The following is a 72,089-nucleotide window of genomic DNA, read 5'->3' as shown; positions in this document are numbered from 1 at the left end:
ACCTAAAACAACTGGAAAAAGAAGAACAAACCACCTCTCCCTCACATTAGTAGAAGCAAAGAAATCATAAAGATCTGAGCAGAAATAAATAAAAAAGAAATGAAGGAAATAATAATAAAGATTAATGAAACTAAAACCTGTTTCTTTGAGAAGATAAAAAAAAATCGACAAGCCTTTAGCCTGACTCATCAAGAAAAAAAGAGAGAAGAATCAAATCAACAAAATTAGAAATGAAAAAGGAGAGGTTACAACAGACAATGCAGAAATATAAAGGATTATGAAAGAATATTATGAACCACTATATGGCAATAAAATGGATAACCTGGAAGAAATGGACAGATTCTTTGAAAAGTTCAATCTTCCAAGACTCAACCAAGAAGAAATAGAACTTATGAACAACCCAGTTATAAGCACTGAAATTGACACTGTGGTAAAAAATCTCCCCAAAACAAAAGCCCAGGACCAAATGGCTTCACAGGAGAATTCTAGCAAACATTTAAAGAAGAGCTAATGCCTATCCTTCTAAAATTCTTTCAAAAAATTGCAGAGGAAGGAACACTTCCAAACTCATTCTATGAGGCCACTATCACCCTGATACCAAAACCAGACAAAGGCAGCACAAAAAAAGAAAACTATAGGCCAATATCACTGATGAACATAGATCCAAAATCCTCAACAAAATTTTAGCAAACAGAATTCAGCAACATGTCAAAAAGCTCATACACCATGATCTAGTTGGGCTTATTCCAGGAATGTACGGATTCTTCAATCTACACAAATCAATCAATGTGATACACCATATTAACAAACTGAAAGATAAAAGTTATATGATAATCTCAATAGATGCAGAAAAAGCCTTTGACAAAATTCAGCTCCCATTTATGATTGAAACTCTTCAAAATTTGGGCACAGAAGGAACCTACTGTTGGGGATTTTCTCCCCGGGACTTGAAAGCGATGAACCTGAAAGAAGGACATTCGGACAGTCTCTTGCAAGGACTGACAAGTTTATTTCTGCAGTCAAGCCTTTTTATAGAAGTAGGAACAAAGAGCTTAGAGTATACAGCCAGCAGAGCGCATACAGGGTTAATACCTAATCAGTAAAAATATTTCAAGGATAGTGCGCTCTAAGTGACCCATGTGCTTATCCCATAACCCGTTTTCTCAAGCAACATCCTTAATATGTATTATTAAATCTTGGCACCGAGCTTAGAGTATACAGCCAGCAGAGCGCATACAGGGTTAATACCTAATCAGTAAAAATATTTCAAGGATAGTGCGCTCTAAGTGACCCATGTGCTTATCCCGTAACCCGTTTTCTCAAGCAACATCCTTAATATGTATTATTAAATCTTGGCACCGAGCATAACCAAAGGCAGGAGATGTTTTTCTGCCCGAGCACACCAAGCCGGGATATTTCTGGCCTTTCACCATTTTCCCAAGGACTTCCTCCAACCGGCTATTTTGTACTGGGCTTCCCAACATATCCTCCTTTTGTTTTTAATTTAAGCACGGCAGCTGCTAGTTGGACTCCATTGTGGGAGGCATGGAGTCTTGAGTAGAGACATCTATATCTTATAAGCAATGACAGAAAAAGCAGGGTGATTAATACATATATAAAAATGTTGCTTCCTGAAAACCAAGCTCTAGGGTCTAGAGACGATAGGGTTTTGGTTAAAGTATCATAAAATTGAGTGCTGTACAATTCCTTGGGTACCTTAACTTGAAAATTAGCAACTTGTTGTTTCAACAAATTGATGTCTAAACTTGAGTTATCTGTGAGATCCTGCAAATGTGCTTTAACTTTATCCCAAGGATATTCAGTGCTATTATAGGGCATGTTAGTCAGACAAAAAGAAGTAAAATTCCAGTGACAACGTATACGTGTTTGAAAAGTCAGTTGCTGCACTTGATCTCCTAAGTGGATAACCACAGTTTGTAACTCATTAATTCGTGTTTGTAATTGCTGATCTATTTGAGCTTGTTGAGTCCAAAGATCATGAGAGTCTTTGTGCCAAGCAGTGATAAAATCATGATTTTGTATAGAATTATGTAAAGCCATACCGGACAAAGTTCCTACAGTCACAATAGAGATAAGGCTTAAGATGCCTGCAATAATCCACCCAATGATGCGCTTAGATCACCTAAGTCCAGTTTTCAACAATACAGAAAGAAATACAGAATCAGTCCAAGGCTCAGTTAAGTTTACAGGAAGCCATAACTCAGATCTTTGTTTAACTAGCGCAATGCTAGCATTGTGATATGAAATGGTGTGATTAAGGCAGGTATACAATGCACATGCAGTACAATTGACAATCTTGGCCGATAAGTCAATATCAAAATGCCCTACAATAAACAAATACGGAAGGTGAACACACGATTGAATATAGCCAGTCCTATTGTATAGGAAGGTGTAATTAGAAGGACGAAACATACCCACAGTCCCATAAACACTAGCGAAGTGCTCTAAGGCTGCTGGAATTTTCCAAATGTGCCATTGCTTTGGCCCCACAATGGGGACGACAATCCTGGGTCATGGGGGTGATAAGCCCCCATTATACCATTTCAGCAATATGTCCTTATCAGTCCAGAAACTTGTCTTAGACTTATGAAAGCCTCCAATGCTTGATCTATTAAACCAGGAGCAGTTATGATGTTCTTCCTGCTCTCCAGAACAGTTCACAAACAACCTGTGAGGTCCCCAGTCAACAAATTTAAATGTATGATTAGTATGATTTTGCTGAATTATAGAAACTTTCCCAAATTGGCCTCGACAATCAGACCAATGTAACGGTTGTATCTCCTGTTTTCTTCTCCAAGATACAGTATGACATGAAGGTTCCTCTGGTTGAAAAAGCGAGTTCGAATAGTTGGCTATCTGGCCTGGATAATGTTGCTCGGAGCCATTAAGTAAGAAAGATGCCATAGCAAACATTCCCAGATGCAAAGCAGTCCCATTGTTGGTAGAGTATGCCCACCACTGTGGGAAGATAGTCATGCAAAGGGGATGAGATCTGAAACAGATAGGCAAGGTTTGGAATCCCATGGAAATGTTGATTGGCTTTCCCTCATCTTCTTCATGAATTGGTCGCTTTGTGGACCAGGGACTTGGAAAATGCATGCTGTCATTAGTAAAGATCATAGGGGCTTTATCTACCCAATCCACTATGGAAAGAAGTGGTGGGTTGGGTATGTATGCCCAATAAACATATTCTGCACTTACCCCAGAGGAACAGGAAAGAATAGCTAACATTGCCAGAAACAGCTTATCTGGAGTCATAGGAGTTCCAGTACTCTTCAGTGTCTGCTCAGCCTGATGAGTCATGTTTTTCACTTGAGCCCATGTCGGGTAAGGATTCAGATGATGGCGTTTCCTCATTGGCTCCTCCAGGGTCATTGACGAGACCCTTTGCATCAACTTCATCATTTCCCGAGGGAGTCTGGTCTTGGGGTCCCTCTCGGTAATGGACATGGCGAAGGGGAACCCAGATTTCCTCTCCATCTGCAATGACAAGACCATAACCCTTGCCTAGGAGTCGTAAGATTCCTGGCAGCCACTGATTAAATTGCTTATACCATATTGGTATATTGATTTCTAATTAGCTGTTTTTGTCTTCTGCAAAATGTCTGTCTGCATGAGTATCAGAATTATTTTTTGTTAAGTTTAAAAAATTCCAGGAATAAAGAGTTAAAGATAATAGTAACTGAGGGTTCATGGGATAAGAAGTGTATCTCCTCCTCCATATTCCCCCTTTCTGTTTTAATAAATGAGTTTTTAGGGTGTGGTGGGCTCTTTCAATAATGGCTTGACCCTGAGGATTATAGGGTATTCCTGTAATGTGTGTTATGTTCCATTCTGATAAAAATGAACGAAACAAATGCAAGGTGAATGCAGGCCCATTGTCTGTTTTCAAGACAGAAGGGATCCCCATAACGGGGAAGGTGAGTAAGAGTGCGGAATTGGCGTGTTTACTGGATTCTGAAGAGACAGGTACTGCCCAGATAAAGCCTGAAAATGTATCAACTGAGACAAAAAGCAAAGAAAACTTTCCTAAGGAGCAATGAGCGAAATCAGATTGCCAAAGGGAGTTAGGCTGCTGCCCCCGGGGATTAACTCCTGAAATCATAGTTTGTAAGCACAGAGGGGTGCAGACATCACAGGTTTCAATAATATGCCACGTTTCAGTGAGAAGAATATGGTATTTAGAGTGCAATCTGTTAGCATTGGTATGGATATTACCATGTTCGTCACTGGCAGACGTAAAAATGGGAGCTATGAGCCTGTCAACAGCATCATTTCCTGCAACCAGAGGGCCAGGTAAACCTAAATGAGCATGTATATGTGCAATAAACAAAGGTTCCGTACGTGAGCAAATTAAAGCTTGAGTCTGTGAAAAGAGAGCATATAATTCTTCATCTAGGTTGTATAAAAAGGCGGTAACAAAATCAGGAAAAAGGGAAGCAAGGTATTTGGAATCAGTATATACGTTGAAGGATAATGGTTGAAGCGACAAAAGAGCATATAAAGCATACAACTCAACTCTTTGTACTGAAGAATAGGTAGTGGGTAATTTCTCTTTGATATCAGGGCCGACAATCCCTGATATGCCTTTCTTGTTGCCATCAATGAAATAGGTGGGTGCATTGGAAATAGGCTGGGATGCAATGATATTAGTTACAATGAATTTAGTACATTGTAGAAAGTCCCATAATTTTCCTTTCAGCAAATGAAATGAGATAACATTTTGAAAATCACTTAATTCCATTTGCATGGTCAAGTTATACTGTAAGGCAATTTGCAATTCCTTTTTTGTCAAGGGAACGTGTATTGCATATGGATCAAATCCAGTCAAAGTTTGTACATGGCTTCTTCCTGACACAATTAAGTGTCCTATTTTCTCAATATATGATACAATTTTTTTAGACTGTTTAGTTTGTAAATATACCCATTCTATTGGGCTATGCTGAGCTATAATTGCAGTGGGCGAATGTTCAGTGGGGAATATATATAAAGAAACTGGTTGATCATAATCTAGCCAAGTTGAAAAAGATTGTTGAATGCATTTCTCCATTAAGGCCAGTTCTTCTTTGGCCTCTTTTGTTAGCTGCCTAGGGCTATTAGGGTCAGGGGATCCCTCTAAAATTTTAAATAGATTTTGTAAGGCATAGGTGGGGATGCCAACAGATGGCCGCAGCCAATTAATATCTCCTAGCAATTTTTGAAAATCATTCAGCATGTGTAGAGACTGCACAGAAATTTGAGTTTTTTGAGGTTTGATTTTAGATTCTTCCATAACATGTCCTAAATAATTAAAGGGTGCTTTCCACTGAATTTTATCTGGCGCAACAAGCAGGCCATGATTTTGAAGAGTAGTAGTAACTTCATTGTATAACTGTTGCAAACAGAGTTCAGATTCCATAGAAAGAAGTATATCATCCATGTAATGAATTATATACTCAGTAGGATACTTATCTTTAATGGTTTGTAATAAAACAGATATGAGATATTGGCAAATGGTAGGAGAATTCATCATTCCCTGAGGTAGCACCTTCCATTGAAATCTTTTAACAGAAGCCATGTGATTTATAGAAGGAACTGAAAAAGCAAAATGTTTTCTATCTTTAGGGTGCAAAGGTATAGTAAAAAAGCAGTCTTGTAAGTCAATAATAACTACAGACCATCCTTTTGGTACCATAGAAGGGGAGGGCAATCCAGGTTGTAAGGGCCCCATAGGTAACATGGTATTATTAACATTTCTTAAATCTATCAACATTCGCCATTTTCCTGATTTCTTTTTTATTACAAAAACAGGGGAATTCCACGGGGAAAATGAAGGTTCTATATAAGCTTTTTGTAATTGTTCATTTACTAATTGTGTAAGAGTTGCCAATTTTTCATTAGTTAGGGGCTATTGAGGTGTCCATATTGGGGTACCAGATTCCCAATCGAGAGGCAGTGGTGTTAAATCAATGGCCCCCATTAAGAAGGTTCATTTAAAGAAATTGTGGCTTTCGTTTGTTCAAGAAAGTCTAGTCCCCATAAATTGATAGGGATATTAGTAATATATGGTTTAAGATAAGCTACAATTTGATCAGGGCCATACACTTGTAAATAGGATGCATTGACAAAAGTTTGTGTGGCATCAGTTTTATTCACTCCTAATAGTCTAGAAGGAGCCATAATCTTACCCCAATCAAGGGGCCATTCTGCAGCTCTAATGATTGAAATGTTAGCTCCAGTATCTAACATGCCTGTGAAATTTTTTCCCCATATGCGCAAAGTAAGTATGGGTTTCTGATGTTCCTTTAATAAGGTGGATAGTGCAGCAGTAAGGTTGGTACTGCCAAAGCCTCCCTGCCGAACTTTATCAGATGCTTTCACTGGTTTGACATATGGCAAAAATAAAAATTGTGCAAAATGTTCCCTTATTTGTAAGTATATATTTCCCATTTTCACAACATTTACCATAACATGTATTTCCCCTTCATAATCTTCATCCACAACACCAGTAAATACCACTAAACCTCTCATTGTGCAGCTACTATGTCCCCAAATCAGTCCCACTGTCCCGGGTGGAATCGGGCCATAATATCCAGTGGGAATTTTGTGGGGGGTGTATAATTCTATTAGTTCCATACCATAAGGACTAGGTATATCAATGCAAGCACTCTTAGATGTAGCTGCTTGTAGCATCATAACGCTAGGTCCTCCTTTTGTAGTGGGGCTAGAGGACGGCCCCTTTATTAGTTTCCCTGTTGTTTTTGTTGTGCACTGGGGTTCAAAGTGTTTCCATCCTTATCAAATTTAGAATGACATTCATTCAGCCAATGGAACCCCTTTTTACATCTTGGACATACTCCTGGGGGTCTCTTCTTATTAGAAGTAGTATTATTTTTTCTGGCCTGTGTTGGCACGCAACATTGTTTTTTCATATGGCCGGGCTTCCCACAGTTAAAACATTTGGCATTAGTAGCTTTCTGTACATTAAAGGTTTCTAATGTTGCCAATTTTGTTCTATGGAAATTAGATCTGATATCCTTATAAGCTTTCAAATATTCCAAAGGAGAGCTAGTCTCTTGAATTGGTCTAAGCATGGATTGACATTCCTCATTAGCATTTTCAAAAGCAAGTTGTTTTAAAATAATATTTTGTAAAGTCACATCCTTAATAGATTTCTCAATTGCATCCTTTAATTTTCCTATAAATTGAGAATATTCCTCTTCATGTCCTTGAATAATTTTAACAAATGAACCATCAGAGTTAGTGCTATCCACCTTTGCTTATGCCCTGCAGGCAGTTTCTTTAATGAAATGTAACATCTGAGGGGTAATATTAGCTAACTGTGCAATCGTATCGACCATGGCTCTTGTTCCAGTGAGTATATCATAGATTAAATTTGGCAGGGTTACCATTAGATTGCTGGTCAATCAGCATTTGTTGGGCCTCATCATTAACCCATATTTGCCATTGAAGTAATTGTTGAGGATTTTGAATTATCTTTGCTATTTGAAAAAAATCATATGGCATCCAATGGTCAGCCCATCCTCCGAGAAATTCTATACAGTAAGGAGAAGTAGGTCCATACAGAGTGCATGCTTTCTTAAAGCTAGACAACATGCTGAAATCTAGATTAGCCCAAGTATTTTGGTCTTGGGAAGGCTGATTAAATTGCATTGGGAAAGCGAAAGTGCAAGCAGGCATCTCCCGAGGAGGAGTGAAATGATTAGTACGAGCAAAGTTAGCAATTGCTGTTACAGGCGGAGCAGAAGGAAAAACCTCAGATTTGGGCTGTCCGTTGAATGAAATTACCTCCGTTCTAAGTGGCTTCGGTTTTGACACATCCTGTATATATGTCTCTAAGTTGTTTTTCTAAGGATTGTGTCTGATTGAGCATAACATTCTTATATTTCAAAGCACCTTGCTTGTCTTGTTCCTTATGCTCATATTCATGTAAAGACTGAATAGTTTTTTACTTCCAAATTAACGTTATGCCCTTCAATTTGTTCTATGATAGCCTGTATGAGTGACCATGTAACCCTTTCCGATATGCTCGCAAAACATTATTTTTAACCCTTTTCTATATGTCTAGATTGAGTGTCCCCTCTTCTGGGAACCATGAATTGTTCTAGTAAAGTATGATAGCAGTCGTTCAACTGATCTCTTGAAACATTAACACTGTTTTGTTTCAAAAAATGATGCATTATAGAAATGAAAGGAATTTTACTGCTATGTTGTCCCATCCCACTTACCTCTTTCTGTAGGGGCTCATCGCTTTGTTCAGCCTTCCTTTCAAGTCCCTGTTCGGGCGCCACTTGTTGGGGATTTTTCTCCCCGGGACTTGGAAGTGACGAACCTGAAAGAAGGACACTTGGACAGTCTCTTGCAAGGACTGACAAGTTTATTTCTGCAGTCAAGCCTTTTTATAGAAGTAGGAACAAAGAGCTTAGAGTATACAGCCAGCAGAGCGCATACGGGGTTAACACCTAATCAGTAAAAATATTTCAAGGACAGCACGCTCTAAGTGACCCATGTGCTTATCCCATAACCCATTTTCTCAAGCAACATCCTTAATATTTATTATTAAATCTTGGCACCGGGCATAACCAAAGGCAGGTGATGTTTTTCTGCCCGAGCACACCAAGCTGGGGTATTTCTGGCCCTTTGCCATTTTCCCAAGGACTTCCTCCAACCGGCTATTTTGTACTGGGCTTCCCAACACCTACCTCAACACAGTAAAGGCCATATATCATAAGCCTACAGAAAACATTATTCTCAATGGTGAAAAACTGAAAGCATTCCCCCTAAGATCAGGAACAAGACAAGGGTGTCCACTTCCACCACTATTATTCAACATAGTTTTGGAAGTCCTAGCTACAGCAATCAGAGAAGAAAAGGAAATAAAAGGAATCTAGATTGGAAAAGAAGTAAAGCTCTCACTGTTTGCAGATGACATGAAACTGTACATAGAAAACCCTAAATATAGTATCAGAAAATTACTAGAACTAATCAGTGAATTTAGCAAAGTTGCAAGATACAAAATCAATACACAGAAATCACTCACATTTCTATATACTAACAATGAAAAATCAGAAAGAGAAATTAAGGAATCAATCCCATTCACCTTTGCAACAAAATGAATTAAATATCTAGGAATAAACTTACCTAAGGAGACAAAGGAACTGTACACAGAAAATTATAAGAAACTAATGAAAGAAATCAAAGATAACCTAAACAGATGGAGAGATATTCCATGTTCCTGGGTAGGAAGAATCAATATTGTGAAAATCACTATACTACCAAATGCAATCTACAAATTCGATGTGATCCCTATCAAATTACCAACGGCATTTTCCACAGAAATAGAAGAAAAAATTTCACAATTCATATGGAAACCCAAAAAACCACAAATAGCCAAAGCAGTCTTGAGAAAGAAAGATGGAGCTGGAGGAATCACCCTTCTGGACTTCAGGTTATACTACAAAGCTATAGTCATCAAGACAGTATGGTACTGGCACAAAAACAGAAATACAGACTGATGGAACAAGAGAGAAAGCCCAGAAATAAATCCATGCACCTATGGGTAACTTATTTTTTACAAAGGAGGCAAGAATATACAATGGGGCAAAGACAGCCTCTTCAATAAATGGTGCTGGGAAAACTGAACAGCTACATGTACAAGAATGAAATTAGAACACTTCCTAACACCATACACAAAGATAAACTTAATTTAAGACCAGAAACTATAAAACTTAGAGGAAAACATAGGCAGAACACTCGATGACATAAATCAAAGCAAGATCCTTTATGATCCACCTCTTAGAGAAATGGAAATTAAAAAAGAAAAAAAGTAAACAATGGGACCTGATTAAGTTTAAAAGCTTTTGCACAGCAAAGGAAACTATAAACAAGGTGAAAAGACAACCCTCAGAATGGGAGAAAATAATAGCAAACAAAACAACTGACAAAGGATTAATTTCCAAAATATACAAGCAGCTCATACAACTCAATGCCAGAAAAACAAACAATCCAATTAAAAAGTGGGGAAAAGACTGAAATAGACATTTCTTCAAAGAAGACATATACATGGCTAACAAACACATGAAAAGATGCCCAACATCGCTCATTATTAGAGAAATGCAAATCAAAACTACAATGAGAGATCATCTCACACCAGTCAGAATGGCTGTCACCAAAAAGTCTACAAGCAGTAAATGCTGGAGAGGGTGTGGAGAAAAGGGAACACTGTGGCACTGTTGATGGGAATGTAAACTGATACAGCCACTATGGAAAACGGTATGCAGAGTCCTTTAAAAACTAGGAATAAAACCACCATATGACCCAGCAATCCCACTCCAAAGCATATACCCTGAGGGAACCAAAACAGAAACAGACACAAGTATCCCATTGTTCATTGCAGCACTATTTACAGTAGCTAGAGCATGGAAGCAACCTAGATGTCCATCAACAGACAGATGGATAAAGTTGTACATATACACAATAGAATATTAGTCAGCCATAAAAAGGAACACATTTGAGTCAGTTCTGATGATGTGGATGAACCTAGAACCTATTATACAGAGTGAAGTGAGTCAGAAAGAGAAAGATAAATATCATATTCTAACACACATATATGGAATCTAGAAGAATGGTACTGAAGAACGTATTTATGGGGCAGCAGTGGAGAAATAGACAAAGAGAATAGACTCATGGACATGGGGAGAGGGGAGGAGAGGGTGAGATGTATGGAAAGAGTGACATGGAAACTTACATTACCATATGTAAAATAGATAGCCAATGGGAATTTGCTGTATGGCTCAGGAAACTCAAACAGGGGCTCTGTATCAACCTAGAGGGGTGGGGTGGGGAGGGAGATGGAACAGAGGTTCTAAAGGGAGGGGATATATGTATACCTATGACTGATTCATGTTGAAGTTTGACAGAAAACAGCAAAATTCTATAAAGCAATTATCCTTCAATAAAAAATAAATGAAAAAAAAAAGAATTAGAGCATAAATAAATAAAATTGAAAAGTGGAAATCAGTAGAGAAAATTGGCAAAAATAAAACTGATTCTTTGAAAAGGCAAATTGATAAACTCCTTGCCAGACTATGAAAAAAAGAGAGAGGATAGAAATTAATAATATCAGAATGAAAGAGGAGAAGAAAAGCATGAAAGAGGGTATATCACTCTAGTTCCTATGAACATTAGCAGGATAATAAAGAAATATTATGAACAACTCTATGACCACAAATTTAATCACCTCTGTGAGCAGAACATATTAATAATGTTGAAGGAGAGAAAAGTTGGAGGACTGACAAAACTTGACTTCATAACTTCCTATAGAGTGACAGTAATCAAGACAGTATAGTATTGGCAAAAGAATAGACAAATAGGTGGGTGGAACATGATGGAGAATCCAGAAATAGACCCCTATAAATATAGTCATTGATCTTTGACAAAAGAGCAAAGGCAATACAATGAAATACAATCTCTTCAACAAATAATGCTGGGACAACTGGGCATGCACATGAGAAAAAAAAAAAATCTAGAACATACACTCTTCACAAAAACTACCTCAAAATGGATAATAGACCTACATATAAACACACTATAAAATCCTAAAACATAACAAGAGAAAACCTGGATGACTTTGGGTGTGGTAATGACTTTTTACATACAATACCAAAGGCACCATTTATGAAAGAATTAAAGAATAAGTTGGACTTCATGTAAAAGTAAAAACTCCTGTACTATTATAAACAATGTCAAATGAATACAAAAACAGTCCACAGACTGGGAGAAAATATTTGCCAAAGACATATCTGATAAAAGACTATTACCCAAAATATACAAAGAACTCTTAAAACTTAAGAAAAAGAAAACAAAACCCACAATTAGAAAATGTGCCAAAGACCTTAACAGTTAACCTCACCACTGCCATACACATGGCAAACAAGCATATGAGAAGATGCTCCACCTTATAAGTCATCAGGGAAATGCAAATTAGAACACTGATGCCTGGAAAAGGAAATGGCAACCTACTCCAGTATCCTTGCCTGCAGAATCCCATGGACAGAGGAGCCTAACTGCTACAGTCCATGGGGTCCCAAAGAGTCAGATGTGACTTAGTGACTAAACAATGACATATAATAAGAAGAGGTTTTCATCATTGGGGAAATGATGTTCTAACAATCAGTTATCTTCTCTCCAAAAAAAAAAAAAAAAAGCATACCTAGACATTACAAAGAAATATGAGACAATGGTATTTAGCAGCTCTAATTATGAAATATATGAGAGGCAAACACAGAAAGGAGAAAGGCTTTACTGAGTAGGACATGGAGCCCTGGAAGACCTGAAGACAGTAAGCCAGCACATACAAAGATTTAAATCATCTTTGGCATGGCAGAAGGTGCCAAAAAGATGTAATAGACAACTGGCAGAAAATCACTATGCCTGTGAACAAATATGTCATTTAAAAACAGAATGCTATGACATATACAAAGCAGTTGGGGGAATAGGCAGTGCATACCAACAGGTGTGTCATGCTCAAAGAACTCGAATAAGGAAAATATGTTAAGTTCTTAACCCCATTAGTCAGAAAATTTACAAATTTATAACACATCTTGACTCTCAGATGGATTAAAATCTAACCTGGTTAATATGCCATACCTGTGGAAAACAGGAGGCTGTTGATCATTACCTGTATAGATGCGTCTCCTCTGGTTTGAGTTGACAATGTGGCATGACCTGTCCACTCTATAAACGTGTGTTCCAATTCTAGATCTAGGAGTTTCATCCCACTCGAATCAATATATAAGTATAAATAATGTTTATTGCAAAGTTGTTTTAATTATGACACAAATTGATGAAATTGTGATTATTCAATACAGTATTGTCCAGTTAGTAGAAAGAGATGAAATTCTATGTGTGCTTCTATGGAGTATTGTCCATACACAATATATTAAGTGAAATATGTGATTTGCAGAAGAAAAAACAAACAGCGAAATGCCACTACACACCTATGAGAATGGGTAAAATCTGAAACATTGACAGCCCAGAATGCTAGAGAGGATTGGCCAGCACGAACTCAGAATCATTGCTGCTGGAAATACAAAATGGTACAACCACTTTGGAAGCCAGTTTGATGGGCTCTTACAAAACTAAATATATCCTTGTCATTTGTTGGTTTTGTTCAGTTGCCTAGTTGTGTCTGACTCTTTGCGACCCCATGGACTGTGGTATGCCAGGCTTCCTTGTCCTTCATGGTCTCCCAGAGCTTGCTCAAACTCATGTCCACTGAGTCGGTGATGCCATCCAACCATCTCATCCTGTCGTGCCCTTCTCCAGCATTCAATCTTTCCCAGCATCAGGGTCTTTTTCAAAGAGTCAGCTCTAGCAATTGTCCTTGGTATTTACCCAAAGGGGTTGAAAAGTTATATACATAAAAACCTGTAACTGGATGCTTGTGGCAGCTCTATTCATAATTTCCAAAGTTCGGAAGCAACCAAGATATCTTTCAGTATGTGACAGATAAATAAACTGTGGCATATATAGACACTGGAATATTATTTAGCAGCAAAAAGAAATGAGCTATCAAGCCAAGAAAACGAACTTAAATGCAAATTACTAAGTGAAGAAGCCAATCTAAAAAGGCTATACACTGTGCTATTCCAACTACATGACATTTTTGAAGAGATCTCTAGTCTTCAGAATGTTCAAACTACCGCATAATTGTACTCACCTCACACGCTAGCAAAATAATGCTCAAAATTCTCCAAGCCAGGCTTCAACAGTACGTGAACCATGAATTTCAAGATGTTCAAGCTGGATTTAGAAAAGGCAGAGGAACCAGAGATCAAATTGCCAACATCTGTTGGATCATTGAAAAAGCAAGAGAGTTTCAGAAAAACATCTACTTCTACTTTATTGACTACGCCAAAGCCTTTGACTGTGTGGATCACAACAAACTGTGGAAAATTCTTCAGGAGATGGGAATACCAGACCACCTGACCTGGCTCCTGAGAGATCTGTATGCAGGTCAAGAAGCAACAGTTAGAACTGGACATGGAACAACAGACTGGTTCCAAATTGGGAAAGGAGATTTGCATACTGTCAAGGCTGTATATTGTCACCTTGCTTATTTAACTTATATGCAGAGTGCATCATGCAAAATGCCAGGCTGGAAGAAGCACAAGCTGGAATCAGGGTTGCTGGGAGAAATATCAATAACCTCAGATATGCAGATGAAACCACCCTTATGGCAGAAAGCGAAGGAGAACTTAAGAGCCTCTTGATGAAAGTGAAAGAGGAGAGTGAAAAAGTTGGCTTAAAACTCAGCATTCAGAAAACCAAGATCATGGTATCCAGTCTCATCACTTCATGGCAAATAGATGGGGAAACAATGAAAACAGTGAGAGACTTTATTTGGGCAGGGGGGCTCCAAAATCACTGCAGATGGTGACTGCAGCCATGAAATTAAGAAATGCTTGCTCCTCGGAAGAAAAGCTATGATCAACCTAGACAGCATATTAAAAAGCAGACACTACTTTACCAACAAAGGTCCATCTAGTCAAAGATATGGTTTTTCCAGTAATCATGTGCAGATGTGAGAGTTGGACTATAAAGAAAGCTGAGCACCGAAGAATTGATGCTTTTGAACTGTGGTGTTGGAGAAGACTCTTGAGAGTCCCTTGGACTGCAAGGAGATCCAACCAGTCTATCCTAAAGGAAATCAGTCCTGAATATTCATTGGAAGGACTGATGCTGAAGCTGAAGCTGCAATACTTTGGCTACCTGATGCAGAGAACTGACTCGCTAGAAAAAACCCTGATGCTGGGCAAGATTGAAGGCAGGAGGAGCAGGGTCGACAGAGAATGAGATGGTTGGATGGCATCACTGACTCGATGGACATGAGTTTGAGTAAGCTCCGTGAGCTGGTGATGGACAGGGAAGACTGGCATGCTGCAGTCCTTGGGGTCACAAAGAGCCAGACACAACTGAGCGACTGAACTGAACTGATAGGACATTCTGGAAAGGGCAAAACTATGGAGACAGCAAAAAAGAAGAGTAGTTGCCAGGAGTTGGGGTAAGGGTGATGGAGGAGGGATGAAGAGACAAAACACAGACTATTTTTAAAATAGTGAAAATACTTTGTACAATATTGCAATGATGTATACATTCATCCAAACCCATAAATGTACAACAATGTCAACCATAATGTAAACTAGGACTTGGGTGACGATGACATGATAGTGTATGTTCATCAGCTGTGACAGATGTCCTACTCTGGTGGCAGATGTTGATAATGGGGGAGGCTATGTATATGTCGGGGGAGGGCATATGTGGGAAATCTTTACCTTTCTCTCAGTTTTTCTGTGAACCTAAAATTGCTCTAAGAAGATTTTTTTAAGAACACTATTTGATTTCACAGTACTTATATTTTCCAGTAAAATAACAGAAAATATTATCTATGAGGACCTAGTAACTCTATTATGTTTTCATTATAATCAATGTCCTCGGGTTTCTTTACTTTAATCTATAGTAACACTTTTTTTCTACTGAAAAGTTCTAGGATTTTAATGTGTATACAGATACATGAAAACCCCACCAAAATCAGAACACAAAACAGGCCATCCCTAAAAGCTCCCTCATACCATCCGTTGATAGTCATGCCCCCACCTCACCTCAAACCCCTGGCAAACACTAATTTGTTTTCTACCAGTATAACCTGATCTTTTTTCAAGAAATTTTTCAAGAATTTTTTCCAAATTTATGAAAAGTGAAAGTGTTAGTAGCTCAGTTGTGTCTGACTCTTTGCAACCCCATGGACTGTAGCCTGCCAGGCTCCTCTGTCCATGGGGATTCTCCAGGAAACAACACTGGAGTGGGTAGCCATTCCCTTCTCCAGGGGATCTTTCAAGGAATCTTCCTAGGGATTGAACCCGGGTCTCCTGCATTGCAAGAAGCTAAATTAATGGAATTATACAATATGTAACTTTTGAAATTGGGTTTTCCCACTCAGCACAGTGTATTTAAGATTGATCCAAGTTGTAGGTACCAATAGTTTGTTCCTTTTTATCGTTTTATATTATTCTATGGTATGGATCAATTCACCCCTTGAAAAGCTTTGGAGTGGGGTCCAAATTTTGACTATCACAAGTAACAATGCTATGAACATTCATGTATGTTTTTGTGTAAACCAAGTTTTTATTTCTTTAGGCTATGTACCTAGGACTGGAATTGCTGGGGGTCAAATATGTATTTGTAACTTCATAAGCAATTACCAAACCATTTTCCATTCCCATCAGAAATGTATGAGAGTTTCAGTTGCTTCAAATACTTGTCAGCACTAGGCATTGACAGAACTTTTTCATTTTAATTGTTCAAAAAAGTATGTAAATAATTGTATCTATTTGTGTTTTTAATTTGCATTTCTCTAATGTTTTATGATACTGTCTTTTCACATTTTTATTTGCCATCCTTATACCCTCTTTGTGAAATGTCTATTCAAGTCCTTTACTTTTTTTTAAGTTGTGTTGTTCTCTTATCATTGAATTTGAGAGTGCTTTACATATTCTGGATACAAGTCATTTGTTGGGTATGTAGTTTTCAAATATATCCTCCTAGTCCATATCTTGTCTCTTCATTCTCATGACAGTATCTTTGGAAGAACAAAAGGTTTTAAATTTATGAAGTCTAATTTATCAATTTTTTTACATAGATAATCTATTTGGTGCCATTCCTAAGAACACTTGGCCTAACCCCAGATCACAAGGATTTAGCTTATGCTTTTCATTTAGACCTATGATCCATTTTGAGTTAATCTTTATGTAAGGTATGAACTTTATATCAAGGTTTATTTCTTTTCCTATCGATGACCAACTAGTCCAACACACGTTAGTGGAAATATCTTCCCTCCACTAAACTGTGGTTACATTTTTATCAAAGATCAAATGACTATGTTTGTGTGAGTCAGTTTCTGGACTTTCAATTTTGTTCTATTGATCTCTATGTCTTTATCTTCTGTTTGGGTTTCCTTTAACTAAAACCAGACAAATTTGTCACGTGTCATGAGCAAAGAGGGTGGGAGAAAAAGCAGTTCCCTGTGTACCCAAGAACTGTGAGTAATTAATTTCTCCCGTCATCTATTTCCTGCCACTTCCTCACTTAGATATCACAGAAACTGAGGTCAACCAGTTAGTTTCATGGGATAGCAAATTAATGAAACCAAATGTCTTCTTCCTTGAAGGTTTTCTTCACTCCCAGTGTTGTTCTGGTGATGTCAACTGAAAAATAGGCCAGCTTCATATGACTTTGAGCAGAGGCAATGGAGTAGTACTTAAGTGCTGTTACTTTCCCTGACTTAAGGGAAAGTTTCGGGTGAAAATATAACTCTGTTTACCAGGTAGAGAAATATGAACATGGAAATACCTTACTATTTAACTTGAAAATAAAATATCATCCAAGTCATAGTGAGAGTTTTATTATGTCGACAGCTGATCTCTATTCAAAATAAGTTTCTGGATTGCCTTTCAACACTGGGCCTTTTGAATGAGAAAGATTCAGAATGACATCCCAGTGCACAGAAATATAAATGAATGGACACACAGACAGATGGACACAGGCCTAGACAATTTCCTTTTCTTTCCTCTAGCCCAATCTGGGATCGCTGAGTATATACTATTTTGTAACAGGTATATAGTATATATATAGAATATAGTATATCACTGAGTATATACTATTTTGTAACAGGTATATAGTATATATATAGAAAATAGTATATTACTCAGTATATACTATTTTGTAACAGGTCATCATTGCTGTTTTATGCATCTCAAAGTTATTTTATTTATTAGAATGGTCACTTTAGCATTTAATGCAACAAAATATTCACCACTAGGTATTAAGGGTCAGTTATGTCTTAGGTACCAGGCTACCCAGGTGACACAGAACAGACAGAGCCCCTGCCTTGCTGTTCATTATTGTGAGCTTCCTAACAGCTTAAACAATTATGTCTATTTGGTCCTCTGAACTGTGATGTTTGAGTCACCCCAGGATTAAAAGAACTCTTTGAAAGAATAAGTCAGAATTTGTAACCTTGGTGAACTTGAACAAATTTGTATATTTAAGATTGATTTGGATCAAGCCAACCCTTTCACTTTTGGGTATGAAAATCCTGGCCACTAAGGCTAAATCTGCAAGCAAACAGCTTTGCTGGTGAACCAGGTGACATGATCCTCCCAGGGCTTCTCATATCAATGGTTTAGGGTTTGAATACCTTGTTAAACTGCCTGTAAAGGATGACTTCTTGGTCCTTATACCTGAAATTGAGCCAATACTGGTCTACATGTTCATTCTTGCATTTGATGTGAGTCATGGGAAACGAGGATATTTGTTTCCTGAAGAAGGAGGAGAATATGAGTCCGCAGTGAATCCCTCTCAGTGACACAGCCCAATGCCTCAGGCAGTCTGTTGTTCAATAAATATTTGCTGATCCCATATCCAATTAGCCAGAGATCTCTATCAACAAAAAAAAAGCTTGTCTTTGCCAACTTCTCAGTGTCTGTGTTTGGGGATCTGCCCTGTATTTCAGAACCTTTGCCCGTAAGGAACCATATCACAAAGCAGGGAACTGGCTGTGTTTATATAAAGCCCTATTTCCTGGGTACAGCATCCAGTCTAATAAGTCACCCTGTATGTGTTCCTTCTTCTTGCTAGCTTCTCACTTGGCCCTGTTCATTGCTTTCACTGCTCACTCCAGGCCAGTGTCACTGGACCCTAGCATGAGAGAAGAATGCTACTTTCAGCTGTCTGATCAGCTGTAGGACTGGAGCAATCGCGGTAGGTAGGACCACCTCAAGCACAAAAGAATGAAAGTTTGTGCATCTGATGACAGGCATCTGGAGTAACCTTAGACTAGGAGGAAAGGCCCCACCAGAGGAAAGGGACATCCATGTTAATGATTACAGTGAAGCAGCAGAAAGGAAAAAAGCAAAAACACCCAGGAAAAGCAGGACAACCTTGGTGAAGTTGAAAATGAATTGGAAAGAGAACTCAGAATTGCAAGCAGCTCAGAGGGAGAGGCTCTTGTTCCTCTTATGAAAAACCGATAGTTTGGAACAACTAGCCAGCAGTAAGAGAAGGCAAAGGAAGAAGATTCAGAAATATTTGGGCACATTTGCTATCAAAAGCAGGAGATTTAAAATTACAAATAGAAGAAAATGAAAAATCGAGTGAGAATTGAGGAGTGCTGGCTTTACCAGATGTATTAATATTAATAATCGGTGTACAGGTTCCCGCTCAGGGCTTCCCAGGTGGCCCTAGTGGTAAAGAACCTGCCTGCCAATACAGGAGACTAAGAGACAACCGTTCCATCCCTGGGTTGGGAAGATCCCCTGGAGGAGGGCATGGCAACCCACTCCAGTATTCATGCCTGGAGAATCCCATGGACAGAGCAATCTGGTGGGCTACAGTCCATGGGGTCTCAAAGAGTTGGACCCGGCTGAATTGACTTAGCATGCACGCACGCACACACAGATTCCCAGAGGTGAGCTGTAGAAGCTGGACAGAACACTGGGATTAGTGAGGTGGGTGGAGCACCTGGCGAGCAGCCTGAGCTCTGATGTGGCTTTCAGATGATGCCAAGTTCAGGAAATATATGCAAATGCTGTGGTTACAGAACATAGAGTGGCCCAGGCGTCCAGCATGGCTGCTGAGCACTCAGAGACAGCGCTCAGAGGTGGGTTTGGACAGACACTCGCCTTTGGAACATTGCTCCGAATAGAGCTGAGCTCCCAGAAGCACTGTAATTTCTTTAGATCATCCAATAGCTGACTCTGGTGTTTACCAAGTTCAGAGATCAAGCCATTTTGATTTTTTTTTTTTTTTCTGTAATAAAACTAGCCTCAGCCAGCCAGATTGGGAATTTGCTGCCTGAGCTGTTTTCCAACACGGTTTTGCTGGCAAAACCAGATGTGAGTGTTTCCTCAACTCCTGAGGGGCCTGTTTACACTGACTTTATTTTTACTGCTAGCTTTCTCGGGGGAAGGCCAGCAGGTGAGCAGAAGGATTCTTGTCCTGCCATTCCTGGGTATGCTTGTGCGTGTGTGTATCTCTGTGCTTGTGTCTGTGTGTGTCCATACCTGTGTGTGTGTATTTCCACGTGCAAATTGTTGTGTCCTGATCACTTGTTTGTAGACATAATGATGGTGCCGCTGGTTGTTTGGCAGTTTCCTATTTGTTTATTGTAAGGAAGGTAGATTCATTTGCAGGATTTTCTGGATGGGAGAGCAAGGAAACTATTTACTGTCAACAGGATTAGAACAAGGAGATATAAGATACCGAGCTCACAGAGGCAACTAGTGTCAGGATAAGAGCATAAACAGGTGGGAAGAAGCCACCTACAGGCATTTCTATCTTGAATGGAACCTTTGAGTATTTGAGTGGAAAATACAACTTGGAAAATTGCCCTTCGGTCAAAGCATATGTCAGTAGAGCTGAATAGAGTAAAATTAGGTTGGACTCAAGTTCAATTTCATCAACTCTCCTTCTTCAATTCTTTTCTGATTTTTATTTCCCAAAGATAAAAGACGGATGCTCACAATTTGGAAATAAGAACTTGAATGAAGAATTGAGAAGGTAAGTCTCTGGTCCACACACACATTTCCAGAGAAACTCAGCCCCCAGAGATTAACATCTCTGGGAAAGCCACACAACAAGCACTGTCTCCAATGACAGACAAACCGAGACGCTGCTGTTCTGCTCAGGATTGACCAGGAAGCCATGAAATCCCAGATGGAAGGAGACTTAGAAGATTGCCTGCTGAATAAGGTAAGGACAAATACCAGTCTCTTCCACATGCTCTCTCCCACTCCTCCTACCCCACCAACCTTGATGCAGAAAGGATTTCAGGCTGGTTCCAAAGATATAGAAAATGCCCCAAGACCATCACCCATAAGAGTGTTCAGGGATTTACCATATTTCAGTCCTGTCTTTGAGATTCCAGTGCAAGAGGTACCTTGGGTATATAATGTGGAACAGAGTTACAACTTGGCTGGAACTCTGGCTCCCCACTGATGCCTGGGTGCGTACAGGTATGCTAAATCACTTCAGTGGGGTCTCTGCGACCCCATGGACCCTCCAGGCTCCTCTGTCCATGGGATTCTCCAGGCAAGAATACTGGAGTGGGTTGCCGTGCCCTCCTCCAGGGGATCTTCCCAATCCAGGGATGGAACCCTTGCCTCTTAGTCTCCTGTATTGGCAGGCAGGTTCTTTACCACTAGCGCCACCTGGGAAGCCTGATGTCTGGGTGGTCATGAGCAAAGCACTTAACCTGTCTAAGCCTCAGTTTTTTCTCTGTAAAATGGGAGTGATCACAGGATCTTAGTGGGAGTCTTTGTAAAAGACTGAATAAGACAGCTTTTTGAAAACTGTAAAACTGCTAAATTAAAATATAAAGGTGATGGAGAGGGAAACCTGGTATGCTACAGTCCATGGGGTTGCAAAGTCAGACACAACTGAGTGACTGAACTAATTGACTATATTTTTAGTACACATGGATTAAGAACCAATTAAGTTCTTCTTTGTAGAGGCATAGGCTCTTAGGATATTAGAACTTGAAGGAACCATAAATATTATCTAATTTAAGCCTTTCTGTTTACAGATGAAGCTGCTAAGACAGCACCACCCTTGAATCTAAAACATTAAGAGTTAGAGATTAGTCTAGTGTTTTCATGCCTTTATAAGCTAACAAAGTAGAATTCATTATTATAGTGATAAATCAAGTTGATTTCTTAGCCAAATCCATTAAGAGAGATAAATAGGGGAAAAACTTATGATAATAAAAATTATAGCAAACAAAGTGATTTCTCCCTTTGGAGAATGTGTGTAACCTGGCATTTCCCCATGGTCCTGTGTGTTCTGAAAGAAAAAAGTTCAAATATTTTAGCCTAGCATTCAAATAATACTTTATCTTTCTACCTGCTTCCCTGCATCTTCAATCACAGAAATTCTAAACAAAAGCTCTCTGTGTTGACTCCAGCCTGTGCATGTGTTTTCTTTGGCCCACAGAGAATTTTTCAGATTTTTCAATTTTGTTATGAGCATTTCCAAATAGTGAGATTTTGCATAGAAAGTCAGACTTCCTTCCTCTCTGGAATAATAATAACAATAATAAATCAAACTATCTGTGGCATCACTTTTCCAGTCAGTGCCATGCAGGTGTTGAAACCAGGTCCTGGTTTTTCGCCTGGCAGCCATGGCCTGGAGTTGAGCGTCTGTCCTGCTGGAGGCTGTGGCACTGCTGAGCCTGACAGTCCCCCTCCCCAGCCCTCCCCCTCCCGTGTGTATCCACTATTCTGCCCCTACAGGTGGCTGGGTCTGACAGTCCTGTCCTAGAAGAACTGTGGCCCGAAAAGGTCTTGGGCTAAAACTCTCCCTCCACCACTCAGGGAGACATCCCCCTCTTCTTCATTTTTCTGGCTCATACTCATCCTTCAAACTCAGCTCTGAGTCCACCTTCTCATGAAAGATTAACCTGACGCCCCAACACAAAACATTTGTGCCTTTCTATGACTTCCCATCATAATCATCACTGATAATATTTATTTGGCCATCAATTGTATCTTAGTTCCTGACACCTTTCCTATTGTTATCTTGGTGGTGACTTAACTATATCATTGTATTCTGTAGAAGTTTCCAGAAAGAAGAACAGTGCTTTGGGTATCTTTATTCCCTCTTGACATTCACATAGGATCATTGCATGTATGTGGTTAGAAGTATCTTCAGGCCTCATTGAAGATAAGGTGAGATGAGTGTTAAAGGTGCTGGCAGGTTGAGGCCCCACTGTGTGTCATGTAAGCAACAACCGTATGATCCATGCACAGAAAGGAGCAGAGGCTCATGTGAATTCAACGTGTCCAAAGTCACAGAGTTAATGAAGGTGCTGAGGTTTCAACCTACTCTGTTATGCACCAAACTACGTTTCCTCTGCTAAACCCTCTATATCACCATAAACACACACAGCACAAAACACAGTGCCCAAAACACAGATCTGGATGTGGCCTGCTCAGTGCGAGAGACGTTTTGTGTTTGGGTGTCTTTAAGGGTGGCCCTGTCTCACCTGCAGATTTTGCACATAAGCCCAAAGCTAAAAGGAGGAAGTTCTCCATGCAGACAGGCAAATGTTTAACATCACAAGTGCTACACAGAGATTTGAACAGGGTGCTGGAGGGGAAGAGAGCACTGTGAGCTCTGATGGGAGAGGTCTTCCACAGAGTGAAGACAAAGCCTTAGCAGCACATGCTAAATGAGCCGAGTTTTAACAAGCGGAGAGGACTTCCAGCGCAGGGAACCCCATTCAAGCAGTTAGCATGGGTTTCATTCCCAGTCGCCTTGTCCTTGGGGAGGCAGAGTGGTGCAGTGGTTGTAAACAAGGACACTGCCTGGGTGTGGATTCCTGTGACTTGCCAACTCCCAGACCTTGGTAAATTACTTACACTTTCTGAACTTGTTTTCTCCTCTGTGAAATGAGGATTACCAGAGCATCCACCTTAAAGGATTATCCAGAGGCTCTAAGGATCTGTATGCGTGTTAGTCACTCAGTTGTGTCCAACTCTGTGACTCCATGGACTCGGGCCCATGAGACTCCTTTGTCTGTGGGACTTCCCAGGCCAGAATACTGGAGTAGGTTGCCAATTCCTCCTCCAGGGGATCTTCCTGACCCAGGGATCGAACCTGGGTCTCTTGCATTGCAGGCGGATTCTTTACATCTGAGCCACCAGGGAAGCCTCAAAGGAGCTAAGCCTTATAAAGTATCTTTTACACTGCAATGCCTTACCAGCCTCGCCTCTGCGGGTCTGCTGTGACTATAGCTTCTGCTATATATATGCATTGCAGATATCCTGTGGGGTCCAAGCATTTGGGTCATGGAAGAATTAGTCTAAAAAGATAGGGAATGTGATGTCTTATCTGTATGGATCACTGAATTTAAGTTTCCAGTCCTTTAAATTGTTAACCGCTGAAAGATAGAAACAGTGTCTGTCCCATGACCACCACTTTTTTTTTTTGAGGCGGGGGGTTATTCTGAGAGTTCGTTGTGGCACATAGGCTTCTCCAGTTGTGGCACATGAGTTTCATCGCCCTGAAACTTATGGGATCTTAGTTTCCTGACCAGGGATTGAACCCACATCCACTGCATCGGAAGGCAGATTCTTAATCACTGGACCACCAGAGGAGTCCCACACCACCACTTTTTAAAACTGATTATTGGAGTTAAGGCAATTCCAGAATTTAAAGTCTGACTTCCTGTTGTTTAGAAAGGCGTTCTCAGCCTTTTTCCCCCAACGGCACTCCTTGTGGATGACATTTGCACGGGCCACTTGCTCGTGGGTGTGGCCAGCCCTGTGTGGCATTTCTGTCACGCTATTTCTTACACCCCCTGCCTCTTTCAGGAAAGTGTGCGGGAATACAAGTGAGTCAGATTGATGTTGTTTTAAGGAATAAACTTGAATTGGCAATAATTTATATTTGAAACAGTAAACTGTTCACAGACTTGAGCTATTAATAGTAGCAAATGATGTGGGCCCACAACACGCCTGACGTTGCGCCTGGGGAGGTGGACACTCATGCGGGCGTGTAGACACACCCTGGAGGGCAGGAGGTCTACAGCAAATGGATGGCCAAACCTTGGAAGTGCCAACAGTCTCTGATGACTGCTTCTGTGTAAACGCTGCTTACAGTGATTGAATCTGCTTGCTAATGAGTGTGGCATAACTTTTCCAGTCAGTACTATGCAGGGGTTGAACTAGATAATCTAGTTCAACCACAGACACCTAGCATCTTGGGCCTGGTTAAATTATTATAATTCATTTTTGTTTTTGCTCTGTCGCATCCACCAATGCTCTCTTTAGAAATAAAATGTTTCTCTTTAGAAAGAGAAACACACCTTCGTGCATTAACCTAATCAGCAGAGAAAGTGGATGAAACTTAAACAGGTATCCGAGGTCAAATTTGGACTGAATGGGGGAATTCCCTGGTAGTTCAGTAGTTTGGACTTGGCGCTTTCTCTACTGGGGGTCAATCCCTGGGCAGGGAAATCCTGCAAGCTGTGTGGTACACAAAGGGGAAAAAAAAAGCTTGGACTGAATGAGCTTTGATCCATCTTCAGTTTGCTTCAAAGCTTTGCCATGAAATAAATGTAATGACAAGGCTGCTTTGAGGTTGCAATTGGTGTCTTAGCTTGCTTCCTGAAGTCTGAGAGCCATCAAAGGGATTCTGAGGTTGGGCTAACGACTGGTCTCTACTTGTGGTGGAGCCTCTTTCTTTCACCAAGATTGCTCCCTGTAAAGCTGCTTCCGGCCCCATTCCCTGCTTTTCTGCACCCTGAATTAGAATCTTCTTGTAATACCTCACTAAGCCATGGTCAGGACAAGCGAAGGGAAACAGCTGGGGTTTCTGGGTTGTGGTTTAGACCAGGGGTCTGCCACCTGTGGGACCGAGTGCCTGATGAGCTGAGGTGGAGCTGATGTAATAAGAATAGAAATAAAGTGCGCAATAAATGCAGCATGCTTGAATTATCCTGAAACCATCCCCTCTCCACCCCAAGTCTGTGGAAAAATTGTCTTCCACGAAACTGGTACCTCATGTCAAAAAGGCCGTGGACTGCTGGTTTAGAGGAATAATGAGTGAGAAATTATAGGTGTCTTCTAAGGAGTGTCTGAACTTGTCCTCACCAGTGAGAAAATTCTACCACCAAATGGTGGCATAATTTGTAGAAGAGATTCCCTATGGAGAACTGTTTCCAAGAGGCACCCCCCCCCACCACATACACTTTCTCTCAAGTTTTTATCAATTACAAATTATATAATAGTGTCAATATGGTCATAAATCTTCCATTAGTTTATTAACATGAGAAACAAATTATGTATGCAGATATATACTGGAGTAGACAGCTATTTCCTCCTCCAGGGGATCTTCCTGACCCACAGATTGAACCCACGTCTCCTGTGTCTCCTGCACTGCAGGCAGATTCTTTCCCCTCTGAGCCACCTGCGGAAGCCTTCCTATTGAGTCACCATTATGTCACTAACATTCAAGTTCTATGGACTCACATCAACGGAGTTGGAAGATCTGGGAAGTTAGCCTTAGTCCTTAACACATTCTGAGACCTTAACTATTTGAAATGACTATTTCCCAACCATTCTGACTGCAGTTTTCTATCTAGTTAGCCCTTGGATTACTTTTTCCTGCTATTCCTGATCAGACATCTGGCCGGTGAACTTGTCCAATATCTCTTAATCTCCCAAACTGACTTCATCCTTTCTCTGCCCAGGCTTGAAAACATGGCCCACCACTGACCCCCTTCCTCTCTCTTCTCCAGATGGTGCCAGCAAACTCTAATCTTTCTTTGTATTTATTTATTTTGACTGTGCTGGGTCTTCGCTGCTGTACAGGCTTTTCTCTAGTTGCAGGGGGTTACTCTTCACTGTGCTGTGTGGGCTTCTCACTGCAATGGCTTCTCTTGTTGTGGAGCACAGGCTCTAGGTGCATGGACTTCAGTATCTGAGGCACGTGGGGTGAGTAGCTGTGGTTTCCAGGCTCTAAACTGTAGGCTCAATAGTTGTGGATCACGGACTTAGTTGCTCTGTGGCATGTAGGATCTTCCTGGATCAGGGATTGATTGAACTAGAGTCTCCTGCACTGGCAGGCAAATTCTTTACCACTGAGCCACCAGGGAAGCCCAGTAAACTCTAATCTTAACCTCTCTACTGTCACCCATGGAGAGCTGAGGGATACTGGACAACCTCTTACAACCCAGCCCACTGTTAATCCACAGCCTCATGGACACACAGTGGAGTGTTGATACTGTCTGGAAACTTTGCCTGTCTACCATGCATGCATGAGTGCTCAGGCATGTCCAACTCTTTGTGACCCCATGGACTGTAGCTCACCGGGCTCCTCTGTCCATGGAATTTTCAAGAATACTAGAGTGGGTTGCCATTTCCTTTTCCAGAAGATCTTCCCAACCCAGGGAACAAACCCACATCGTTTGCATCCTCTGCATTGGGAGGCAGATTCTTTAGCACTGGCACCACTTGGGAAGCCCGGAACCTTTACACAAACCTCTGGAGACCCAAACAGCCCCTCATCTGTTAAAGAAGCTTCTGCCAAGGTCTGTTACCTAGAAGTCCCCTGCCCTCCTCGTCTCACCTCACTGTCAGTACACTGCCTTGTCTCTTGCTCTAGAAAGAAGACAGGCATCAGGCAGGAACTCTGCACCTTTATCCGCATCTGCACCCATCTTCCGTCCCTTCTGAAACACCAAGGCCAGCTCCTCAGCAGGTTTCTGGATTTCCACGACTCCTCCTGGCTGGGAAGCACTTGCCTGGGGGGTTTTGCTCTCTGCCTTCCTCCTTTTCCACTGGCTTTTTTCCTCTCAGCATTGAATCCGTGTGTCCTTTTGAAATAAACGTGTTGCTGTCCTTGTTCTTGTGTTTTCCTTCTCCAGCCAAGCTTCCCAGAGAAGTCGCTTGCTTCTGAGTTTACTCGCTCATCTCCCGTTCTCTTTAAACCCACTGCTGCCTGACTTAACGCACACTGTTTTCCCCAAACACGTCACTCTGGTTCTAGTTACCAAACTGTGGACATCTGGGGACCTTATCTCATTCAGCCACTAACTGTTGACCTTGTTTTTGACATTCTTCTTCCTTTTCTTTCAAGACCTCTCACTGTTTGTTCTCCCACCTCACCATCCTCCTCCAAGGTAACGTCTGCTCCAACAAAGTAGAAACAATTGGGTCTCTCTGCTTCTGCTCTTCAGGTTAGGTTTTCTCTTTCTAGAACAATCTTCATGCCCTTCTCTTTCCAGCTAACTGCTGCCAGCCTTTTAAGTTACAACTCTGACACACCAGGCTTCCAGGAAGGCCTCCAAACTAGAGGCAGCTTCCATTTTCTTTGCAGCCACACCATCCCGTGCAAACCTGTAGTTAGTGCTGTGCACGCATGTGCGCTCAGTCACTCTGTCGTGTCCAGCTCTTTTGAAACCCCGTGGACTATAGTCTGCCAGGCTCCTCTATCCATGGAATTTCCAGGCAAGAATCCTGGAGTGGGTTGCCATTTCCCACTCCTGGGATCTTCCTGACCCAGGGATTGAACCAGTGTCTCTTGGATCTCCTGCATTGGCAGGTGGATTTTTTACCACTATACCATCTGGGAAGCCTGTATTTAGCACTAGATGGCTATAATTTTAATTTCCAGTTTATTGGTCTGCTGTCAACCTCTTGACAGCACTTTATGCACAGAACTTGGCATAAAGTGGATGGTCAGCAAAAACTGGTCTAATAGAATTGAATCCCAACACGTGAGAGAAGTCCTACACTGGAGAGGACCCTTGATTATGCTTCTACAAACATTTGCCTTTAGTCTTGGCATGGCAAATGACCTTCCCCTCTCTACCTTCTCTCTTTCACTTACACACTCTGGAAGATGCAGAATCTTGGTAGTTTACAGATGCTCAAGAAAGCTACCCTTGGTTCCTTCTCCTATGGATGAATGTCGTGAGATGAACATATAGAGAGTTGTGGAATGTGCAGAGCCTGGCAGACTATAGTCCATGGGGTTGCAAAAGAGTCGGACACAACTTCTTGGTTGTGGCAAGAAGATGAAATTGGAAGCTAGTACAGGCCTGATCAGGGCTTCTTAGGTGGCACAGTGGTAAAGAAACACGCTGCCAATGCAGGAGATGCAAGAGATGCCAGTTCGATCCTGAGTTGGGAAGATCTCCTGGAGAAGGAAATGGCAACCCACTCCAGTATTCTTGCCTAGGAAATTCCATGGCTGGAGGAGCCTGGCGGGCTACAGTCCATGGGACAGCAAAGAGTCAGACATGACTGAGCACATGTGCGCATAGACCTGATATCACAGTTAAGGTCAGACCAGAACCGTGCTCCCCAGCATCTGTGAGGGAGATGCTTATCATATGTCAGCCTGTAGGTGCCTCCCACGTAAAGTAACAAAGAGCCCCTTCCAGTTCTTGGAGGCTTTCTGTGCAGAGTCAGAAGCAACATCATTGCATACCTTTTCTTATGAGTCTAGAAGCCAAAGGAGGGAGTGAACACAGGGGAGAAGGGAACCGTCATTTATTGATGACATACAGGAAGCAAGCTGCGCCACGTTCACATGCGTTAGACTGTTTCATATTCACCAACCTGGAGAGCAGGTATTATTATCCCATTTTCAAGTCTCACCACAGTTCATGAAACCCTGTGGGATAGCCTGTCCCTCACCACCTTCCAAGTTCATCTTCTTCACCCTCCTTCTTTTCTTGTCATGACAACAGCTTCCTTGCTGGCCCTTGAGCCTTGCTAAGCTGACTCCTGCTTTACGGGTCTTGGAATCTGCTTTCCCAAGCTATCATCAGGGCTCACTCCAATGTCACCTCCTTCCAGAAGCCTTCTCTGCCCACCCAGTCTAAAATAGCAGCCCCAGGACTTCCCTTGTGGTTCAGTAGTTAAGATCGTATACTTCCATTGCAGGGGGCACGGATTTGATCTCTGATCAGGGAATAAGATCCAACATGCCAGACAGCATGGCCAAAAAGTTAAAAAAAAAAAAAAAAAAAGTTGCTGTAGTTCAGTCGCTGAGTTCTGTCTGAGTCTTTTGTGACCTTATAGGACTATAGCCCATCAGGCTCCTCTGTCCATGGAATTTCCCAGGCAAGAATACTGGAGTGAGTTGCCATTTCCTTCTCCAAGGGGTCCTAAAATAGTAGACCCTTTATTCTCTAGTCCTTTCCCCTATTTTATTGCTCTTCTTGGGACTTATCATACCTGATCTTACATTATACATGTGTGTGTTTGGGTGTGTCTATATACATATATATATAGAGAGACATATATACATGTATCCTGTATTTTCAACTAGAGGGCAAGCATTTCTATCTTGTTTGCTGTTGTTTTGTCTACTGTCATGCCAAGGACCTAGACAGGCATCTACCATGTGGCAGGTTCTAGATCAATATTGAGAAATTCTCCTATTTCAGAAGAGAACACTGAGGCACCAGTGAGCATCATCAGATGTGAGTTCATCTCTCCTGGAGTTCTTGGGAAGGCAGGATTTTCTGAGCTGATTGCTTTGGTCCCCACCACCAAGCCCTGTCTCCTCCCTTCCCCAGGGCCTGATGCAGGTATAACCACCTTTGCTGATCCCTTCACATGCAGGTGGACTTGAGGCGCCAGTGGATTTCCCAGATGGTGGAAGAGGTGCAGAAAGTTGTCCATCACCTGACCACAGAAATAAGCTACCAAGACTTTCGATTTCAAGCCATCCCTTACTGTGACACGTACAATGAGAACATTAAGGTAAGCAGGTCACTTGGCTCTAAGTGCCCACCCAGTGAGCCAGGAAATGGGTGGGTAGTCTCAGTATGTGTCAGGCACTCACACCACTAAGAGTACCAATAAGGCTTCCTAGTATTTACCATCTGCACACTCATTGCATAGATGTTCCTGCAGTTGAGGTGACACATTCCTATGTAACAGATGATGAAAATGGAAGCTTGGAGAAGTCAAAGGACTTGATCAAGGCTTTTAGACATTAAAGCTAGAATTCCACCCAGGGCTTCTGATCCCAAAGCAAGTCCTAGTGTACCGATTAAAGTTCAGTGAAGCACACATTCATTTATTAAGCACCCACGCAATAGACCAGGCACTGCGTAGAGAGAGGACTCAGGGCATTGATGAGAAAAATAGTTGAAAGTGATAGTCGATGGGCTACAGGTCGGAGAAGAAAGAAAGTAGAAGAGGTGACCCTTAGAGATTGCAGGTGCCTCCTGGCAACCCAGTCCCTGCTGAGGAGTCCCACAGAACTGTGAGCCCCAGGCCCCTTGTGTGACAACCAGCACTCATGCGGCATTGCAGTGTGCCCAGAGCTAGGCTCACAGAGATCACACCCAAACCTGCATGCAGCCTAGTAGAAGGGACATTATGGTTGGCTCCCTTTTAGAGATGAGAGAAACGAGGCTCTGAATCTTTCTGAATCCCTGTGCTTCCCCCTCCCCCCGCACCGCTTTTAAAAATTTTATGTATTTCTGGCTATGCTGGGTCTTTGTTGCTGCTCAGGCTCTTCTCTACTTGCGGCGAGCAGGGGCTACTGTCTAGTTGCAGTGCAAGGGCTTATTGCAATGGCTTCTCTTGTTGTGCAGCGCAGGCTCCAGGGAGTGAGGGCTTCAGTAGTTGCGGCATGTGGGCTCTAGAGTACTGGCTCAATAGTTGTGGCCAATGAGCCTAGTTGTTCCACAGCATTTGGATCTTCCTGGATCAGGAATCAAACCCGTGTCTCCTGTATTGACAGATGGATTCTTACCACTGAGCCACCAGGGAAGCCCGCCATACTCCTACATTTTGTTTTTCTTATAACACATAAGAATTAAAGAGTTATATTATACTTTAATGTAAGTGAAAGTCGTTCAGTCATGTCCGAATCTTTGCAACCCCATGGACTATACAGTCCATGGAATTCTCCAGGCCAAAATACTGGATGGGTAGCCATTCCTTTCTCCAGGGATCTTCCCAACCCAGGGATCAAACCCAGGTCCCACATTGCAGGCGGATTCTTTACCAGCTGAGCCACGAGGGAAGCCTTAATATAAGTAGTAAACTTATACGTACACATGCCCCAGCTCTCACATAAGACCGTGAGCTCCTTGTTTATAAGGATCATGTCTCTTGCTTGTTCCCTTCATAGTACCCAGCATGGTGGGTGGCCCATGGTAGACATTCAGCTTCTGCTGAATGAATAAGTAAGCAAAAGAATTACTACCTGAATGAAAAACCATTGCTCTGCTAAGTTGCTTCAGTTGTATCCAACTCTTTGCGACCCCATGAACTGTAGCCAACCAGGCCCGTCTGTCCGTGGGATTCTCCAGGCAAGAATACTGAAGTGGGTTGCCATGCCCGCCTCCAGGGGATCTTCCTGGCCCATAGATCGAACCCAAGTCTCTTATGTCTCCTGCGTTGGCAGGTGGGTTCTTTACCACTAGCGCCACCTGGGAAGTCAGTCCAGTACATTTCAAGTTTGGTGGGTACAAGGACCACCCACAAGATTCTGGGACTTGTGGATTTGGGGACAGTATCAGCTTTTAGGAAATTTACCCCAGGATGATAATTATAAAGTTATATTGGATCTTGGGACGTCAGAACATCATCTGCCCACCTCTACCACCCTGCCAACCTAAACAGGACAAATATAGACCAGTGACTACGAATAGAAACATAACATCACTTTTTCTAGAACTATATCTGGGGAAATTTCCTGCTGTTGTCTCACTTAGAAGTCATAACTTAAAATACATCTTGCATTTATATACATCATGTCCTATATAATACATTAAGTTTTGAAAAAAATAGTTACAGTGGGGCATATAAATACGCTTTTATTTTCTCTTGGATCAAATTCAATAAGGATGTATTAAGCACCATTTATGTGACTAATAACATGATACTTGGGTTTTTGGATTCCCATGCAAGTGGGTTCAAAAAAATGTATAGATTTTGAATGTCATAGTTTAGGTCCCCCCCTTGTTTTAATCCTACCACATTTCAATGGATACCAGAAGTCATGTGGACCTGTTACTGAATCGTGGGGTCTGGCTGCTCACCAGTCAAAAGCCAATAAACAGGCCACATTGGTGGAAAGAAAAGTTTATTTCAGGTTCGGTGACTGGTGGGGGAGGGAGGGCGTCTGTCCAAAGGCCGACTCCCCACCTGACAATCAGGGGCAAGAGCTTTTATAGACAGGGAGGGGGCTACTTGCAAAAGCAGCCCAGTCATCTCAGACAGTCATCTTCAGATTGGTCCTCGGTGGTCTGACCAGCATCACCTTGGCTGTTTTAGGTACAGTTAATCTTCAGTTGCAGGGTCAGTTTGTTTCCGTTTCTTTGAGACCCATTCTCGGAACTGAGGCAGCTTATGTCATGGCTACAGTCTGGTCATTGTGTAGTTAACTTCTCCAGCTGGCGGGGGTTTCAGTATCTGTAAGACATCTCAAGGATATGGCTCAGAATATTAACGACAGCCCCTGAGGAGGAACTAAAGGTCCTTGACCATGCTTCATGACTACATTATTATTATTTCATCTCCTTTGACTGTTTTCCTTTGTTTCCACGTGTTCTCACTTCTCTGATTAAACTTATTCTTTGACTAAAGTTTTCCACAGACAAAAGGCAGGCAGAGGACATGGGGGTGGGGCAAGGACCATAGGTTCCTGCTCCATTTCAGACCCGTCATCTCAAGAATCAAACTACTGTTCCCTGAGAATGAGGAAGATTCGGTTGCTGCTGATTTCAGTGTTCACCCCTGAATTCTCACCGACAGGTCCCTGGGCAAAAGTTATCCAGTTCCATTGTCAGAACTTTCCATGGAAAGGCGGTAGCTCCAGTGTATAACTGAGTGATGGGAAAACATACAGGGTGGAGCGGGCTGCTGTGTGATGTGGTTAAGTATCATTTCCCTTTGGTGGTACCGCACCATTTACCATCGTGGTAAATGCCTCTTGGACTATTGGCGTGACAGCTGCTCACCTGGTTCTTGTAAAAATAGAGTTAAGTCGATTCTTAGTGTTCACCTTTTTTCCCATTTAACTTAGAATCATCTCAGTAACTCCCATTGTCTCAACAAAAAGGTTTTCATTTCTGTGACTCTGTAAGGATTAGTCATTAAAACTGTGGATCATCAGTCCTCTCCACCCCTTCCCACCCTTAATTTATTATCAGATCTTTCATCCATCCCAGGTCATTCATTCTTTTTTTTATTATTATTTCTTTATTTGACTGCATCAGGTCTTGGTTGTGGCACGTGGGTTCTTTAGTTGCAGCATGCAAGCTCTTAGTTACAACATGAGGGATCTAGTTCCCCGTTCAGGGATTGAATCTGGGCCCCCTGCATTGTGAGCACAGAGTCTTAGCCACTGGACCACCAGGGAAGTCTCCCCAGGTCATTCATTCTTGACCAAGAACCAGCTCAGGAGAGAAAATTAACCACTGAATGAACAATCAGAACATCCAAGGTCAGGATCCAGCTCTGCCACTGACTGGCTGTGTGTCCGTGGGGAGACTTTGAACCCCTCCGAGCCTCAGGCTCCTCATTTGGTCAGTGTTAGCAAAGCCCAACTCGTGTGGGACTGTGAACACGACAGAGGCAAACGCACGAGCATTGGAGTGCTTGGTATGTGCAGAATGCAGTGACTGCTAGCTCCCTTCCCTGCTTCTTCTCCCCTACCCCAACCCCACCCCAAACGGCAGGTGCCTCTAGAGTTCTGGGTCCACTTCACTCTTTTTCTTGCAGATCCATGAAACCCAGGCCTCACTGAGTTAATTTCTTTGCCCGAAGCATTACAATGGGCTAGTGGCACAACAGAGATGGAATCCTCTGCCGACAGGCGGGCAGGTGGGCACGGTTCTGTCCTCCTTGTCACACTGCTGAGGGTTGAGTGGTTCACTGAGTGGCCTGGGTCAGCAGGGCGGCTCCCCCAGGGCTTCCGTCGCCTCCCGAGTCTACGGGCTGACACCCCCACTCTCCCCTTTGCTGACCCCAGGTCTTGGCTCCCACCCAGTTCCTCATCACAGTCCCGATGAGAGGCCTGGCCGGGTACAGGGAGGCCCGGCAGCAGCGCTGGCGCTACTACAGCCTGAAGGGCACCCGTCTGCCCTGCCCCCTGCAGGACCCAGAGGGCCTGCAGCAGTGGCTGGGGGTGGAGCAGTTTCTGAAGAGCCCCGGGCAGTGGCACGAGGCAGACGTGAACATCGAGGGAGACATTGTGCCCGCCAAGGTCCTCCAGGTGTTCCGGAAACTGGTCGAAAACGCGATTGAGACCTGTCACCTGTCAGGTGAGCCAGTCGGGGAGCGTACAAGGAAAGTGTCTGGCATTTCTGTTTTGCTCTAAAAACAAAAGTGTCCTCTGCTTGGGTGTTTCCTGAAGCTCACGCCCCTACATTGAGGATAAAATCATGTGCTTTTTACATCTGCCTAATCCTCATTACATGAATTAGCTCTTTTTTTCTTTTCCCCCTGGTGTGACACACAGAATGGAATTCAAACTCACAACACATGTTCGTGGCCTCAAGTGGATTACTGCCCTGGCACAGATAAGGCAGTCTTTGGGTTATGCACCCTTTCCAAGACGTTAGCTTCAAAACCTGAGTATTCTCATGAACAAGCAAATTCCTCATAAAGCTCAGATCTTTGTTATTAGCACATTTTCACCACAACACCCTCCAACTGACTGCCGTACTCCTCCAGTGTTCTGGGGCAGCACCCTGGGGAAACGCTGACTTAACAGCAGAACACAAAAGCCAGAAGCTATAAGGAGCCGATTATGTTTGACAACCACAGGAGCTTTTCTTTTTCCTTTTTTTTATTGAAGTATAGTTGATTTACAATGTTGTGTTAGTTTCAGGTATACAGCAATATGATTCAGTTATAGATATATATGTGTCTTTTCTCTTTCCGATTCTTTTCCCTTATAGGGCACTACAAAATATTGAGTATAGTTCCCTGTACTATGCAGTAGGTCTTTGTTGGCTATCTTATTTTTTAGTGTGTGTAGCGGAGTTTTATTAAAGTATGAAAAGGGACATAGAAAGCTTCTGACATAGACATCAGAAGGGGGACAGAGAGTGCCCCCCCGGTTATCTATTTTTTATATAGTAGTGTGTATATGCTAATCCCAAACTCCTAATTTATCCCTCTGTCTGCCCCTTTCATCTTTGGTAACCGTAAGTTTCTTTTCTATGTCTATAGTTTTATTTTTGTTTTGTAAATAAGTTGATTTGTATGCTTTTTTTTTTAGATTTCACATACAAGTGATATCATATCTTTTCCTTTCTGACTTTAGTATAATAATCTCTTTTTTATGGATGACTAATATTTCATTTGAAGAAGGCAATGGCACCCCACTCCAGTACTCTTGCCTGGAAAATCCCATGGACGGAGGAGCCTGGTGGGCTGCAGTCCATCGGGTCTTGAGGAGTCGGACACGACTGAGCAACATCACTTTCACTTTTCACTTTCCTGCATTGGAGAAGGAAATGGCAACCCACTCCAGTGTTCTTGCTTGGAGAATCCCAGGGATGACGAAGCCTGGTGGGCTGCCGTCTATGGGGTCGCACAGAGTCGAACACGACTGAAGCGACTTAGCAGCAGCAGCAGCAGCAATATTTCATTGTATATATAGACACATAGACATATATATACATCTTCATTATCCATTCATCTGTTGATGGACATTTAGGTTGCTTCCATGTCTTGGCGATTGTAAATAATGCTGCAATGAAATTTGGTGTGCATGGATTTTTTTGAATTACAGTTTTCTCACAACCCCCAAATTCTAAGCTATAGTCCATGGGATTTTCCAGGCAAGAGTACTGGAGTAGGGTGCCATTGCCTTCTCCCATGTATTATTCTAGGAAGTGTAAATTGCTGTCCCCCCCTTTTTAAAAGAGTTTTTATATTTGTAATGTGCTTACTTGGCAATTCAACAATTCCAGTTCTAAAATACATTCCTACAGATACACAAAGTAATAGGCACAAAGATATCCAGTGAAATAGGCTTGGTAACAGTAAGTAGTCAGAAATCATCTGATGGCTAACAAAGGAACACTGACTACATAAATTATGCTACATCTGCCTAGTGGACTTTTAAGCAGCTTTTAAAAATAATAAAGTTTGTCAATATGAGACTGGGGACTCAACATCTGTCTAGGCAACATTATTCATGCTCTATGAGTGTCCTGGGGTATGTTTCTCCAGGAAGACTTATGTTTGATTTTTCCTGGTACTCCCAGAAGTTCCACCTTACCTGGATGATTTGGGGATGGAAACATTCAGGCCCTAAACACAGGAGGGTGACTAATGCCTTTGAAATTCTAGGGAGGAGGGAAAATCTTGCTTTTTGTTGCTGTTGCGTTTTATATTGAATCAACTACCCAGAGCCCACAAGAAAAATCTATTTCTGTTAGTTCCTAATTTTCCTCAAGATACAGCTTTTCCTGACCCCAGGCTTGTGAGGCTTACCACCTAGCCTTGGCCCATTAGACCCCCTCTCTGCCTCTCTGTGCTGTTTCTATACACAGAAGCTATAAGTATCAAGGGTTAATGCCATCAGGGTATTTTAGCAATTCTCCCACTTAGTACTTTCCTAAATAGATGTTCTTGCTTCATTGCTAGTTTCATATGAGTCTCCTGCTTTCTAGCAGTCTCTTTCCTTACTTGCAAATAATGTTTCTAAACTTTTATATGTCTTAGAGGCCATGGGTTTGGAAATCTCCAATCCAATATATGACTTTAATGGAAATCCCTCCTTTAATTTCCCTTTTAAAATACTTAGTTGACTTTGGCATTTTGCATGTATTTCTCACTAATGGAGAGAAATTAGGATTAAAAAAAGAATGTGGTGTGTGTGTATACACACAGAATTATGAAAAATTCCCGTGCAACATCAGTTCAGTCGCTCAGTCATGTTCGACTCTTTGCGACCCCATGGACTGCAGCACACCAGGCCTCCCTGTCCATCACCAACTCCCGGAGTTTACCCAAACTCATATCCATTGAGTTGGTGATGCCATCCAACCATCCCATCCTCTGTCATCCCCTTCTCCTCCCACCTTCAATCTTTCCTAGCATGAGTCTTTTCAAATGAGTCAGCTCTTCGCATCAGGTGGCCAAAGTATTGGAGTTTCAGCTTCAGCAACAGTCCTTCCAATGAATATTCAGGACTGATTTCCATCTGTGCAACATAGTTAAGTGAAAAGCCAAACTGCTGAACAATATGAAACTCCATTTGTGTAGAAAGCAAAGGATTTGCATGTACTTTTGCTTGTCTAGACAGAATAGTTCTGAAAGATTCTGTAATGGAGATAGTTCATGTTGAATGGTTTTTACAATGTAGAGGATGCTTTCATGGATTATTTAATTTAATACTATTGGCAATCCTGTTAGAGTTAGGATCATTTTTCTAACTGTTCTACAAACAAGAAACTGAGATTTAGAGAGATCAAGTAATAGGCCGAATTTCACACACCAAATAAGCAGAGCTGCAGAAGCCAGGTGTGGACTAGGCAGGCTGGAGCTAATACGTTTGCTTACCTCCTCATTCTGCACTCAACACTGTTAATAGTGAAAGTGCAAATAAGAGATTCAAACTGGGCCAGGTTGATGAGGTGCTTTCAGTAAATAATGCTGAAGTGCCAGACGTTGTCATGTTCCTGTCTGGGCAGCTCTGATGAGATACAGACAATAAGCTGTTTATCACACCCCAGTCAAGGAGAGGAGTGTTTTCCTTTTGAACAACCTAACACAATTAATGAATGAGTTTTCATTTCCTTCTTTGAGCAAGGAAAAACAAAATAATAGATTTCGATTCAGGATGGCTCATCCTTATCTATAATGAAGGCAAGTTCAGTTCAGTTCAGTCGCTCAGTCGTGTCCGACTCCTTGCGACCCCATGAATCACAGCACGCCAGGCCTCCCTGTCCATCACCAACTCCCGGAGTTCACTCAGACTCACGTCCATCGAGTCGGTGATGCCATCCAGCCATCTCATCCTCTGTCGTCCCCTTCTCCTCCTGCCCCTAATCTGATGTCCCAGCATCAGAACCTTTTCCAAAGAGTCAATAATGAAGGCAAGCAAACAGACAAACAAAAAAACTACTGTGTATCTTTTGAAAGAAAGGGGAAACAGATTAGAAATGAATTCTAGTCTATCAACTGGAAAATGTCCCCAGACCCATTCCTTTTCTCTCCCTCTCTTTGCTTGGTTGGAAAAGACAATGAGAGCTTCTTTCTGTCCATTTGACCCTTTCAGCCAGTGGCCATGACACACTTGGAAGTACTTTATGATTACAAGGCTTACGGTGATAAATCCCTCCAAAAGTGGGCTAGTTAATGGGTGGTGGGAACAAATACCATCCCTGAGACTGGAACTTGGTTAAGAGACAGGTTAAGCTGAACTCCACCAAAGGCAAATGAATAAGTCAGGGGTCTGAGGCTATCCTAAATGTGGTTGGACACCTGGGTTATAGAAAAATGCTTGGGTTTCATCTTATAGTAGCAAAAACTATTTCTTTTCCTTGTATACTATGTCTCGGTTGAGCCTTCTGGAAAGAGTCAACTGCTTTTTTAGAAAAGGTACAGTAAAACCTTGTGGGGAGAGGATGAAGGAGAAAAGAAAACCCCACCAACAGTGAGATTTTCTAGCAATGCTTCTATCAGTATTTACTTAGCTAACTGTCTCATGTTGACATAAACGTGGGCTTCCCTGGTGGCTCAGATGGGAAAGAATCTGCCTGCAATGTAGGAGATGTGGGTTCGACCCCGGGGTCAGGAAGATTGCCCGGAGAAGGGAACAGCAATCCACTGCAATATTCTTGCCTGGAGAATCCCAGAGGAGCCTAGTGGGCTACAGTCCATGGGGTTGTGCAGAGTCAGACACGACTAAATGACGAACACTTTCACCTAAGTGTTTTTGAACACTTTGACCTAAACATGCCACCTTGGGGGTGCTAATGAAATTCTGAAAGTTGCTCCACCAGTTACCAGGGGCTGGCCCAAGCCACACCTCACAAATTCCTTCTTCAAACGCTGGTATCGAACCATTATTTGTCTTCTCATTGTCTGTCTGTCATTTACCACCAGACAGGGTCCGCATGCTAATGGACCACCTTGTAGTTCGAGTTGTTGTGGAAACCTCTGCAGGCCAGGTGGAACTACAGCTGACCCCCTCAGTGGACATCCCCACCGCCTGGTCCAAGAAAGCCCAGTGGCCTTCGTGTCTGAAGCGCTGGCCTTCTCCAGAGACAGTGCAGTGCATCAAGGTATCATCCTGCAGGGTCCCGGCTCACTAGAGGCGCTCTCAGCTTAACCACCCAGGGCATCATTGGCCGCCATCCAGCTTCGGAAGGATAACTGAGATTTCACTAGATCCCCAGAACCTGCAGGGGCACCTGGGAACCTGCTACAAATGCAGATTCCTGGGCCCGGCTCTGGGCCTGCTGAAGAGACCTGCGAGGCAGGGCCCAGAATTCTGTGTTCTCAGGAGGCCTCCAGGTGATCCTGGGGCAGGCTCAAGTCGGAGAACCACTGCCCGAGACAAAGTGGGCACAGCCTTCCCCGTGAACTGCCCACGTGCAAGGGGCTGGCCCAGAGGCTCCCTCAGTGTCCCCACGTGGGCCGAGCTGCCTGCCCACTGGCAGGGCCCCCATCCTAGTGGGCTGCTTCGGAGATGGCTTTCTCCCGGACCAGCCCCACCCTTCTCACTTCCCGCGGTGTTTCTCTCCCTCCCAGTCATTCGGGTTCAGCTTGCTGGCCTGTTCAAGCTATCACTGGCAGCTGAGCTTCTTGCGGGCGGAGCAGGTGCTGCTGGAGCAGCTGGATGAGGACGGGGGCTGCCGCCGGAAGTGCTTTCAGGCCCTGAGGCAGATGAAGGAGGACGTCTGGTGTCCGGGGACACGGCCTGTGATCACGTCCTACCACCTGCAGGTGAGGGGCGGCCCCAGCGCAGAGGGGCTGGGGCGGGGTGGGTCTCTCTGCAGTGTGTGTGTGTGTGTGTGTGTGTGTGTGTGTAGAAACAACCCCGCTGCGTGCCCACAGCAGCCCTGCCCAGGGTTCCCGTCTTCTCCTCTTTCCGCCTCCTCCCTTCCTTCTTCCGGTTCCCCTCTTCTCTTACTCCCTTTCAGTATTGCCTTCTCTGTCTCCCTCCCTCTCTCTCTCTCCCCCTATTTCACTCAACAAACCAACCCAAGTGCCCACTGTGTGCCAGCAACCCTGCTGAGATTCAGAAATGAATTATAGCATGCGTTCTCTACCCCGGAGAAGTCTACAGGCTGGTGAGATCTTGTGAGCTGCTCAGACCTCAGGTGGATTCACATTTTCCTCATGTGCATGCACACACACACCCACACTTTGTGCAGAGGAGGAAACCAGGAAATGCTGGGGTTACCCCCACGAACATGGCAGCAAACCTGAACTTCCAGGTTACACATCACCTGGCAAGGATTTTTTTTTAACTTTAATTTTATTTAATTATTTATTTATTTTTGACGGCCGTGGGTTTTTGTTGCTGCACATGGCCTTTCTCTCGTTCTGGTGAGCCGGAGCGATTCTTCTCACTGCAGTGGCTTCTCTTGTTGAGGAGCAGAGGCTCTAGGGCACGGGCTCAGTAGTTGTGGTGCTTGGGCTTAGTTACTGTGAAGCATATGGAATCTTCCCAGATCAGGGATCAAACCCATGTCCCCTGTATTGGCAGGCAGATTCTTTACCACTGGACCACCAGGAAGGTCCCCGGCAAGGATTTAGCATTAGACTGCTATGAATGCATTCACTCATTCACTCACTCATTCATTCACCCAGCAAATGTTTCTTGAGATGTCTGTGGGCCAGTCACCTGGCCCCTGCACCTGCTGTGTGCTCTAAACATGGAGGTGCAAGCTGAGCAAACACGACGTGGTCTTGCTCTTGTGTAGCTTGTGGTCTAGCAAGGGAGACAGATGTTGGTCAACAGTCTACAGGTGCACGTGGAATTGTGCCACGTGGGGAATACTGGGAAGGAGAGGAGCATTGCTCTAAGAGGATGCAGGGCAGGAGAACCTGACCTGGACTCAGGAATCAGGGCCTCACCCCGGGGAGAGGGCTTTTGATCACACTCTCAACTCCTCATTCTCAAAGTTCCAACCACACTTGGTGAACTGGACACTCCTGTAATACCATGTGCATCACACTGAGAGTGGAGGTGTCTGACTCTTACAGACAGCACAGCCCCAGCCCCGCTGTTACCCATCTCAGAGCATCAGCCCCTCTCCCTGACCTTCTGCATGGGAAAGCGCAGGTTTCTGGGGTGTGCTGTGCCCTTCTGCACGCTCCTGTCTGTGCCCCGTCTCATCCAGTGGATGCCTGTTTTCTAGTCCTGTGTTACTCTTTCACTCCTAACACAAGCTATTGAAGGGCAGCTAGTACCAAACCCTTTGTATCTCTCCCAATGCTTCGTACATAGTAATTGCTCAGTAAATACTTGCTGATCATGGTCATGAATGACCTTACATTTCACCCCTCTTTTCCCCCTGCAGAATCACTAGTTTTTGCTTTGCTTTCTGTCTTTTCTGATAACCTGTTCTCCCTGTCCTGCCTGAGAATCTGTTAACATCTCATTTGCACATATAGCGAGGCCTTCCTCTTCTGGTTCAGCATTCTTAAAGTGTCCCCAAGCATGTCCCCCTAAAAACATACACCTATTCTCCTGGATCGAGGATGCATATTTTCTGAAGGTAGTCTAATTCATTTGGGGGGGTTAGCTTCTTTCTTACATAGCTTTCCACAGACCACGCTAGGAAGAGTCAGCTGAGAAGGAAACCCTTGGCTATCTCATATCACATCTCATACTCTTAACTAACCACTGACTTCATTGCTCCACAATCAGGCTGAATAGAAATGCTTTAAGTAGCATGAGTGTTTTAGGAAGATTGAATAGGGCTACCATGGGTCTTCCTACCCTTGACTGCTCTCAAAGCTATATTCCAGCCAGGATTTACTTGTATTCCAGTGACTTCTAGCTCATCTAGAGGATTTCAGGGAAACTCCTTAAATGTCTTCCATTTTAGTCTTCCTTAGCCCACCTGCATGGCATAATAAAATTGAACATTCTTAAGAGTGGGCATTTAAAAGGGGGAGGGGTTGTTTGTTGAGAAATCAAAACAGTACTGACTGCCTTTTCCTCTCGTCTTTCACTCTTGCTCCAAGGGCAGAATTCTCTCACGTGCAGACACTGGGATGGAGTTGGCTGATGGCAATGTGCTATTAAACACCACCCTGGGTGATGGCTTGAGTGTGTAGGATTCTTGCCAAGGCTTTAGTCCGGGGAAATTCGAAGAGACTGGGTTGCAAAACAGCATCAGGAAGGATGTACCAGTCGTGGTCACCTCCTAGAAGGTTGTTACATCCTTCCCAAAGAGGCTTCCCCCACTAACAATATTTTTTTAATTGGGTTTTTAACTTTTTTTTGGTCTTGCCTTACATCATGTAGAATGTTAATTCCCTGACCAGGGATCAAACACTTGCCCCCTGCATTGGAAGCATAGAGCCTTAACCAATGGACCACCAGAGAAGTCCCTCCCCCATAGCAATTTCATGTGAAGAAAGAACTTATCTTTCATTGGCTTATTTATGCTTAAACCTGCTCAAAGGCACAGAGGCTTGCTTATAATAGGCTTAAGTGCTTCTGTTTGCTTAGGGAGATAAAAGCTTAACTACAAGAGGAATTAAAACATGTTTTTGTATCTGGGTTATCTTGACTAGCATGAAATTATCTCCAACTCATTTACTCAAAACAATGTCCTCTAAATCAAAACACACTCAGGATCTTGCTGTGAACCTAAAACGGCTCTTTTACTTTTTAGTAAAGACTATATTTTAAAAGTACTCAGTATCTAAACCCAAACATTAATTCATTATTTCACTCAGTCAAAAAATGTTTACTAACTACCTCTCATGGGCCAGTCCCTCTGCTGAACGCTAGTAACATGAGTGTGAATACAAATAGGTCTTGTTCTCCACTCACATGGAGTTTGCTGTCTAGCTGTTGTTTAGTCACTAGTCATGTCCTACACTTTGTGACCCCATGGCCTGTAGCCCACCAGGCTCCTCTGTCCATGGGATTTTCCAGGCCAGAACACTGGAGCGGGTTGCCATTTCCTTCTCCAGGAGCTCTTCCCAACCCTGGGGTCGAGCCCACGGTCTCCTGCATCTCCTGTATTGGCAGGTGGATTCTTTACCCCTGAGCCACCTGGGAAGCCCTTGCCATCTAGTGATACACATAAATACACAGGAAAACGACCACTACTGTCATCGTTGCTGCTGAAATGATGAGAATGTGATGAATAAATGTGATGAAGAGAGTGTCATAGGGAAGTCTAAGCTGAAGGATGGGTTTCCTGGACAAGTCGGGAAGGAAGAATGCTCCATAGGGAAGAAGTGGGTTGGGCAAGGCCCTGTGATAGACGAGAGCATGAAATGAGGCCAGCGTGGATAGAAGGAGAGAGAGAGAGGGAGAGCACAGGGTGAGACCGGAAAAGAGAGGAGGGGCCAAGCTTTGTCAACCAAACCATGCTAACAGTTGTATTTTTTAATTAACAAGTAATGGGAAGACTTTGAAGTATTTTAGACAAGAAGAAACATAGATTGATATTTCAAAAAGATCACGATGGCTATGATATGGATGGCAATAGATAGGATGGTGCCTAGAAGAGGTGCAGGCTGTGTCAGGGGATGATATTATCAGTGATGAAGGTAAGTGGGTGGATTGAGAAATACACAGGCAGGAGGATTGGCAGGACTTGATAGGAGGTGGTAAGGGATCTTGCATAATAGCCTGAATGAACAGCCCTGGAAGCACACCAGGTACATTCGGGAGGGCCAGGAGTTCAGTTTGGACCTGTTATTGTTTTTGTTCAGTTGCTAAGTCATATCCAGCTCTTTGTGACCCTATGGACTGTAGCATGCCAGGCTCCTCTGTCTTCCACTATCTCTCAGAGTTTGCTCAAATTCATGTCCACTGAGTTGGTGGTACCATCTAACCATCTCATCCCCATATGGACTGAGATGACTTTCAGATGGCCAAGTGATACCAGGTAAGGAAGTCAGAGGAGAAAGTACCAAAGAGGCAGGGAAACCAGGCAGAGGAGGCTGGGGATCCTGAATCCACGGTTAGAACCCTGGGGCTCCTGTCTCCTCCTCCCAAGGCCACGTGAGCTCAGGAACACTCCTGAGGACACCCTCCTCAGTGGCCCAGGACGATGTCAGACACCACCTCTTGCTTCCGCAGATGGTGCTCTTCTGGACTTGTGAGAAGTACCCCTATCCCAAGGACTGGCAGGTCTTCAGCAGGGGGTTCCTGCGCCTGGTGAGGAAGCTGCACAAGTGTGTGAGTCAGCGCTTCCTCAAGCATTACTTCGTGCGGAAGAGCAACCTCCTGCAATATGCCAGTTCCTGCGAGCTGGACGCCCTGGCCCAGACGTTGGCCTTCTTCCTGAAGGACCCCCAGATCAGCCTGCCCTGATGCTGCCTGGCCTGGGACATTCTTGGACATTTCATTCAAGCTTGACCTCACTGTCCATGGATGGTTCCTCAGTCAAATGCTAGGATCCTGTCTGGGAGAGAAGCCACAGATGGCAGTTTAAATTACATCTACCCAGCAGCATTTCAGCGGGGGAACTTCTGCCCCATGATGTCTGGTCCACGCTCCCTGCAACCAAGCAAGCCTTTCTGGCCCACTAGCTACCTCTTCTGGGGATGGCTCTCATTGGGCTTCCCTGAGCCATAGATTCTGAACTGATGATGGTTCTGAATTTATTTTCCCTGACTCAGGCTCTGATTGTCTGATGGGGAGGATGTAGAATGAGAACCCCTGAAAGGCCAGGCATCATCCTGCTTCCCAGGAGTGGTTCTCCAGCCCACTGAGCACAGGCTCATGATTTTGCATTTGTTAAATGGGACTATCCCTTTGCCTCCCCCAGGGCAGGGCTGTGAGCCTTCAGGACTGTGCTGCTGCCCTTTCAAGGGGAAGGCGCTGGATCAACACAACGTTTTATTGTTGCTTTAGTGGCTGGGGTTTGCTTTCAGGATCAGTAGCACAACTGGTTGAATGATTACATCTGCTAGGTGGTTAGCATGCCTGTGTGGCCCCTGTGCCCTCCAGTTCTCCTTATGCTGGCTGGGGCTTGTGCGTCTACCTGGCCCCCTGGTGTTTTCTAAGAAAGGGAGCGTGGTTTTGATGCGTAATGGAGTCGAAGGTGGAAGTGCAGTGACCCCGGTGCTGGTTTCCCATGCTGTGGGTCAGGGGTGGGACTTCTACTTATGGAAGGAACTCAATGCTGTGATCTGCATGGAATGACTTTGGTGTCATCCCCCTCTCAGTTTCTTCCTTTGCTCACTTGGTTTGCTTACTTGTTCACTGATAAATATATGTTCATTAGGTACTGGGGATGCAGTGAAAGCAAGGTAGACAAAGACTCACCTGATGCAGATGACACCTAATGGTAGAGACAGGAAATGAACACCTGATAAATAAATATGATTATTGCAAATGCCCCAAAGGAAATAAACAGAATACTGAAATAGAGCCATGAAATAGAGGATGAAATTGCGAACAGCTGAAAGGGAAGAAAAGGGGGCCAGGGGCTGGCATGAGTCAGATCACTTGGCCTTGAAAAGCTGGTAAGGAATTTGTTTTTTACTCTAAAATCAGAGGTGTGACATTTGACCTCTCCAGAAGCAAAAGGTATCATGACTTGATTTGCATTTTAAATGTTCATTTTAGAAACTGTATAAAGGGGGTCTGGGGACCCACACTAGGATGGGGACCCTGAAGATGCTTGAGCCCACGTATTTGAATTTCACTGAGATCGTCAAGGCCACACATCCTGTGAAGCACACAGAGAAGGAATTCTAGAAGTTCTTGGGGGATTCACTTTCTTCTGAAACTCATTTATGCTTTTCAATTCAAGGGAATCCCTTATTACTTAGAACATTTCCCCCAGATATATAATTTCTAAAAGCATGAACTGCTGATTTTTTTTAAAAAGAAAAGTCATGTTTGAAAACGGTACAATTATTTTTACAAAAATGCCGTAAGCAAGTATGGGGCCCTTGCATTGTCACATTGGAAACCATGGTTTTAAAATATCGAACAAGCATACCATTAGTTTATAGTTTTGAAAAACATGAAATTATGAGCAAACCAATATTTTGTTGGTTATTCTGCATTCAAATTCTCATATTCTTGAGAAACATCATTTTTGAGAAGGTGGTAGATATATTTTTCTAATGATGAAAACAGCTGATGCAAGTTTTAAAACAGTCACAGAATTCCAAAAAGTGAAAGTTGATTGTACCATTGAACTGAAGTGTATGTATGTGTATGGAAAGGAATGGGACTGACATACTCCACAGCCTGATTCCAGTAGATAATTCCCACCTTTCTCTACAGTTTTGTGGGTTTTTTAAGAAAGTACAACTATGTGCACATTCCTGGGAGTTCCTACTACTGGCCAGCAGGGGGCAGTGGGGTACTGCATATGAAAACAGGCAGGTTCCCACCCATACAGCGCAGAGCCCAGCAGGTGTCGCCCCTCTCAGCCCATAATTTAAACTGGTCTCTGCAAAAGGGAACCAAGGGGAGAGGACTTCAGCTGATGCTGCATTGTTCTTTTCCTGCCATTTTGGCCAAAAAATTACCGTCTTTCTGGTTAAAGCTCAAACTTAGCAACGGACTCTATGAGAGGATCGTTCATCTATTCCATTTCCTTGGATAGATTACACAGCTCTGAGAAATCTCACAATATTACTCTTTTATTCAGGTCAGATTTTTTTTTTTTTTAATTCTCCCAAACCCCTTTTTCATTCATCTCCACTCTTCAGGCGTCCCCCAACTATTTTTTTAGTGGAATGGTTGGCATTCAGAGATTGCAGTTGATTTGCTTGCATTCATATCCCACTTCTGAAACTAACTGCATGCCCTTGGCAAGCTGTTCAACCTCTCTAAATCTCCATTACTTTATGGGCAGTGTGGGCTGGATTGTGTCCTCCCAAAATTCCTATGTTGGAGCCCTAACCCCCCATACATCAGAATGCGACTGTATTTAGAGCTAGGGGCTTCAAAGCTAGGGGCTGTTAGGGTGGGGTCCTAATCCAATAAGACTGATGTTCTTAGAAGAAGAGATGCAGTGGACAGAGGTGCAAAAAATGACCGCCTGAAAATTGAGGAGCAGCCTCAGGAGAAATCAGCAATGCTGGCACCTTGATCTTGGACTTATGGCCTCCAGACTGCGAGAAAACAATTTTCTGTTGTTTAAGCTATGCTGTGTAAGTCCGTGGTGTCTTGTTATGGTGATCCTGGGAAACTAATACATCATAAGAGAACATATACCTCACACTTTGATGGGGGGATAAAGAGAACGATGGATGTAAAAAGCTGTTTGTTTAAAGCTGGCATGTAACCATTGAATAAACGTTTAGCATTTTAGATGCCTGTTCCTCAAGTCTATTTGTGTACCTCTGCCATTCCTGATAACTGCTGCCACCCCACAGATAAATTCTTCATTGAGAAATTAGAAATCATCACAAGGAAAACATACCCATAACACTCCACATGTTCCATAAGCCCATCTTTTCCTTCGTCACTCTTGCTACAGTATGGGAAGAGATATCTCTCCTGATGTCTCCATGTGTGATGGGCTGAAGCCTCCTAGCATCTTGGGGTCGTCGTCCCATGTCTTTCCTGTAGCATCCTCTGCACCTCCCCCAATCATCACCTGCATCTCTTCTCCCCTTTCTCTCTTCAGCTTCCTCAATTATACATGTGTCTCCATTTCCTTACTTCTTCACACTTTTTTAATTGTGAAAAATATCATACATATGAGGGTCTAAACTGTTTGAAGAATTATAGTAAAACAAATACCAATATACTCAATATCTAGGTAAAAAAAAATTTTTTTTGCCACTTCTTTAGAATTCTCCTAGCTTCCTCTTCTGTTCCTTAGGCCCCTCCCTCCTTGACATAGGTCATCGTGCTCCCAAATTCTACATTCATCATTCTTTTGCTTTTCTCTAGTTTTACCATATTTCATTGAACCTAGTCCTCAACAATTGTGAGATGCATCATTATTTCATGTCTAAGAAAGAGAAAGTACTCCTAAGGGTAATGACAGAACACCATAAATTGTAAGATGCATCCTAATTTTAGGTTAAAATGTGAAAAAGTATATTTTAGAATCAAGAAAATGTGACCTGTGTACATCCCAATTGTCTTTTTAGTTTTTAAGGTTTATGTAAACGGAACCATCCTGAATGAAGTCTTCTGTGGTTTGCATCTATGTCCACAGTGTACCTTGAAACTCCCATGTGGATGCATGTGGCATGGTTGTTCCTTTTAGCTGCCGTATAATATTCCACTGTGAGATTATGCCATTTTATATATCTATGTCAGTTGGGCCTCTGGGTTGTTCCTAGTTTCAGTGATTAGAACTCTTTCTATGCACAGTCTTATACATGTCTTCTGATACTCTCAAGTCTCTTAACCATACATATATTAGAGTGAAATTTCATGTTCAAGGAATATAAATTATGTTTCAATTTATGAGGTAATGTCAATATATCTTCTGAAGTGGTAACACAGATCTAGATCCTTCATTTTAATGGATGTGAATTTTCACTGACTTTCTCCATTATAATGGGGCACATTTTGTGTCTTGTTTAAGAAATCGTTCCCATTTTTTTAAGGTCACAGACATATGCTCCTATATTGTTCTCTAAAATTTTATAGTTGTTCCTTTTACTGGATTTAGGAAGTGCCCTCTATTTTTTTCTATATTTCAAGCATAAATTATTATTGAAAGTTTGGTAAAACTCCCTTAAGATACTATCTGGGCCTTGTGTGTGTGTGTGTGTGTGTGTGTGTTTTTCTTTTTTGGTGAGAAGATTTTAAATTATTAATTTCTTTCCTTAAGGGATAACGGATATTCAGGTTTTCTATGTCTTCCTAAGCAGGTATTGTCAATTTGTATTTTATTAGAAACCTACCCATTTTATTTGTTTTCAAATTTACTGGCAAACTTGTTCATAATACTTTATTATTATCTATTTGAATTCTGATGCAGCTGTGTACATCTTTCTTGGCGATCTGTTAGAGACTAATCGAAGAATCTGTTGTGACTGCTTATCCATTATATACTTGCTTTCTGTTTCGTTAATTTCTGCTCATGTCTTTATTTCCCTCTACTTTCCTCAGGTTTATCCTGATGTTCTTTCTATAAATTCTTAAATTAATGCTTAGCTCCCCAGCTTTTCTGCTTTTCTGACTATGGACCTTTCCTGTCCATACCATTTTAGTGAAATTTTACGTCTTTTGGTATGTTGTATTTTCATCTTCTTTCAATTCTATTTACTTACCAATTTCTACCATGATTTCTACTTTGACTCATGAGGTGCTTAGAATTTTTTAAAAAGTAATATTTTCAAAAATATATTGTGTTCCCTAGTTATGTTTTTGTTACTGATTTCTAACTATATTGCATTATAGTCAGGGATGTCTGAAAGGCCTCAATCCTCTGATACCCTTCAAGTCCAGCTTTTTTAGCCTGGAACTGCTTCAGGGTACAAGCTGACAGGCAATGTTCAAGAAATGTCACCTAGATCACGTACTGCTCAAATTTTCTGTATATCACAGACTACCTTTTGCTGCATTTTCCAACATTTACTGAGACAGTTGTTTTAAAATCTCCCACTATGAGTTGGATTTTTCCATTTCTCCTTATCATTCTGTCAAACTTTTACTTAATATACTTCGAGATGATATTGTTAGGAATATACAGATTTAGAATTTTTACATCTTCCCAGTTAATCCAAGATTCTGTCATTGGAAAGTGATCTTTTTTAAACTATTGTAAATATCTTGCCTAAATACTGATTCTGTCTGATATTAATATAGCGACATCACTTTATTTTGTTTCCCTAATGCCTAGTACGCAATTTCCCAGCCTTTAACTTTCACTCTGTTTGTATCTCTTTTGGTATATTGTATTTTCATCTTCTTTCAGTTCTATTTACTTATCAATTTCTACCACAATTTCTGCTTTAACTCATGAGGTGCTTAGAATTTTTTAAAAAGTAATATTTTCAAAAATACATTGTGTTCCCTAGTTATGTTTTTGCTACTGATGTGGTTAATAACTATCACCTGTAAATGGCTGATTTTCTAAAAAATTCCATCTGACAGTTGAGATCTGTAACTCTAATGCTTAGTCCACTTACATCTTTTCTGTTGAATAATGTATGTGGATGTAATTATCTCTTGTTTCTTTCTTTCTTTCTTTCTATTTGACCCATTTCTTGCTCTGCCTCCCACACCACCTTCTTGCCTTTAAAAAATTAATGCTTTTTTCGTACCTTCCCCCCCACACCAGTTTAAAAGGCTCATACCCTATCTCTGTCCTTTTAACGGTTACCAAATCTATACGTAAAGACTAAACTCTATAGTCAAATGTTGGCCAGCGCCTTTCCTCTCCTCTCTTAACAAGGAATCTGGAAGACCTGGCTCCTTGCAGTCCCCCTTCCACGGTACCTGCTGCTCTGAGGCGGGATTTTGGTTCTAGCCTGTTTGCCACCATGCCCCTCTCCACACACATATACACAGATGTCAAATGGATATTTTCTTATTATTTATAAATGTAATATACTTTCATATATTTATGTTGTACCACATCTTATTATATTATAATTTTATAATATAATCTTTTATAAATAATGTAAGTAATAATTATCATTTACATTTTACTGACATATTTATCACTATCTGTACTTGCTACTCCTTGAATTTCAAACTTCCTGTTCAGGATCACTTTCGTGCTGCCTGGATGATATGCTCTGGCGTGAGCTATAGTGAGAGTCCACAAGAGTAAGCTTTCTGTTTTTATTTGTCTGAAACTGTCCTTATTTGCCTTCATTCTTGAAAGACAGTTTTTCTGAGTGTTATGTTTTAGGATCTCACAGTTTTTCTCAGCACATTGAAGATATTTTCCACTCTCTTCTCTAGCCTCAGTGTTGCTGTTTACAAGTCAATCACTAGACTATTTGGTGTTACTTTGCTTTTTCTCTCTGGCTGCTTTGAATTTCTTCTCCTCTCCCACCCCTTCCCCCACCCCGTCTACCTCTTCCTCTTCCTCCTTTTTTTCTTTCTCCCTCTCTCTTCCCTTCCCTTCCACCGCCCATCTTGCTTTTTGTTTGGACTTGTTAAACTTCCTGAATTGGAAGAATGACTTCAGTATATCTGAAAAATTATCAGCATTTAATACTAAATGCTAGTTGCCTCCTTTGCATTCTCTCTAGATTCCATTTGAAAGGCAAATCCAGTTTAAATGCATAAGAGAGTTTATCATTCTGCCCTCTATGGTTTCATCTTCTTTTGTAAATTGTGTCTTCTTATCACTCAAAACTGCATTCTCAATCATTTCTGTGAGTCTGTTGTCTGGTTAACTAACTCTTTCTTCAGCTGCATCTAATCTAATTTTAACCCACCCACTTAAATGTTTAGTGTTATAGTTCTCATTTTCAGTTCTCATTTAGGCCTTTTCAGTTATTTCTCAAGCCTGCCTGTTCATTCTTTAAAATCTCTTATTCTTGCTCATGTTTTTAAGCTTCTTTTCTATTCATTTAAGTGTACGAAACATAATTGTTTTATATTCCACATCTGAAATTCAAATATCTGAAATCTTTGGTTGTTTGCTTTTTTTTTAACTGATTGTCAGACATAAAGCTTATTTCTTTGTGTGTTTTATAAATTTTTAAGGTAAACTGTGCATTTAAAACTTTACCTGTTGAGAATTGTTTGAGGTCTGGATTGAAGTTGTTTGGGGTACCCAGAAAGGATTTCTTTTTAATTCTGCCAGTTATCTGAGAGTACTACCAACCCAAGTCCATTTAAATTAAATTTAAATGCTTGAGATTTTTCAAGGCCAACAGATGGATGAATTCAGACAAAAATATTTGAGGCTAACTTATGGTTGCAAATCCTGGGAGGATTCATTTCCCTCCACCCAGTGCCAAGGTCAAGGCAAGCTCGTTGCCTTCTTCATGGCAGATTTATTTCTTGTTCCCCTTTATTCTGAGGATTTAGCCTTTGAGCTCTGGATTTATGCAGGAGAATACTATTAGACTTCCCATTTGGGCAGGCCCTACACTTGCACAGCTGCCAATGAAAGGTCCAGATCTCTAGGGATCAGCAAAGCCTCAGGGTAAAAGTGAGATGTGTTCACTCATCTGCCAGGGTTCCTAGTTCTACTTCATTTTGGGGGTCTATGGATTTATTGCTTTCATTCTATCTCAGGGAGACATTTATAAAGGTTAACCCAGCATTTGAGCTCCTTCAGTTAATGGGTCATCCAGTACACCTAATCTGCTATGCTATTGGCCATTTAGCCCAACCCAAGTGGAGAGTGAAAAAGTTGGCTTAAAGCTCAACATTCAGAAAACGAAGATCATGGCATCTGGTCCCATCACTTCATGGGAAATAGATGGGGAAACAGTGGAAACAGTGTCAGACTTTATTTTTTCAGGCTCCAAAATCACTGCAGATGGTGACTGCAGCCATGAAATTAAAAGACTCTTACTCCTTGGAAGGAAAGTTATGACCAACCTAGATAGCATATTGAAAAGCAGAGACATTACTTTGCTAACAAAGGTCCATCTAGTCAAGGCTATGGTTTTTCCAGCAGTCATGTATGGATGTGAGAGTTGGACTGTGAAGAAGGCTGAGCGCCGAAGAATTGATGCTTTTGAACTGTGGTGTTGGAGAAGACTCTTGAGAGTCCCTTGGACTGCAAGGAGATCCAACCAGTCCATTCTGAAGGAGATCAGCCCTGGGATTTCTTTGGAGGGAATGATGCTAAAGCTACAACTCCGGTACTTTGGCCACCTCATGCGAAGAGTTGACTCGTTGGAAAAAACTCTGATGTTGGGTGGGATTGGGGGCAGTGGAAGAAGGGGATGACAAAGGATGAGATGGCTGGATGGCATCACTGAGTCAATGGACGTGAGTCTAAGTGAACTCCGGGAGTTGGTGATAGACAGGGAGGCCTAGCGTGCTGCAGTTCATGGGGTTGCAAAGAGTCGGACACGACTGAGTGACTGAACTGAACTGAACTGAACTGAAGGGAGCGGAAAGTTAAAACATCAACCCAAACGTGGCTTCTGCTTGGCCCTACGTGACAAATCGAATGCTGCCTCTCAGTTCCCATCCTGCGCAGCCTCTGGGAAGCATTCGGCACAGTCCAGCTCCTCCTCGCGCCACTCTTCTCAGACTTCCTGTGACACCCCTGTCTCTCCTCTCTCCCCGCTCCTTCCCAGTCTCCTTTCTGACCCCTTCTCTGTCCACCCGTAAATGTTGTCACCCCTCCCTCGAGGGCTCAGTCCTGGGCCGTCTTCTTCTTCAGACTTTCCAGATTCAACCTAGGCAACTTGACCACTCCTGTAGCTCCAAATACCATCCAACATCCCAGGATGGATGGTAACATTCGTCTCCAGTCATACAGCTGCCTTCCCTGTTCTTCCTGGAATATTCTAATCGTGACTTCACCTCAGGACTTTTGTCCTTGCTGTTTCCTCTGCCTGAAGACCTTCCCTAATTTCTTTACATAAAATAGTATTAGTGGTCTCCATCTCTTCTTCACCCCAGTCTTGACATATTCTACCCTCCTTCTCTGCTTTATTTCTATGGGTACTACCATATCTGTCTATCATCTCCCACCAGATTGAAAACTCCATAAGGAAGGAACTTTTGATCTGCATTCTTAAGGTTGTTATCTTTACAACCCTGGGCACAGAGTAGGTGCCCGATAAATACTGTGTTGAATGAAGATGCAAAACTTAAAAAAAAAAAAAAAAATTAACCTTTCAGTTCTCAAGTTTCTTGGACTTTGACATGCATTTGGATGTTTTTCTTGCCTTAAAAGCCATAGAATCACAGAATGTTCTAGCTCATAGAGAAAGTAGAGGTCTTCACATTTCCAGGAGAGAAACTGAGTTTCATACAGGTTGAATGACTGTTTTGGCTCAAATCACAAACTTTGAGGTGGTTTGTTATTGAAAGTCTTAAGTGCGTTTCCTTTCAGGAGTGCTTGAGACTTCTCAAGTGCAAACCAAAGAAATACAGGGAATGAAGTCTAAGTCAGACTGCAGTCAGTCACGCGTTTTCGGTGATTCTTCCTCATCTGTGCGCTCTGCGCTGGTTCACTCCCCTCACCCTCCACCCTGTTTCCCCTTTCCTGGTTGTCAAAACATCAGCAATGGGTGGGACCCCTTCTGGGACTTGCTTTTGTTCTCTCTCTCTCTCTCTCTGTCTCTATTTCTCACCCTCCAAAGAATTAGAATCTTATCCTCTGCCTGAAGACATTCCCTAACTTCTTTACATAAAATAGTATCATCGGTTTCCATCTCCTCTTCACCCCAGTCTTGATATGTTCTATCTTCTTATCACTTCTTTTCTCTGAATTAAAAATATACTGCTGCTGCTGCTGCTGCTAAGTCGCTTCAGCCGTGTCCGACTCTGTGCGACCCCATAGACGGCAGCCCACCAGGCTCCCCCGTCCCTGGGATTCTCCAGCAAGAACATTGGAGTGGGTTGCCATTTCCTTCTCCAATGCATGAAAGTGAAAAGTGAAAGTGAAGTTGCTCAGTCATGTCTGACTCCTAGCGACCCCATGGACTGCAGCCCACCAGGCCCCTCCATCCACGGGATTTTCCAGGCAAGAGTACTGGAGTGGGTTGCCATTACTAGTGGGTTTAAAAAACATGAGAATGTGGGAAAATAACTCTAATGACCATAGAGAGATCCTGGGTATGGAGGGGGCATCCCCTTCATTTTACAGTTGAGAAGACAGAGGCCAAAAGAGAGGAGGAAAAGTTATTTATTATGTCCCAAACGGAATTCTCAAGTTCCCCTCTCAACCCTACCCTCACCTCAGTAAGTAGAATCATTATTTGACTATTTGCTTCAGCCAGAAATCCAGGAGTCACCCTTGGATCCTCTTTCAATCACCCAATACCTTCAATCCACCAGCAGATAATTTTCAGTCTACTTTCAAATGTAGTTCAAGTATGACTCCCCTATACCCCCCGAAGCTGCCCCACCCTTGGGCAAGTTCATCCTCCTCTCCTTTCTAAACTCTGCAGGTATTTCCTAATTTGTCCCTTATATCCGCTTTTGCCACACCCCCCTATCCCACCAGAGTCTCCTCCACACACGAGCCAGAATGGTCTTTTCCATGTGTCCATCACACCATGTGTTTCCCCTGCTCTAATCCTCCCAACAGCTCCCTTTCACTCAGAAAAAACTTGGAACTCCCTTCCACAGCTCACAAGACCCACATGATCTGCCTCTCTTGTCTCTGCCCTTGCCCACTACCGCTCTTCTTTACTCTGTGCCAGGAACAGGGCACCCATTCTCTTGTCAAGTTCATTCCTGCCCCAGGGCCTTTATACCTGTTTGCCCCTCTGCTCAGAAATCCCTTGCCCTACCTGTGGTCACAACCCACTCCTCCCTGTGCAGTCTAACAGATAGCACCCTTTCCCTCTGCTCCTGCCCCGCTTCACTCTCCCATAGTGGGTTGCCTGGTCCCCTATTAGAGTATAAACTCCGCACCAACACAGAGGTGGTCCCACTGCTGTATCTCCTGCACCCAGAACAATGCTGGTACATAGCAAGTACTCAATGCATATTGGTTAAATGAATGAAGGAATGAATTGATTTTGCTCCATGACAGGCATCTACTTCCTGGCAAGGTCTGGACTTGAACTCAAGTCTTCTCACTCTCCTATCAGGCTCTTTCCCCCACAAAGTAACATTTTGAGGGGCCGAAGAATTACATCATTAGCTTTAGAGAAAGAGAAATTACCTCTGGCTCCAAAAACCTTATTATTATTATTTTTTTTCCAGGAAGGGCCTGGCTCCTCTCTTGCTGCAGAGCACAGCAGTGGTGCAGCAAAGCCAGGATGCTCACTCATGCTGCAGAGGGGCGGGCCCACGTCAGGGCATCTCAGCCTCCCTCCACCGCCAGTGGGGATCTGGGTGTGTATTCATTGCAGAGGCTACTACTCAGTCGGCATTCAACACATGCATTTTGTGAACAGTAAGCCACACACACACACACACACACACACATACACTTTGCATTTAAACAAAGCATGTCAGAAAGGCCCTCACCCTCCCTTCCTGCCAAGCATGGGGACGAACAGTAGTGGGCTTGGCAGAAAGTCTCCGAGTCTAGGTCATTCATTTCCGCTCATTCAACCAGCTTATTTTTGGCTGTGGGACTTTCGTGAACTTCTGTCTTCTGCACTTGGACCTTGTAATCTATGACTCTCCTGTCAGGACCCACCCTTGAACACGAGTACAAAAGACCAGTGAGAGGGCTCCTGTGAGAGAGAATGTGGTTGTACATGAACCAAAACTCCTGGACAGCCTCGTGCGGAACCCTCATGGTCACGTGATACGCCACCTCTCTCTTCAGGGCACAGAGAGATATAAGAGTATTGCGTCCAGCACCCAACACAGTGCGTGCTCACTAGACAGTGCCCCAACCTGTCCTCTCAGGCCTGGGAGACCAGCCAGCCAAGCAAGCCAGGCTGCCCTGGGAGCAAAAGGCACAGCTGGGGACGCTGGTGGTGGCCGTGGGGGAGCTGTGGGGGGTGGGGGGGTCAAAGGGAGCTGAACTCTGTGCTTCTCGCCATCATCACAGCCGCTCAGCGGACCCCTCGCTCTCCTCTTGCTTTTTCTTCTCCTCTCCTGATTCCTTCCAAGATGTTCTTTGCCCACCGAATGAGATGCGAGGGGCATCAAGACCGCTCCTTGTCCTTGACTGTGTCCAGGGGCTACCGTTAGTGACTGGTGCCCTTGGTAACCAGGACTTGGTCTCTTGAAGGAGTGAGAAGGAGCAAGAAAGAGGGTGGAAACCGGCTCTGCGCAAGGCGGGCCTGGTAAGAGTCCTCGGCAGGCTGGGCTGGGAGGGATGGAAAGGAGGGGATTTGCGGTGCGATGGCCGTGGCGCTGCACTATTTAGGGCAGCAGGGGGCGCCCGCGGCTTCCTCGCGCAGACCGGCCGCAGGAGATCGGACCCTGGGGAAATTCCGCCCGCGCGGAGCCAGCCAGCCGCGGGGGCCAGGCCAGGACACTGCGGCCCTCGGCGCCGCTCCGCCCTCGCCAGCTGTCGGGAGCGCGCAGTACCCGCTCCCAGCTGCCGCTCCTGGGCCCCGCATCCACAGTTCACTCAGTGCCCAGGAAGGCACTGAGTTCCCATCCACAAGGCGGACCGTCCTCCCTGGGCTCTTCTTTGCAGTGGAGAGTGTTTACTGCACAAGGGGAGGCATGGTCACCCCAGGACAGACGTCAGCTCCTGCAGACCCATCGGGTGCCTCTGCAGGGCGCTTAGCCGCCTTCCCCGCGAGGCTGGAGGGGCCTCGGGAGAGGGAAGACAGCTGCCGCGCTCCCTGGAGCCCTTTTCCTTAGATAATGCCTGAAGGAAAAGGAGAGGGGAAAAGTAGAAGCCGGAGGCGTCCTGGTAGGAGGGTTGAGGAGAGGGTGGAGGAACGTTCCAGGACCGGAGAGGAAGCCAAGATGTGCTGAGCCGTCCTTCGTGTGGGGCAGTGTTTGGGGGGTGCTTTGTGCTTTATCGGGCTTCCCTGGTGACTCAGACGGTAAAGAATCTGCCTGCAATGCGGGAGACCTGGGTTCAGTCCCTGGGTTGGGACGATCCCCTGGAGGAGGGCATGGCAACCCACTCCAGTATTCTTGCCTGGAGAATCCCCATGGACAGAGGAGCCTGGTGGGCTACAGTCCTTGGGGTCGCAGAGTTGGACACGACTAAGCATAACAACACAGTGCTTTATCTATTTAATCCTCTCAACAACCCTATGAAGTAGGTGAAGTCGCTCAGTCGTGTCCGACTTTTTGCGACCCCATGGACAGTAGCCAATCAGGCTCCTCCGTCCATGGGATTTTCCAGGCAAGAGTACTGGAGTGGATTGCCACTTTCCTTCTCCAGGGGTCTTCCCCGACCCAGGGATCGAACCCGGGTCTCCCGCATTGTAGGCAGACGCTTTACCGTTTGAGCCACCAGGGAAGGCATCATCAACTCATTTTGCTGATGAGCATTTGGAAGCTGAGAGAGAAAAAGGAACTCCCCCAAGGTCGCCCCACTGGAGATGAACAGGGACATGTTTTTGCATTTGGCCTAAGGAATTCTCACAGTGCAGGTGACACTAGAGACACGTGGGGCAAAGCACACTAGGACCTGGGTTCCACGTGGAGACCTTGACCCCTCCTGCTGGCTCTGCCCCGGAGTGAACCTGCAGGAGCCAAGGGAAAGGAGCCTGGCAGGAAGGGACCCACACCCTCTGCTCTGGACATAGGACACTCCTCACATGGGCCAGGGTCAAAGTCCTCAGGGAGGGGGGATGGGTGGAGCACAGGGCATGATGTGAGAGGGAGGCCTACTTAGAATTTGCCCTGGGCTAAATTTTTCTAAGTGGCACCTTTGAACACTATTAAAAAAAAAAAAAAAAATCCTCAAAATTCGCTTTCACAGGAGTTAATCATTCACTCTCTCCACAGGCCAGGTGACCTTTGCCATGTGGTTGGGCTTTTGTTTGCTTTTCTTGAAAGTCCTGGAGTTTGTAATTGGAGCAATGTCCTTTCTGTAAAGGAGAAAGGAATTGGGGGTCTAGGGCAAATCGTGATTTTCTTCCTTGCCCGCCATCTCCCAGAAACATTTGCTCAGTGAGAGGTTATGAATCCAGGACTCAGAATACTAAGTGGATCATCTATAGCTGTGGCTCTGGGGGAAGGGGTGCTAGCTGTGGGAGACTTTAGGAGATAAAACATGCCACAAACAAAAGCCCAATAAAATCCAAGCCACCACCCATTCTGCACCTGATTCTTTTAGGAGCTTGCTCTTACCTGGGTGGCAACTAAGTTTACCAGTAGAGTTCATTCTCTAGGTGGGCTTCCCTGGTGGCTCAGATGGTAAAGAATCTGCCTGCAATGCAGGAGCCCCCTAGATCCAGAAGATCCCCCAGGAGTAGGAAATGGCAATCTGTTCCTGTATTCTTGCCTGGAAAATTCCATGGACAGAGGAACCTCGTGGGCCACAGTCCGTGGGGTCACAAAGAGTTGGACACGACTGAGCAACTAAGCACGCACGGACACACGGTATCCTAATCAGCTTCACACTTAAAGAGATGCAGGCGAGGGGCTGTTGAATTTGAACACTTCGGTCACCTAAAAGTTCATTGACCTCCTGGAAGAATTAAGGAGGGCAAATAGGCGGTGTGACCTTGGGCAAGTCACCCAACCCTTCTAGGCTTCAGATCCCCCTTCTGAACCTAGGAAGAGTAGGCTCCAAGATCCCCATCAAGGCCAGCATTCTATAGTCCATAATCCTGCAGGCTGCTGTCAAAGGCTCCCCTAGCTCTGTTCTGTCCCAGCTCTATTTTTGGCTCAGTGATTAGAGGGCTTGTCGGCCACACCCATATCTCTAACATTCTGACAGTTAGCTGCACATTTTCACTAGACATCCCACTGGGCTCTCAACCTTCAGATACCCCAGGCAGACACATCACCCCTCCCCTCCGCCTTTCTTCACAGCCCAACTCCTCTGACTTCTCCCTTTCTCTTCCTGGCTTGGGAGTTGGGGGCCTCAAACCATCTTTGCAGGCTTGCTGTCCTTCAGCCGCCATATTGCTTTGGTTGCCGAGACCTGAACAGGCTGGTCTTATGTGAAGTGCTCCGTTTCGGCATAGTCTCACGACTTCTGCCCAGTTCGGGCCCTCGTTGTCTGTCACAGGAGCTCTCGCCCCTTCCCCTCACACCCTCAGCAGCCCCTCTGCTGTCACTCTCCACTCGACCTATAGGAGGTGTCACTACTGGGTCACTGCCCTAACGCCCTGGCTCTGAACAGCCTCTCCCGGCTACAGACACTTGAATGGTTTCCTGTGGCCAGGTGAAGAAACACTGCCCCCTGGGGTTCCCTTGACGTAGGGTGAGTGTCAGTCTCTCAGTCGTGTCTGACTCTTTGCCACCCCATGGACTGTAGTCCACCAGGTTCCTCTGTCCATAGAATTCTCCAGGCGAGAATACTGGAGTGGGTTGCTGCCCTTCTCCAGGGAATCTTCCTGACCTAGGGATCGAACCTGGGTCTCCTGCATTGCAGGCAGGTCTTTATCGTCTGAGGTACCAGGGAAGTCCATCCCTTCATGTAGGCCCAACCTAATTCCCCCTCCACACGCCCCCTGTGCTTCAGCCTAACTCATTGTCTCTTACCCAACCAGTTGTTCTTTGGCCCCACACTCTTTCTGATGTCTGGGACATGAACAATTCCCATGCTGTGCTCTGCTTATTTGCTCAGTCATGTCTGACTTTGTGACATGACTTTGTGACCCCGTAGATTGTAGCCCACCAGGCTCCTCTGTCCATGGATTTACCCAGGCAAGAATCCTGGAGTGGGCTGCCGCCTCGCCACAGGATTGTTGAGAGATTTTGAGCAAGTTCCTTAATGTCTCTGAGTCTTGGTTTCCTCTAAAGGGGATCATAAAACCTGCCTCACAGAATTGTAAAACCAAATAATGTGTCTTCTCACACGGAAGACAGTATGTGAGAAATTGCTTCCTAAACTAAAATAAAGCTCCCCATATTGAAATCAATGCAGAATTATTCTAGGTCCTTGTACTGGCTTGGTTTGGGGAACACTAAGGCAGGCTATCTGCCCCCCAAAAAAGAAAGCTTCTGGATATAGGGATTTTTAAAATAGTATTTCCAAGTCTACTGTTCCTGATTCTTGAGAAAGAAAGGGTCCTGGGTTCACAGGACAACCTCAGGCTGCCTGGGGAGCAATTAGGTTTCTTGTTGCTGTTGTTTAGTTGCTGAGTCATGTCTGACTCTTGTGGCCCCCATGGACTGTAGTCTGCCGCATGGTTCCTCTGTCCATGGAATTTTCCCCACAAGAATACTGGAATGGGTTGTCATTTCCTTCTCCAGGGGATCTTCCCAACCCCAGGACTGAACTCATATCTCCTGTGTTTCCTGCATTGGCAGGTAAGTTCTTTACCACTGAGCCACCAGGGAAGCCCACATGCTTTCTTACTTGTCCTTAAAATATGTCCTCCTAGGGCTGTGCCTCTTCCAACCATTAGGATTTGTGTTTTAAGCACAGGAGCCACACAATTGGCCTCCCTAAAAACCATGTCCCCGTGCCTCACGCTCCCAGAAAAAAAACAAGATGAAGTCATCCTTTGCCCTATGCTATGATTTGCTCGTGCTGGTATGTGAAAGCTGGCTTGCCTATACTCCCTGCTCAGCGAGCACAGGATACGGAGACCTTGCAAACTTCTCCTTTAGCCCACTGCTCCCTCCCAACAGATTCAGTTTTACATCATCTGTGCCTTGCAGAATTGTCTCATCCCTGCAGCCCCTATGCCAGACTTATTCCCGTGAGGTTGGAATGGTAGGGAATGAGTCAGCCTCGGGATGCTGCAGCCAGAATCAAGCCTGAAGCACAATATCACTCCAGCAAAATATAATTCCAGTAGGGCAACCTCTGGGAAATAAACTGGCCCCTTGCTTGTCCAAAGTTTCCTGAGGGGTTCTAGCATTTTAGCAAGAGTTCCTACAGCACCTTGAGCTGTGATTCCATTTTAAAATTAAATCCTTTAAAAATGGCCAGTAAGGTCTACTTCTCTGATGAAGAAGGAATATAAGCAATTGCTTGGTATCAAATAGATACCAAGATATTCTAGATATTTGATAAATTATTGTTTTTTGGGCTTCCCTAGATGGCTCAGCAGGCAAAGAATCTGCCTGCAATGCAAGAGACACAGGAGACTCGGGTTTGATCCCTAATTTGGGAAGATCCTCTGGAGGAGCCTACTCGCTAAATTGTGTCTGACTCTTTGAGACCCCATGGACTGTAGCCTGTTAGACTCCTCTGTCCATGAAATTCTCCAGGCAAGAATACTGGAGTGGGCTGCCATTTCCTTCTCTAGGGGACCTTCCTGACCCAGAGATTGAACCCATGTCTCCTACTTGGCAGGAGGAGTCTTTACCACTGAGCCATCTGGGAAGCCCATATTTGATACATACTAATACACTAATTGAATTGAACAAGGGGAGATATATATATATATATATATATATATATATAAAGTTGCTCATTAGCACATTTCTCATAAGTGTGTTCCTGGCACATCACCCACTCTTCTTGACCACCTCCATCAACAGGAGGCCAGTGGGTATGCTTCCCCAGGTCCTGCTGTCTCCTCTGCCTTTAACTCACATGCTTCTTGGAGGAGGGTGGGGGTGGAGAGTAGAGGGTCTCTCAGAGAAGGAGTGTAACAAAGTTGCAGGGAATTACAAAAAATAGGATGAAATACTCTGGCGATCTTCATTCTCACTCCTCCACTCACACCTCCCACTACTTCCTTGGGACATGATAGAATACCTTTTCCTCACTGTAGAAAAGAAAATCATGAGATGCAAAGAAACCAGACAGACAGCAGGCTTTCAGAGTGGAAAGCTCCTCTGTTGTCAGTGAACTGAATTCTCAGTTGTGTGGAGTTACCTGCCGTAACCAGGAGCGCAACCAGAGCCTCTCTGCACTGTGAGCGCCCAACTCCTTCTCCAGGGAAATCCCTGCAGCCACCGCCCTTGAGCACAGCCATTGCTCCTGGATTCACTTACTATCCAGAGGACAAGGAATTCACGCCATCCGGATCCAGGGCTATAAGCACAGAGCCAGGAGGTGCTAGTGGGAATCTGGGCTGATGGGACCTTCCACTGAGGGTCTGGACTTGTAGCTTGACTCTCCTTATGAATACACAGGAGGACATTTCACCTAAGACTTAGGTTCCCTGTCTCTAAAAATGAGATCAGTAATTCATGCCTCATATGATTGTAGTTGAGGGGATTTTGTGAAACGTGTTTGAAAGCACTTTTTGTCAAAAGATAGTGGAAAAGAATATTAAAAAAAAAGATTGGCTATATGTGTATAACTGAGCCACTTTGCTGTACAGAAGAGTTTGGCCCAACATTTATCAATTTTACTGATCTTTTCAAAGAACCATCAACATTGTTGATTTTCAACAATGTTCAATAAAAAAATAAGAAAGTATAATACAAATGCCAGTTATCATCACAAAGCATACACACGTCACACAAGTTTTAAAACTTTACTGTAGAAATTAACATATGGTAAAATTGGCTAGTTTGTGTGTATGTATACATTTCTGTGACTTGTAAAACATGTATAGATTTGTGCATCCATCACCAAGTGAGAATATAGAAGACTGTCATTGCCTCATCCACTCACTGAAGGACGTTTAGTCATGCTCTTATTGTATTGTATCACTGGATTCAAGTTGCTCATATTTTGTTGAGAATTTTACATATATGTTCATGAGGGATATGGATCTCAAGTTTTCTTGTAATGTCCTTGTCTGGTCTCAGTATCAGAATAATGGTGGCCTCATCAAATTTAAGTAGGGAAGTGTTTCTTCCTCTTCTTTTTGCGCTTAGAATTTGCCAGGAAGCCAACTGGGTCTGGAAATTTCTTTTTTCTTTTTCTTTTTGGCCTTGCCATGCAGCATGTGAGATCTTCCTTCCCAACCGGGGATGGAACCAGTGCCTTCTGCAATGGAAGCACAGGGTCCTAACCACTGGACTGACAGGGAAGTCCCAAGATTTCTTTTTCAAATGGTTTTAAACCTATAAATTCAATGTCCTTAATCTTTATATGACTGTTCAGATTATCTGTTTTATCATGACTGAATTGATAGTTGTGGTTTCTGAGAAATTGGTCCATTTCATGGAAATCGTCAGATTTGTGTGTGTAGAATCGTTCATAGTAATTCCTTTATTATCTCCTTAACGTCTACAGGGTCTGTAATGATATCTCTCTTACATGGCTGATGCTTGTAATTATGTGTCTTTTCTTGTTTTTAAGTTAGATAGACGTTTATCAATTTTATTGATCTTTTCAAAGAATGATCATTTGGTTTCATTGTTTTTCTCTATATTTTTCAGCTTTGCTGATATCTACTCTTGTTTTGTTATTTCCTTCCTTCTGCTTGCTTTAGATCGATTTGCTTTTCTTGTTTTAGTTTCCCAAAGGTATAAGCTTAGATAATTGATTTCGTACCTTTCTTCTTTTCTACTCTAAGTATTTAATCCTGTAAGTTTCCCTCTAAGCACTGTTATAAGTTCCATAAATTCTGATATGTTAGATTTTCATTTTCATTTGGTTCAAAATATTTTCTAATTTTCCTAGAGACATCCTTTCTGAATAATGAATTCTTTATAAGTGTTTCATTTAATTTCCAAGGGTGTACAGATTTTCTCACATATGCTTTTTATGACCATTACACCTAGAATACTGCAGAAATCTAAAAAAGCCATTAGTTTTAAAACTCAATAACTTATTGAGCACCTCCTGTGTGCAAGGCACTAGGGTGGGTGCTGTTTTGGGTCCAAGACTGCATGAGATTTAATTCTAGCCTTCAGGGAATTGACTGTCTAGGAGGGAAACCGAATCACTCTGACAAGTAAGTGGTGGTCAATGATACACCACTGGTGGTCAGTGATACATGCTTCTTCTATGTTTTACAGAGCGGCACTGCGATGGACATCTCTTCCAGCTGAGATGGTCAAGGTCAAGACTGTGAGGTGGGGACTTCCCTGATGGTCCAGTGGTTAAGAATCTGCCTGTCAATACAGAGGACACAGGTTCGATTCCTAGTATGGGAAGATTCCACACGCGTCGGGACAACTTAGCGTGTGTGCCCCAACTACTGAGCCTGTGCACCCTAGAGGCCATGCTTCACAACAAGAGAAGTCACCTCAATGAGAAGCTTGCTCCTCGCAATTAGAGGAAACCCATCCACAGCAATGAAGATTCAGAAAAGCCACGTCTATAAAGAGTGTGAGATGGACCTTGGAAATGGGTAGGATTTCTATAGTGATGGTCTTGGTGGGTGGTGGTTTAGTCACTCAGTCATGTCCAACTCTTTCGACCCCATGGACTGTAGCCCACCAGGCTCCTCTGTCCATGGGACTTCCCAGGCAAGAATACTGGAGCAGGTTGCCATTTCCTTCTCCAGGGATGGTCTTAGTGAAGGCCGTTTCTAGCTGGACAGAACTTTGCTTGGTAGTGGCAGTAGCTCCTTCCCTGTGGACACCTCTCCTCCCTGTGCCCAGACAAGCCTGCTGCCGGTTCTCACAGTTGACCTGCTCAATTCACATACGTGTGGGGAGTGGACTCATCAGACTCACTAGACGGAGGCTCTTCTGAAGCTTGGAGGCAGTTCCTAATGCTTTTAGAGAAATGAGTATTGATGCGTCTGGGCCAGCAGAGGTGAAGGTGGGATTATAGAAATAAAATGCAGATGAAAAGAGTATTCTACTTCCCGTACATCCTGCAACCTCACAGGTAGAGTTGGTCACTGAGCTTTGTCAGAAATTGAGCTAAGAACGTGGAGGTAAGGGAAGGAAGACAATAAAGTGATGCTGCCATGTTCTAACTGTGAGTCAAACTAGCTTGGCCCACAGAAGCCAGGAAATACTGGGGTCACAGAAGCCACAGAAGAGCAAAATGACAAGGAGTGGGGAAGAAAACATTTGCTTCAGGCCTGAGGGCTTCGGTTCATTGTCTGAAGGAGCAGAGGGAGAAATATGAGGTGAAAACAGCTCCTATTCCTTCAAGACATCTGAGAGGTCAACCAACAAGAAAGACTTCTGGCCAAAGTGAGAGCTGACAGCCTCTAGTCCTCATAAACCAGTCTTTTTCATTCTTCCTGAAGTTTCCAGGCTTATGTTCACTTCCTTTCCTGTTTTTCCTTCAAAAACTGATTTGAAGTTTCTGCTTTCAGCCCATAAAAACAAAACCAAAACAGAATTTATGAAATTTTGGTCTTTGCATATTTTCCATCAATTTTTTTTCACTTGCATACTTTTTTTTAACTGAAGAATGATTGTACATGTGTTGATGATTTAACAAGGAAGGGATATTTGTTTCATATCTTCTAGCACAGATTACAATAGCTAGATATGGACTTCCCTGGAAGTTCAATGATTAAGACTCCATGCTTCCAGTGCAGAGGGGCACAGATTTGATCCCTGGTAGGGGAACTAAGATCCCACATGCCCCCCAAAAACAACTAGATTTAATTTTATTAAAAGAAAAAGGTTTTTAAAGAAAAGAGTTAATTTCTCACTGAATTTCTGTAGGCAAGTTACTTAAACTCTGTTAGTCTCAATCTCCTTATCTGTAAAACAGAAATAATAAAACCTACCTCATGGGTTGCCATGACACAGGGTCAATAAGACAGCAATCTAAAAAGCATCTTACACAGCTGAGCAAGTGTAGAAGTGAGGTACGGATATGAACTTCATGAATAAATCAGTGACAGAGTAAATCACCCCAGTGCTTTATGAATTCCTATCTTGGAACTTCCATATAATGCTATTAAATTGGAACTAATCTTGATACCTTAGTGTCTGGCCCCCAAACGAAAGGTCAGTGTGACCTGTTTTCTTGAGCAAATTAGTTTGTTCTAAAGAGAGGTGATTCTAAGGCAAAAGGAATTTTTATAGAAAATTAGTTTCTGATTTATGCAAAAACAAGATGTCCTGAGGGATTTTCTATTTTTTATTATGCTTTATAGTTCATAAAATGCTTTAACATGCCTCATCTCGTTTGCATTACCAAAATCACCCCTGGAGAACAGGCTGGGAAGGGGTCAATCATTTTGGCTTTACAAATGGGGAAATGAAGACTCCAAGAGAGAGTGGAGAATTCACCCATGGCTGGACTTCCCTGGTGGTCCAGTGGCTAAGAATCTGCTTGCCATTGTAGGGGACATGGGTTCATCCCTGATCTGGAAAGATTCCACATGAATCTAAGCCTGTGCACCACAACTACTGGGCCCGTGGGCTGCAGCTACTGAAGACGGCGTGACTAGAGCCTGCGCTTCTCAACAAGAGAAGCCGCTGCAGCGAGAAGCCTACGCATTGCATGGAAGAGTAGTCCTCGCGCGCCACAACTAGAGAAAGCCCCGGCACACCAAAGAAGACCCAGAGCAACTAAAAATAAATAAGAAAAAAAGAACTCACCCAGCGCTAATAAGAGCTAGAAGTAGTCTCCAAACCTAGACCCTTATGCCCAATTATAAGTCTCTATGGTCTAGAGAACTACCGTTAAATCTCTTCAACGGTAGTTGAAAACGGACCCTTTTGTACTTATTGGTACATTTTTCTAAAGTGCCTGCTAGCATCTAAGTAAAAGTTTAGACTAATATTTGATTAGTTTTCATGATGACAGCATGAGAGATTTTACCTGTGTTACTTAAATCAAAACATGTGCTCAAACCCCAGATGCATAATGTGATGGAAGTGAAAGTGTTGGTCGCTCAGTCATGTCCATCTCTTTTTTGACCCCGTGGACTGTAGCCTGCCAGGCTCCTCTGTCCCTGGGATTGTCCAGGCAAGAATACTGGAGTGGGTTGCCATTCCCTTCTCCAGATCTTCTCGACTGAGGAATCAAACTCAGGTCTCCTGCATTGCAGGCTGATTCCTTACCATCTGAGCCACCAGGGAAGCCATGATGGGATGAAGTGGGGGATAAAGAGGGGTCAGGTGGCTGTTCTGCAGGCTGCTCTGGGCTTCCTGGATCAACCACTAGCCAAGCCTCTCCACTCCATGTTTCCTGTTGCTTGGTTGTCCACTTTGAATGAAGCCGCCCACACACAGCTTTGTGTCTCCCCCAGTTCAACAAGGGATGGGCCTCCAGGATGGATCTGGCCTGCTCAGGACAGATTATGACACAGTTTGATGAATCTCTGCTTCCATTCATACTCCCCAGGTGATCTTCCAGGGCCAACCCTGCTCTGGGGCAGACCTTAGAAGACACAAGAAGCTACAGCAGGTCTTAAGGTTGTGCCAGGGATCCCAAGAAAAGCCCAAGAGGGCCCTTCTTTGCCTCAAGGCATACAGTATCATTTCTCCTATTTGTACCACTTAAACAACTGGATGAGAAGGAACTGGTGGTTCTCTAATGCCTTTTATTTCAGTGAATTCCCAACATGATTGCATGTTACTGAAAGCAGTGAGAAAGAAGCATCAAACAGCCAGCCTGTGTGCCTCAGTGGGTTGCTGACATGCTGTCCAGGACTGCCCTGAGCATTGCCAGATGCTTAGCATCCTGGGTGCCTGGGCATCACGTGTGGCTAACCCCTTTCCCCAGTCATCGTGACAACCAAAGACATCCACCCAACCTCTGTCTGCCATTTTGATATACCCATATGGCCCATTGAATTAGTTTGACAAGTAATTTTTGTTTGTTTGTTTAGAAATATCTTCCCCAATGACAGAGGAGTTGGCTAGCTATGAACCACTGGTACAACTGACCCCATGGCCTGTTTTTGTGTGGCCCTTAAGATAAGAATGGTTTTCATATTTTTCAAGAACTGGAAGGAGGAAGAGGAGAGGCAGCAACAGAGTCTGCATGTAGTCTGCAAAGTCTAATTTATTCTCTGATCCTTTATAGGTAATGTTCACAACTCAACAAGCAATGACCAAGTACCCAGCATGCTGCCAGGCGGTGGTGATACTGTGATATGTAGGATATCATTGTTGAACCGTGTGGGAGAAAATAAATGCGCCTTCACAGCAAGTGCAATGGTCATCTACATGATGCTAGGGAAACAAAGCAAGAGTCACCCAGCTCAGCCCTGGGGACTGTGGGCTGATGCATAGGGGAGCCTTGCAAGAGGAGGCTGCAGGTAAAATGCATCTGGAAAGACAGGAAGGTAATAGCCAGGAGAAACTGCGGGGAGCGGGTTGCAGTAGAAAAATAGTCCAGACAGATAGACAGAGAGGCAGAGAGGTGCAAAAGTTGTGTGTGGGATGTAAGGTAGAGAGCATCAAGAGCTGAAGCTGGAGAGGGTGCTGAAGTCTGACCTCACAGCTGGGTGGTGCTTGGACTCCTTCCAGATACAGATGCTGTCCCCATCCCATAGGACCTATGTGACTTTAAGCAATGTACTTCACTTTTTTGTGCCCCAGTTCCTCATCTGTAACATGTAGCTGGGAAAAGTACCTGTCCCATGGGGCTACTAAGGGCATTAGATGAGACAGTACATACAAAGCATGCAGAACTGTGCCAACCCATAACGAGCCCTTGGCACACAGCAGTGATGGCTGTTGCTGTCAGGGTCACCGCTCTTACTGTGCGATCAATAATAGGAAGGCATTTTAAAAGCTGTTGGCACCTACTATGTGTCTGCCTCTACATGAAGCATCAGAAATACAGTGGTCTTCCTTGTCTCATGACATCTGTATGAGACCTGGACATCACAGAAATTTAGGCAAAAAGTGCTGTGCCAGAGTGCTCAGGAAATGGTGATGGTCCATCCATCCTTTGATGAACGTGCTTAGGATCAGCTGCAAGCATAAGCGTGTATATCTGAGAGTGCAGGGAGGCAGGAGGGCCAAAAGAAGGGCAATAAGAACCCCTCAAGTTGGGGAAAGGATAAAGAATATGTGGTACAATCTCACTACTGGGCATACACCCTGAAAAGTGAAAGTGTTCACTCAGTTGTGTCCGACTCTTTGTGACCCTATGGACTGTAGCACGCCAAGCTCTTCTGTTCATGGAACTCTCCAGGTAAGAATGTTGGAGTGGGTAGCCATTCCCTTCTCCAAGGTATCTTCCACACTCAGGGATTGAACCTGGGTCTCCTGTATAGCAGGCATATTCTTTGCCATCTGAGCCACCAGGGAAGCTGGCACATACCCTGAGGAAACCATAATTGAAAAAGACACGTTCACCTCAATGTTCATTGCAGCTCTATATACATTACAGCTTGGACATGGAAGCAACCTAGACGTCCATCAACAGATGAATGGATAAAGAAGTTACAGTATATATGCACAATGGAATATTACTCAGCCATAAAAATGAACACATTTGACTCAGTTCTAATAATGTGGATGAACCTAGAGCCTATAATACAGAGTGAAGTAAGAGAGAGAAAGATAAATATTGTATATTAATGTGTATACATGGAATCTAGAAAGGCAGTTCAGTTCAGTTCAGTCACTCAATCGTGTCTGACGCTTTGCAATGGCATGGACTGCAGCATGCCAGGCTTTCCTGTCCATGACCAACTCCCGGAGCTTGCTCAAACTCATGTCCAGTTGGTGATGCCATCCAACCATCTCATCCTCTGTTGTCCCCTTCTCCTCTGCTTTCAATCTTTCCCAGCATCAGGGTCTTTTGCAATGAGTCAGTTCTTCGCATCAAGTGGCCAGAGTATTGGAATGTCAGCTTCAGTATCAGTCTTTCCAATGAATATTCAGGACTGATTTCCTTTAGGATGGACTGGTTGGATCTCCTTGCAGTCCAAGGGACTCTCAAGAGTCTTCTCCAACACCATGGTTCAAAAGCATCAATTCTTTGGCTTTCTTTATGGTCCAACTCTCACATCCACACATGACTACTGGAAAAACCATAGCTTTGACTAGATGGACCTTTGTTGGCAAAGTAATGTCTCTGCTTTTTAATATGCTGTCTAGGTTGGTCATAGTTTTTCTTCCAAGGAGTAAGCATCCTTTAATTTCATGGCTGCAGTCACCATCTGCAATGATTTTGGAACCCAAGAAAATAAAGTCTCTTACTGTTTCTACTGTTGCCCCATCTATCTGCCATGAAGCAATGGGACTGGATGCCATGCTCTTAGTTTTCTGAATGTTGAGTTTTAAGCCAGCTTTTTCACTTTCCTCTTTCACTTTCCTCAAGAGGCTCTTTAGTTCTTCTTCACTTTCTGCCATTAGAGTGGTGTCATCTGCATATCTGAGGTTATTGACATTTCTCCTGGCAATCTCGATTCCAGCTTGTGCTTCATCCAGCCTGACATTTCACACGATGTACTCTGCATAGACGTTAAATAATCAGGGTGACAATATATAGCCTTGATGTATTCCTTTCCCAATTTGAAACCAGTCCATTGTTCCATTTCCTGTTCTAACTATTGCTTCTTGACCTGCATACAGATTTCTCAGGAGGCAGGTAAAGTGGTCTGGTATTCCCATCTTTTTAAGAATTTTTCACTGTTTGTGGTAATCTACCCAGCCAAAGGCTTTGGCTTAGTCAATAAAGTTGATGTTTTTCTGGAACTCTCTTGCTTTTTCAGCGATCCAACAAATGTTGACAAATTGATCTCTGGTTCCTCTGCCTTTTCTAAATCCAGCTTGAACATTTGGAAGTTCTTGGTTCATGTACTATTGAAGCCTGACTTGGAGAATTTTGAGCATTACTTTGCCAGTGTGTGAGATGAGTGCAATTGTGCAGTAGTTTGAACATTCTTTGGCATTGCCTTTCTTTGGGATGGAATGAAAACTGACCTTTTCCAGTCCTGTGTTACTGATTAGCTTATCTTCAGGTAGCAATGGAGATGTAGACATAG

General features: G+C 43.4%; 1 protein-coding gene across 1 annotated transcript; it reads left to right on the top strand.

The window, feature by feature from the left end:
- Positions 1-19,704: 19,704 nt before the first annotated feature.
- Positions 19,705-45,552, top strand: MAB21L3 (mab-21 like 3). Its single transcript, XM_055587091.1, is given in 9 exon segments — positions 19,705-19,738; positions 20,033-20,055; positions 20,582-20,680; positions 20,683-20,829; positions 30,216-30,356; positions 34,588-34,883; positions 39,688-39,862; positions 40,332-40,526; positions 44,860-45,552. Coding segments are annotated over 9 exon segments (1,344 nt in total). The 3' UTR covers positions 45,094-45,552.
- Positions 45,553-72,089: the final 26,537 nt, after the last annotated feature.

The sequence above is a fragment of the Bubalus kerabau genome, chromosome 6 (assembly GCF_029407905.1).
Source record: "Bubalus kerabau isolate K-KA32 ecotype Philippines breed swamp buffalo chromosome 6, PCC_UOA_SB_1v2, whole genome shotgun sequence".
Classification (NCBI taxonomy): domain Eukaryota; kingdom Metazoa; phylum Chordata; class Mammalia; order Artiodactyla; family Bovidae; genus Bubalus; species Bubalus kerabau.
Note: the sequence above shows the minus strand (reverse complement) of the source record. Positions and strands in the feature narration are given on the sequence as shown.